Below are 72,089 nucleotides of genomic sequence, written 5' to 3'. Positions count from 1 at the left end.
GAAAGATAGATGGATGATAGATTTTGTGTGCATAGGCACAAAAAGAAAACTGTCACTAAATAGCAATCTTTCTTCTAACATCTCTCTTCTTTATAAAATTTGCTTTTGTGGGTCACTTATGGCTGATTAAATTCAGCATTTAAGACTAAGAAATATAATTTTTTTTAGGAATTCTAGTGACTAGATTTACAACTAGAAAGGGACAGAAAGCTGAGTCTAAAATGAGTGAGGAGAGTTTTCTACTTTTTCTAAAAACCTGTTCACCTTTCCAAATAATTTTTCCTTGCCTTTGTGCAGTGAAAGCCCTATTACTAGCTATGGGGAAAAAATAATGCTAAGTGTTTTGTACAATTTCTTTTTGTGTGTACAAAGCTGGAAAAGCCAAGAAAATGGGCGAAATACTGAATCAGGCCACCAGGGCCAGTTCAAATACACACAGAGACATTTTTACTGCGTTATTTGAACTATTACTAAATAAAACGCTTTCTTCCCTGGAGCCTGGCTAAGTACTAATTTTCCAAAACATGAATATGACTTCTGGTGAAAAGTTAGAAATAACTTAAGTGCGTGGCTACACCATTGTACCCTCTCAAATTAACAATGTTCCCTCGGCCCTACCCTACATACTGAGAATGGTCCAGAATCTCAAATCATGTGTGGAGAGCTTAAAATATCCAGGAAACTTTCAAATGGAGAGGTTTGACAGCATAGGGACAAGTTTTAAATATTGTTTTCTTTATGAATGTGGAAACTAGAAATGATGAATTGAAACAATTTCAGACAATTCATTACTAGATGTCTAAGTAACTGACAAGTGAAAAAAAATCACCAGACAGGAAATAAAGTAGTTTTTAACATTAATATAATTGTGCTCTTCTTTTTGAGACAATTATTTCTCTCCTCTATGTTGCAAATACTAGCATGGTTAAATTCAGAGCACATAACTTGTAATAAGAATAACAGTGCCTTAAAAATTACATAAGGTCTTTCCTAAGTAACTCAGCACCATTTTTTTCTCAACTCTGGAGAAAAACTTCAAATTTTCTGCAGTGATTATTCAAACGTGCTAATGATATCTCTATTTGGCACAGCGTAGACAATGATAACATTACGTAATAACAAATTTTCTCTGTTGTTTGTATGTGCTAATCAAGGTTTGGGGGCTTTTTTTCTTTCTTTTTTTTTAATACCATTTTGTTTGGGGTTTATGTAGCTAAAAACCTAAAGATAAATCTGCATATATACCTGGATACTCTATATCAATGTCACTAGCTTAGTGATGGTCTGCCATTTTTATTGAAACTTGGGCACCAACTGCTGGTTAGAAATATTTTTCATGGAATTCTTTGTATTTAAATAAACTAATACTTCAAGATCTGCCATATGTCCCTCATTCATCTTTAAGGCACAGAGTTGCATGTACCCTTTTTTGAGCTGTGACTCTGAAATATTTGTCTTATATAAGCATTGTCTAGCAATCTTTGAACTCAATACAATTTTATTAATAACCTTCAGCAAATTAGGGTAGAAATGTTTAGTTTGAAGGTTTATTCTATGATTCATCTTATGCAAAAACTAAAATTCATTTTGAAAAATTGAGCCTATATTCATTTTCTGCTTTTCTTTTTTTTATAGAGATCAGTATTAAAAGGTCTCTATGTGGGTTTCACGTTAATAAACTTCACAGAGGGGGGAAAAGATTGTTGTTTTCTTTGGCATTTATCATCTTAAGGTGGTAGAAAAATACGCATCTGCTTTTCCTGTGGAGAGGGAGATAATATGATAACCTTCTGATTATATACATAAGCGGAAACTGATCAGCTTCTCTGGTAATTCTTTTTTTTTTTTTTCCTAAGGGCAAGTTCCAGTTGGATTGTGCTAATGCACATATTCATGAATCTCTCCAAACAGGATTCATGGCTCTCCAGGGAACCCTTGAAGTATGCATTATTGTTTCAATGAAGTATCTTCATTATAAAACATGGGGACTATAAAGGGTGAATGCCATTTGCTTTAGCCTAATACTATCTCTGGTCTGACTTTCCTCCACTATGATTTCTCTCCTCCTTTCTTCCTTCCTCTGTCCTGTCCTTCCTTCCTTCCTTCCTTCCTTCCTTCCTTCCTTCCTTCCTTCTTTCCTTCCTTCTTTCCTTCCTTCCTTCCTTCTTTTTCTTTCTTCCTTCTTTCTCTTTCATATCAGATAGAAAAAAAAATGATACAGAATCAGATTAGATATTAGACAAATTTGGGGGAAATGTTTTTGCTTTCAAAGTTAAACTTATCTCCTTTCAAATGCTATATAGGTAGGGGTAGGAAACTTAACTCTGAAATCCAGAAATTCTTGTATTTGTACAAATGTTTTATTTGATAAAATGCAGTTCGTGGAAATTGTTCTTCTCTGGGTGTGCATAAGTTTCTTGCACGGAAAAAGCAAGGCCAAAGGTGAAAGGCATAAAAATAAGCAGGTAAACACCATTAAAGCAGGCACAGAAGAGAGGCACTATTATCAGAACAATATGATGAAACCAGGCACACAAATTTATCTCACTGGCATTATTGCAAAGGGAACAATATCTTGAACCTGATCAATTTTTTTAAATTTATATGTGCACCCAATACATATCCTAACGCTCCCCTTTCTTCTCCGCAGAGTTCTTCCAGAGAACCTGAGATTTTAGGGAGTTCTACTAATGCGCATGTTACAAAGAGGCCTTTATTAGAGAGGACATGAATGGAGTTCTGAGACAGACTACAAAAGCCCTACACTGAACTCGTGTATAATGGGGTGCTTTATAGGGAAGGAACACTGTCTTTGGGGTATGAAGGACAGTTTAATACAACATCTATTGCAAGTGGACAAAGGAGTTATGTAGCTCACAAATTAGGGTATTCACATCCAGATATATTAGTAGGGGAGTATAAAGACTTGGAATTCAGTGTAAAATGATCTTGTCATCCAACACAGCAACACTGTGGAATGTGGCATTCCTTAGATGTAAGTGGTATAGTCATCAAAATAGATTGTACAAGTCACAAATAACTGCCACTCTGTGACTCTATAGTGATTAGCTCCCAAAGACATTAATTCTTGGTGGCACTAAAAATAAGATGAGACATCTATGATTAAGCAGGAACTGACAAATGCAATTCAAGATACTATATATTCCAGTTGTCTTAAGTCTCTTGGTGAAAATTAATTGAGGATAATATTGTTTAAGAAGCGTAAGGGGTACATAGCACATACAACATGGAGCCAATGACTTATTGTTGCAGTTTAAGTATCCATTCCAGTCTGGTAGTCAAATCTCAAATGTCTACTGTGTGATAAGCTATGAGGTGGGGAGGGAGTTGAGACTTGAACAAAGATGGAAGAACTGGGCACCATGCTCTGGGGGCTCATTATCTAGTGGACAGGACAACAGGCAAACTCCAGTAAGATGGTCCCGGCTTACCACTACAACAAGTAAAGTCCTGTCTAGTTCTGTTGCTAAATCTACTGGATTTACTATCAATCCTTGATTTACTGTGACTGTTACCAACATTTGACACTGTTGACCACATACCCTCATTCCTTTGGCTTCTCCACACTCAACTTTTATAATACTACCCCAACCCTTTCTAGCCACTTTTTAAAAATCTTACCTCTTATACTCACTTACTTCGACTCACTCTTTAAATGGAGCTATTCCTCTATGTCCTCGATACTTTGATTTTTTTCTATCTCAAACCTTCTGCTTGAATGATCTCAATTACTCCCATGGCTTTAATTGTCTATGTAATGATGAGTCTGACTTTCCAACCCAAACCCTGGTTTCTCCTCTGCACTCATGCTCATGGAAAGCACTCACTCCTGAAAACCCTGTGAATCCCCCACAAGAAGCTTAAATTTAGTGTGTCCAAAGCTAAATTCATAGTGTCCTCCCTCTTTCTCACATTCAACCTATTCTCTGTGTCTTGTGTTTCCTTATTTTAGGAAGGCATTATCAGCCAAACTGCTGCTTCAGTCAGAGAGCTATGTATCATTCTTCTCCCTCATGCTTTTACGTTCAATCAGTAACTAACTCTTACCTAATTCTACAGATTTATCTCTATCTCCATCACCACTCACTTGATTCAAGTCATCATGATCTATCATTAGGATTATTGCAACAGACTTCTACCTCGTCTCTTTTGCTTCTAGTGATATTCTTATCTAATAATTTTTCCCCAGTGTTTTGTTTTTTTAATACAAATCTATGACACAGGTGTGATGTGTTTAGGTAGGCAGAAAAGATAGAGAACACTTTGTATAGAGTGATATTCTATATATTCATCCAACCATTAGCAAATCCTCCTAGTTCTACCACCAAAATCAGATGCTCTGCATGAAAAATGGCAATAGTCCCTACTTGGTCTGTCTCCCTATCTCAGTCTTTATTATTCTAAAGTCTATTTTTGAGTATAGTCACAGTAATACCATTAATACCTAAGTCACATTGTGTTTTGTTTCTACTCAAAAGCTTCTAGGGCTTTTCCATTTCATTCAAAGTCAAACACTTAATGGCCTACAAAGACCTACCTGACCTAGCTCACTAGGGTAACCCATCACCTATCTGACTTCATCCCCTCCATTCTTCCTCTAGTTCTCCATAGACTCAACATTAAGCAACATGGGGCAAGAAAATCGACCAGACTAATGCCAAGGTAATCTTGGGACCACATCTAGGATCTGTAGTAATCTGGCCTGGAGACCTAAAGCAAATTATTTTCTCTCTCTGAGCATCAGGTTTTTCCTCCTTTAAAGCTACAATAAAATGCCCATTTCAAAGGCATTGTGAGGAAATTAGATATGTAATAACATGTATGCCTTTCATGAAAAAGGTACTCTAAAACTTTATTCTTTTTCTCCATTTAATCACCTTCAAAACCAATTCTAGAAGGATTTTCTATTTTGAACAAACACACAATTAACTTTTCCTGAAAACAGTCATGTTTAGTAATTGGATTTAGTAATATCCAGTAGCAAAAATTGGATTTCAAAATGAATCTTTGCTGTTCTTTATTTTATTTTTAGAAAATTAACTGAATTGATTTTATTTATCATTACAATTTAAAAATATATAGTATTCTATTGTCACCTATAGCCTTGTTATAGTTCTCTTTTTAAAATTTTCTAAAATATTTTAATATATGAACAAAATGCTAATTAGCATATTGAATTAATTTGAATTATATTGGAACTTCTTTGATAGTTTGCTGAAAAACACTCTGGAATAACTCAGTTATTTAGGTTATAGACTTTGTAGCAATGTCATGAGTTTCATACCAAGCATTAAAAAGAAAGTAGGCAAGTGTGCGTTCAAATCTTTTTTTTTTCGGTTTGTGTAAAATTATTATTATTATTGTATTCAAATCTTAACACCAGCCTTCACTAGCTCTGTGACTTTGAGAACAGCATTTAACCACTCTCAGTCTCAATTTCCTATTCTGCAAAGTGAGGTTAGTAAATAGTACTCATCTCCCAGGAGAATTTTGGGGATTAAACAAGATATTTTAGTAAGACAACTCAATAACGCTAACTAACAGTAGCAGAGGAAAGAGTAATGATTGTAGTCATAGGAGTAATATTAGTCTCCTTAAAATAAGACTAGAATTCTAGAAAAGAATGTTGAATGATCTTGAAAACCCTTTATTGTGAAAGGTCTCTTTATTCTCTTCAGGGAAAAAAAAGGATTTATTTTCCCTTATATTTTTATAAAATTTTAACAGAAAAAAATGGTAAAAATGTGCTGCCCAAGATTTTACAAAAGCTAGAGAAAGATTTAGAGCATTCTGCCATGGAGTATAAAGCTGTGTAACATTGTATTTATTTGGTAAATACTGAAGAAAAATGATAGATAAATCAAACTATAAAAACCCTTGCTGTGAGCATCAGTAGTTTTTCCCAGGAGACAGTAAAAGTATAAAACAGAAAAAATAAATATTAAATTAAGCCTCAGCGGAGATAAATGTGGAAAAAAAGCCAAGTCAAGGAAGTTACACTTCCTCTGCTTGATTTTTTGTTCACATTTCTCCATATTTTAACTTTTTATTTTATGAGGATAATTATAAGATAGAAAAATATGTTTCTAGCAAAATTGACCATCAGAAAATTAAAACAATCTTGGGAAAAGGGGAAAGATTGTCAGGAAAAAATGCACAGAGTATGAGGTTGATACTCCTTTTCCATTCAATATTTAAAGCTAGAGACTGCCAGTCAAAAATGCATTTTCAGTCTCTTAAAGAGGATATATAATCATTAATGTGGCAAAGAACAGGGTTATAGTTTAATGATATACTTTGTATTTTGCTTGAATTTCACCAAATGTATTATAATATTTTACTGCCAGATCATGTGGTTCCCAAACATGAATCAAGCATTAAATGTATTTTTGATAGAGTCAGGAAATTAGTGTGAATAAGACAGTGTTTTATGATAGTCAAATGAAAATACTCAGGTCTCTTCAGCCACACTTTTCTGAGGATGAAATTTATTGGTAGATGTAGGAGGCAGCCATGGAAAGACTTGGCTGTAAAAGACAGCTTTCATTCTCAGCTTTAACACGCATTAGTTGTATGCTTCAAACAAAAACAAAAAGCATGTGCACACAACTAAACCTATTTATTGAACACACATTATGTTCTCTGGTGTTCCATGAGGGTAGAGGGCAGAGGAAAGAATAAATGTCATATGGTCCCTGGCCTCCATAGCACAATACAATGGGGATACACCATGAAAGTAAATGTGTCCCTTAACTCATTTGTGTGTCAGGTACTATTCTAGACAACATGGAGAGAACACTGAATGACATAGCTAGATGATGATAGATGATAGATAGATAGATGATAGATAGATAGATAGATAGATAGATAGATAGATAGATAGGTAGGTAGGTAGATGATAGATAGTTAAAATCTGACCTCATTGAGATTATATCCTAGTGAGTGGAAATAGACAATATCCAAAATATATAAGCATGCTATGTGGCATGCTATGTAAGTTCTATGGAGCAGGAATGGAAATTCAAATTTTAAATATGTTGGTCTCACAAGGCCTCAGTAAGAAGATGATACTTTAGCAAAGACCTGAAGGATGTGAAAGAAAACTCAGGCAAATACTTGGGGAAGAGAATTCCAGGAAAGAACAGCAGTTACCAATGCCCTGGGGCAGGAGCATATGTGATGTGGGTGATAGACAGCAGGAAGGTCTCACACCCGGAGCAGAGTGAGCAAGTGGATGAGACTGGAGAGATAGAAGAAGGGCCAGATCAGTTAGGGCCAATGAGACAAGTTTGGGGACAGTTCTCCCTTGGTATTACAGGAACACACTGTAGAAGATAGAGAAGGGAGAGAAAGGCAGAAATAGGGACACTTGTAAAGCACTCTTGCAATAATCCATGAGAGAGAGATGGTAATAACTGATAGAAATAGAAGTTATGCAGAGTTATCTGATTGTAGGTGAACTTTGAAGATAGAGATGACTGCATTTACTGACTGGTGTAAGATGGATCACTCTAATATCATGTGTATGCAACAGTTGGATGTCTTTTTTTCCTTCTCTTTCCCTTTACTGCCTCTAAATATGCATGCACTGCAGATTAATTTTGTCTGAGAGTTAGAAAGGATTTCCCAGGAAAAGTGGTATTTGACATTGAATTTGATCTTAAAGAATGACTAAATTTTTTTTCTGGCTGTGAGAAAGGGAAAAGACACTCCAGGGCTTTGCACTTAGTAAATCATTGGAAACTTTAATGAAGTCAATGTCAAGGAGGATGGAACACTGTACATTTATAAAACATGTGAGGGTGTTGGTTCATGGCCTTAAATGAGAAGTATGAGTGGCTATATGTACATATGTGGGCTTGGGCCAGGGACTTTTGGTAACAAAAGGCAGAAAATAAATTCAAATGGTTTTAGAAAAAAAAGGGGGGGCGGGGCAAGCATAGTCGTATCCAGGATCCAAAGAAAAAAAGATGTTTTTAGAGCTTGCTTTACTACTCTCTATTTCTCAGCTGAACTTTTCTCTATATGTTGATGACAAGTTCTCTTCATGAGGCAGTAAAATGACTGCCAATAACTTTAGCAAAAAAAAGAAACTTGTTTCTTCCATACTCGAATATTTTCCACCAATGGAAGAATTGCTGTTGGAAGGGAAAAAAGTAACAGGAATTGAGCCTGCATCCCATGCCCATTTCTGTAAGTCATACAGAGGCGTGAAATGGTGGAGAGGAGACTGATTTCCTAAGGGAAAATGGAAGCACTGGGCAGACAAAACAACAGATGAACAGTGCTGTTGGCAAAGTAAGTAGGGTAAGATAAAGGGTCTGATGAGTCAAGTGAGGAACTCTGCATTCTATCCAAGCAGCAACCAACAGATTTTAGGCTCCGGATTACCAATATCAATTTTACGTTTCTAAGAATCAGTAGTTAGCGGTTAGACTCAGCGTGGTAGCTTGCATTACTGGCTCCAGTTCTTAATTTATGCCATATCTATATCCTTTGCCATATGACTCAAGAAGCAGAGTATATTCCTCCAAGCCTTAACTTTCAGTACAAGTCAACATGACTTGCTTTAGTCATAAAATAAGTTATAAGTGATATGCCAGTTCCCAGTCTAGGACTCAAGAAGCCTTTAGAGTTTCTGTTTCTGCTCACATGGCCCTGTAATTGCCAACCGTGGGCTACATTCTTGTTTCAGGAGGAGAAAGAAAGACAAACTGCCTCAGCTTATACCAACCAACCACCAGATGGACAATGAAGCCCAGCCAAGATCAGCAAAGGCCCTTAACTGAGCTCAGCTGACACACTGATTCATGACAATAAATTACTGCTGTTTTAAATTACTGAGTGTTGAGTCATTTGTTGCAACAAAAGTGTAAGTTTCGCCGTGGTTAATTGTACACCTCACGGCTCTCATATTAGTGGCTGTTGCAATAATAAGCAAGAAATGGCAAGGGCCTAAATCAAGACTGCTGCAGAAGAGTTAAGACCTGATAGATACTTAGGAAGTATCTTAGGATGATGAGTAAGTTGTCAATTTAGTATGAAAGTAGAATTAAAAGGATTGTTTGGAGAAATATAAAATTGGAGGTGGCAATATCCAACTGGCCCTTAGAACTGGGGATGAGAGGACAGGAAGTTAAAGCAGCTAAAGAAATGGAATTAGAGTATGAAGAATGTGAAAGATCCTGGCGTGCTCCAACAATCTATACTAATAAAAGGGTAATATGCTAATTAGACCAGGCATCTTCCAGACATCCTTCTGGACTTCCTTCCAGACAAAGCCACGGTGGCAGGGGCCGAGGCAGAGGCTGTTAGGGGCGATCAGGCAGGCAGGCAGAGCAGTTAGGGGCAATCAGGCCAGCAGGGGAGAGCAGTTAGGGGGATCAGGCTGGCAGGGGAGAGCAGTTAGGGGGATCAGGCTGTCAGGCAGAGGTAGTTAGGGGTGATCAGGCAGGGAGGGATCCCAGATTGGAGAGGGTGCAGGCTGGGCTGAGGGACCCCCCCCCCCCACTTCTGTGCATGAATTTCGTGCACCAGGCCTCTAGTAAGGAATTATAAAAATAAGAAAAACAGCAAAGAAACACGTTGCTGAAGCCAATAGAGAAAGCCTTACAATGCTTGATTACCATAATTAAGCACTACAGGGAAATTGATTTGGTACCTGATTAATAAAATAACCTGGCAATCAAGAGGTCATTGGCAACCTTGATGAGATCAACTTTAATATAATGGAAAAGAACCAGATGGAGATGGGTTGAGTATCAGTGAAAATAGGTGGTAGATAGCAAACTTTCACAAAGTTTGGTAGTGACAGAAGGAGAGAAATGTGTTCACATGACAGGTCCAAAGGGGGCATGGTACAGCCAAATAAGAATGTCAGTGAAATAGAGGGTAGGACAGAGAATAAACTGAGGATAAAATCTTGCTTTTTTTAATCCTCACCCTAGGATATTTTTCCCATTGCTTTCCAGAGAGAGTGGAAGAGAGTGAGGAGGGGAGAAGAGAGAGAGAGAGAGAGAGAGAGAGAGAGAGAGAGAGAGAGAGAGAGAGAGAAACATTGATGTGGGAGAAACACATTGATTAGTTGCCTCCAACATGCATCCCTACCCAGGTTGGGGAATCTGCAATGAAGGTACATGCCCTTGATCAGGTATCAAACCCTCGACTTTTTGGTCCGCAGGCCAGCACTCTAACCACTGAGCAAATCAGCTAGGACATGCTTTTCAAAAATGTATGAGAACTAAATTAGACAATGCTGTTGATAATGATGATGATAATGATAGTAATGATAATAATAACTATACTGTACTTACTGAGTGTAAGCAGGACAATTATAGTAACACTCAGGGACTTGAGCATTTTACATGTATTATTTAATTTAAAGTTCTAAAATGGCCCTGGCCAGTGTGGCTCAGTTGGTTGGAATGTCATCCTGTACACCTGAAGGTTGTGAGTTCAATTCCTGGTCAGGGCACATACCTAGACTGTAGGTTCAATCACCAGTCAGGGCGCATTTAGGAGGCAATAGATCAATGTAGCTCTCCCACATCGAAGTTTCTCTCTCTTCCTTCCTCCTCTAAAATTAATTTTTAAAAAAATTAAAAACTAAATAAATGTTTTATGAGGTACCAAAATTATTATAGGTAAAAAGTCAAAGATGTAGAGATATTAAATAACCTCACTTTAGTCACATAGATCATAAAGGATGGAGAATTATGAATCGATAACATGAATTATTTTTCATTATTTGAAAGTACATGATAATTCATAAAATACAATAGAAATGAATGTGTGTGCATTGTGCATATCCACACATTTCTATATACATACATACATATATAAAGGGAGTAGACAGATTAATTTGACTTTGCCAAAACAACAGCCCCTAATTCATTTCTTATAAGTTACCAGAGAAATTTAGAGGTAAGAAGTGATGAATTATCTGAAAGTTGGAGATGCCAGATCGTGTTTCTCTGTAGATGGTAAATGAAAGTTGGCTTTGTTCTTTAATAACTAGGGGCATAGCAATTTCGATTCTGAGAATAATAGGTCTAAAGAAATCCACATTATAAGTACTATAAATAATATTTAACTCTAGTGGTTAAGAAATTTAAAAAGGATTATTCTGTTTTTTGTTTTTTTGCATTTAAGTTTCATGACTAATATATTTAAAATATAAATTTATAACATAGTAAATAATAATTTTAAACATTTCTCTATAAACTGATACACATAATCCAAACTAGTTAATATAAACGACTTTTCTTATAGGAAAAGCAACATTAGATACTGCAGGATCCAGGATCATCAATCTTGCTACCTTTTATCATTTCACAACCAAATAGCTGCTAGAGATGTTATGGGTCAATGAGATGTCTCTTGACTCCATGATATACCTTGAAAGCTCCTTTTTGTAAATAGACTTTATTTTTTAATCAGTTTTAGATTTATAGCAAAATGGAGAAGAAGGTACATAGTTACCATATGTCCTTTCTCCCCACATGCACACATCCTCCGCACTATCAATATTGTAGCACCAGAAAGGTACATTTATTACATACATGAACCTACATTTACACATCATTATCAACAGAAGTCAAAAGTTTACATTAAGGGTCACTCTTGGTGTTGTATATTCTATGGGTTTTGACAAATGTAAAATGACATGTATCCACCTTTATAATATTGTAGAGTAGTTTCATTGCTTTAAAAATCCTCTGTTCTGTCTCGTCATTCCTCCCTCTCCCTATCATTTGGAAACCACAGATCCTTTTACAGTGTCCATAATTTTGACTTTTCCAGATGTCAGATAATTGGAGTCAAGCAATATGCAGCCTTTTCAGATTGGTATCCTTCACTTAGTTATATGCACTTAAGTTTTCTATCTCTTTACATGGCCTGATAGCTCATTTCTTTTTTGTGCTGAATAATGTTCCATTATCTGGATGTACCACAGTTTATTAATCTATTCACAATCTGAAGGAATCTATTTCTGAAAAGGTTTATTTCTGTGCTCTCTATTCTGTTCCATGTATCTATTTGTGTGTTCTTTCCGCTCTATCTATCACTGCTTTGATTGCTGTAGCTTTATAGTAGGCACTGAAGTAGAGTAATTCCAGTCTCCCAGCTTTGTTCTTCTTCAACATTTTGGTAGCTATTCTGGATCTTTTGTTTCTCCATATAAATTGTAGAATCATTTTTTTATATTTACAAAATAACTTGCTAGGATTTTGAATGGGATTTCATTAAATCTATAGAACATTTTGAAAACAACTGACATCTTGATTATATTCTTTCTATTCATAAACATGGAGTATCTCTTTTTATGTAGCTATTCTTTGATTTTTTTTCATCAGAGTTTTGCAGTGTTGTTCACATAGGTCCTGTACATATAATTTTAGAAGATTTATATCTAAGTCTTTCATTTTTAGGGTGTGCTATGTAAATGGATTGAGCTTTTCATTTCAAATTCCACGTGATCATTGCTGGTATAAAGGAAAGGAGTTAACTTTTGTTTATTAACCTTATATCCTGCAACTTTGCAATAATTATTTATTAGTTCCAGGAGTTTTTTTAACCAATTCTTTCAAATTTCCTATATAAATAATAATGTCATCTGTGAACAACAGCTGTTTATTTCTTTCTTTTGTTGCCTTTTATTTCCTTTTCTTACCTTATTACATTAACTAGAAAATCCTGTAAAATATTGAAAAGGAGTGGTGAGAGAGAGCATCCTTGGTTTGATCCTGACCTTAGGGGAGAAATCTTCAATTTTCTGGCCATTAAGTATAATATTGGCCATAAGCTTTTTGTTAGAAAATCTTAACCAAGTTGAGAACCTTCTCCTCTACACTTAATTTGCTTAGAGGTTTTATTTTGTTCTGTTTTAATCATAAATGAGTGTTAGACTTTTGTCAAATGGTTTTTCTGTATCTATTATATAAACATGTGATTTTTCTTTAACCTGTTGATGTAATAGATTACTTGGTATAAATTGCATGTGAACATGGTGTATAGTTCTTTACATATTTTTAGTATTTATAATTTTGGGATTTGATTTGCTAACTTTCTTGGGACTATTTTCTGTGTAAGTTCTTGAAAGTTATTGGTCTGTAGTATGGTATGTAATATTTTTTTATTTGCTTTTATTTGTGGGGTTTTGTTTTTGTTTTTTGTAATGTCTTTATCTAGTTTGGTATTTGGTATTCTATGGCCTTCTAATATAAATTAGGAATTATCTCTGCTTATATCTTCTGGAAGATATAAGTGAACATTTTAATCTTTCTTAGTATCCTTAATTTGCTCTCTTTATTTTCTACTTTATTTTTGCCCTACTTTGCCCTGTTCTACCCCAACTATACCTCCTCTTCCTTTAACAATAAAATCCATGTCCTTCTTTGGCTCTCTTTGCCAAAGTGTTAGAGGCTATTTAAAGTATTTGGTCGGATGTTAGATGGGATAACTTGGAGATGAGGGCATTATCCTTAAGGAAACTAACTTTAGAGAACTGGAAAGGGGCTGCCTCCCCCCATCTCATTTGCCATCTGTGATGGCCTGGTGACCCATGAATACCCAGGGCAGCCTGTGAAGAACAGGGTTTAACTTCTGCAGCTACACAATGTCCTCCATGGACATTAAACCTGAGAAGTGAGTCCTAATACCAAAGCTAATGCCATAGGTCAAGCTCATAGTTGAAATAGGGTTTCAACATATTTCAGATAGAATAGTGAAGTGCTTAATGCTTTATGAATGGGCAAGGCCAAATTTATATTTGTTTTCTTTCTAATAATAATATTGATTAAGATCATATAAATAGTACTGCCGAAACCAAATACTAACCATAGGGCAAGAAATTTAGACAGATTTTTCTTATATACTTTTATCCTGGAAGTAAATGAAGTTTTATTTAGAGCCATTATGTAATTTAGGCTTTTTTTTTAACATAGCTGAAGTCAGAATAAATAAAATGGGAGAAAGTAAGTACCAGAGGTAGTCACAGACAATATGACAATTTTCAAATATATATTTTTATTAATTTCAGAGAGGAAGGGAGAAAAAGAGAGAGAGAGTTAGAAACACCAATGATGAGAGAGATGTTAACTATTTATCTCCCCCAATAGTTTGGTATTTGTTAACATAGATTCTCTTGAGGGCAAGATTTGCTAACAGAATGCTTTTCAATATGGTTTTTTCCCTCCCCTACCAGAAGCACAATAATTTTTTCCAGTATTCACTGTGAGAACTTGGCCAAGCTCGTGGAGGTAAAACTTACAAAAGTACTGGGAACACTTTTAGGAAGGGGCCCCTGAAATTTTAACCCTCAGAGTTACCGACTCAAAGCCACTGGCAATTCATTGATTTCAGTTCAAGTTTTTGCACCCTGGCACTGTTTCCCACGGAGGTTTCTGCTAGGGAGTAAGTTGTGAGTTTCTGTAGTCTCTTGTTTATTTCTTCAATTTTGAGGGACAGTAGTTTTCCTTGTCACCTCACCTTTTTAGAACATCTAGGAGGAGTTGTTGATCTTTAAGTTGTTTAGTTTTTTCCTTGTTGTTAGAACAGAGAGACAACTTTCAAGCTCCATATCTGCTAAAATCAAAACCAGAAGTTAAACATGGCTTTCTATATATATTTCTGGAACTAGATGTTCAGTTATTTTTCATAAAAATGGATGCAGAAAAAAATATGTGCTATTGTGTTTTCTTCTATTTTAATTTCATCTAAAGTCTTAATTAATAGATATAGGAGCTTGCATATAATTTATATTGGTATTTACAGTTTTATAATATCAATTACTGATGTAAAACATGTCATGTCATCATGACATCATATTTATTTACTATTAAGCAGACTTTTTAGTTGCAAACAACAGAAACTTTCTCTGGTTAGCATAACCAGAAAAGTCACTTATTGTAAGGGAGTGAGTTAACACACACGATAACCAGAAAGTCTCTAGAACACAAGGGCTGGCAAGGATCCAAGGGAGGAGAGACAGAGCCAAAATTCTGTATTCCTGTTTAAGATGTCACCTAAACACACCTAAGAACACCAGAGAGATCATCCTGTTAAATACTCACTCCACCAGTTTTGCTATAAAAACAACCTCAATTGAACCTATTGCCTTTGTCTTATGCCCCCAAAACTCAAACTCTGGGTTTGAAGCACCTGACTAGACATGCACAGGTCACTTGCCCTCTTCTCTAGGAGTGCATAGCGTGAATAATTTGCCAGTACTTCTCCCAGGAACACCAATGGCTTCCTACATATCTTATGATCTCCTCCTGCCCTAATTAGAAAGCAATTCGGAAGCTAAGCAGCAGTCAAAACAATAAAAGCTTCTGCACCTTTTATGCTCAGGTATGCGTGGCTGTCGACCTTTTTCCTTGCTTTTATTTGACTACAAGAAAATAAGTAGGCTCTTATAATAAATCAGGTGCTGAAATGTATATAGTATCACCTGCTGGATTTGAGCTTACCATACATAATAGGCATTTCATCAATGTTTTTTGAATTGAATATAAGGTAAAGAGAGGTAGTATTGCAAATAATGAAAAATATTGCATACTATGGATGCCATTTACACTTGCCATTGTGAGGCATTGTTTGATTTTTACAGCAAATTTGAAGTAGGTTTGGGCACAACTTTAAAGTTGCTTATCATAAGCTTTCTAGAAATTATCTGAACCTGTTCAGTTAGAAAATTGGGCTGTAAATCCCATGATACTAAATATTTCTTATAAGATATCAAAAATGAATAGGTTTAAATTGGGTTGGAAGTTCTGCAAGACCAGCACTTTTTACAGTAGTGCTATATTTCTGACTGACACCTGTCCTAATCCCGGGCCATGCATGCATAGCTTCATGAAATGTGCAACATTGAATGAGTTACCAAACTTTTTGAATTTTGAAAAAAGACAAAAACAAGAAAACTTGATTTGAGAGAGTTAACATTTAAAGATTTCCTCATTCGAGCCAAATTGTTCAACCCTTATCATAGTGCAACCACCTACTTTAAAGACCTAAAATAAATGTTATCCATGCAACCTTGTTACTGCAGTTTTCACATGTTCTTTTTGTTTCTGGGCCGGTATACCATATTACATTTGCATCTGTCTCTGTTTGCTGTAGGAATACAGCACTGCCAAGCATCACAGGAAAGGTAATATTCACATAAAGGTCCCTTGATGTTCACCTTCAAAGGGTTTTCAGATTGTTGCTTGCACACATAGCCCCTACCATACATAGGGGCAGTCCCATGACATTTAGCTAAAGAGTCATTTGAAGAACAAATAGCTCAAAGCTAGTTTGGGCTGTACATTAATATGTCCATATATTATCAAGGTCTTTCTTGCATTTATCTTTTTTAAATGGGATTAAAATTACAAATAATTTCCAAGAGAGTTGGAATTAGTAACTCCTATTGTTAAGTAAATGTATTTAATTATAAGATAGTGATTGATTCTAGCAGGAGGAAAATATTTGAACATTAGAAGAATCTTAGGAATATTCTAACAAAAGGAGAAAGTGGGAATTAATGAATCTAAGAAAAGCTACATTTTTTAAAAAAAAGAAATAGTGCATTTGTTTTCATGTAAACTGGCTAGTTAGTTGTGATGCAAGTATGTAAAGTAAGTAAGAAGTACCCAGTAATTTGTATTGAGTATCTATTTTGTTTTTTGACCCACTCTGCTACTCTGTGACTCTTTACTGGAGAATTTAGACCATTTACATTTAGGGTAATTATTGATGTATGAGGATTGCCTATAGCCATTTTATTTTTTGTAACTCTGTGCCTCCATTGGTTCGTTTCCTTTATGCTTTTATCTGTTGTTTTTGTTTGGTGGTATTCCATACTGGTGCATCTTTCCTCTGTTTTCTGTTTTTTTAAGCTATATGTCTTGTTTGGGAAATTTCTGTGTGTGGTTGCCATCTATACTAATAATAGAGTAATGTGTAAATTACCCAGGATGCCATCACAGTAACAGTAATGACCAAACAGCAGGCTGCATGGGGAAACCAGGCCGGCAGGGGGGTTAGTGAGGAATGACCAAACGAATGAACAGCAGGCTGCATGGGTGACCAGGCCGGCGCGGGGGGGGGGGGGGGCGGAAGGGGGCAGTTGGGGGCAATCAGGCCCAACTGAGAGGCAGATGGGGGTGACCAGGCTGGCATGAGGGCAGTTGGGGGCAACTAGGCTGGCAGGGAGGCAGATGGGTGTGACAAGGCTGACGGGGGAGGGGGCAGTGAGGGGTGACCAGGCCGACAGGCAGGGCAGTTAGGGGTGAACAGGCTGACAGGGAGAGGCCAGTAGTGGGGGGGCAGTAAGGGGTGACCAGGCCAGCAGGGGGGCAGTTGGGGGCAACCAGGCCGGCAGGGGGGCCAGTTAGGGGCGATCAGGCAGGCAGGCAGGTGAGCAGTTAGGAGCCAGCGGTTCCGGATTGTGAGAGGGATGTCTGACTGCTGGTTTAGGCCCAATCCTTGGTCAGATATCTCCCGAGGGGTCCCAGATTGGAAAGGGTGCATGCTGGGCTGAGGGACCCCCCCCCCCCCATACATGAATTTCATGCACTGGGTCTCTAGTTAGTTTTATAAAAAGTGAAGTTGCATATGTACCATAGTTTTTTTTTCCTTTTGAGTACATCTGATCTTCATCTTCCTTTGCCTGCCCATACCTGTCCCTCTTCCCCTTATATGTTTTTATTGTCACAAATTATCCCTGTTTATACTGCAAGTTTTTGGCAATCCTACTGGTAGTGTTATGACCTTATGTTCTTTTTTTTTTTTTTCAGGTACAATAACTCCCTTGAGTATTTCCTGCAATGGAGGTTTTCTAGTGATAAAATCCCTCAGTTTCTGTATGTCTGGGAATGTTCTTATTTCTCCTTCATCTTTAAAGGATAAGTTTGTTGGTGTAATATGCATGGCTGGTAATTTCTCTCTTTCAGACCTTTGGATATTTGGTTCTGCTCTCTTCTTGCTTAGAGTTTCTGCTGAAAAGTCAAGTGAAATTCTTATGGGTTTTCCTTTGTAGGTCACTTCCTTCTTTTTCCTGGATGCTTTGAGGATTTTTTTTTTATTTTTTTTTTTGTCACTAATTTTTGACAGCTTCATTACCAAGTGCCTTGGAGAGGGCCTCTTTGTATTGATGTAACTAGGTGTTCTGTTTGCTTCTTGAATTTGAGGATCTAATTCTTTCCATAGATTTGGGAAGTTTTTATACACTATTTGTTTTAATAGACTCTCCATTCCATATTCTCTCTCTTCCTCTGCTATGCCTATGATTCTGATGTAATTTTTTTTTATGGAATCAGAGAGGTCTCGTAGGGCTATTTTGTATTTATTTATTCTCAGGTCTTTCTCTTCTTCACTCTTCATCATTTATTGCTTCCTATCTTCATTATCACTTGTTCTTTTCTCTAACGGGTTGGTTCTGTTTTCTATGCTCATCTTTTCACCTAAATTTCTTTAATTGCCTGCTTTATTTCCAGGATTTCTGCTATATTCTTTTTTTAACAATTCAATTTCTTTGGAAAAATACTCATTTTGTTCATTGATTTATTTTCTGAGTAAGCTGAATTGCCTGTCAGTATTTTCTTGCATCTCATTGAGTATTTTCAGAACTGCCATCTTGAAATCTCTGTCATTCAACTCTAATAAGTCCGTATGTTCCAGCCTGTTTTCTGGGGATTTTTCATTTTCTTTCTGGTCATCATTATTGTTGTGGTTATTCATGGCGTTCGTTGTTCTCCTTTGTTTTCTCATTTATCTCTGAGGAAGTCTTTTACTCTGTTCCAGTGGATGGCAGTGAATTGAAAGATTTTTTTCTTCTGTGGCCTCACAGTTTTGAGCCTCTGTGCCTTCCTTAGACTGTACTGCCTCTGCTACTTGGGGGTGAGGTTTGTTTTTCCCTCACAGTAATGGCAGTCCCTGACCTCCAAGCACCCCTCCTGGGGTTCAGTCACTGAGGGAAACTGTGTTTCTACTGCAACAGCTCTTGGCCTACAGATAATACATTCCTGGAACAACTCCGAGGGCAATAGGAGGCGAGATTTGGGAGTCTAATTAGTGGCAGGGCTCTGCGATCTACTTTCTTTGCCTGAAAGCCGGCAGCCAGGCCCGGCGGTGGGGAGCGACTCTGTAGGGAGGGTGTCTGCTGAATTGCAGCTCACACATGCAACTCAGGTCTCATTCACAGCGCCCCGCGCCCCCGCCACGGTTCAGACACTCTCTCAATGTTTGTGTGTGTGACCACACAATGCCGCCACTCCAGTGGCTATTCCAACAGCCAGCCACTTGTTGGGTGAGCTCTCTATTGGTCCAGACCGGCTAAGAAAATGCCCATAACTGCTGCTGTCAGGTCCCAGCTGTGCTGCAGACACGCTGCTGCACTGTAGCCATGTTTGGCTTCCCTCCATTCTCTCACCTCCCCACTTATTCCAAGGAGCCCACCTTAGTTGTTCCAGTGTGCAGGTCTCTCAGGCGTGCATCTGTGTTGAGCAGGGACTTCTTTGTCGAATTATAGGTGCTTATTTTGTGGAAATGTTAAGGGGAGAAGATAGACCCGCCCTTATGCCGCCATTCCTCTGATGTCACTTTGATCAGGATAATTTTAACATAGTTAGGGAGTCTGAGAACTTCACCATCTGCAAGCTGGAAAACCAGGAATGCTGGTGATGTAATTCAGTCTGAGTTGGGAGGCCTGAGAATTGGGGTGGACAATGGCCTAAGTCTCAATGGGAGTCCAACATGCCAAAGACTAGAAACACTGATGCCCAAGAGCGGCAGATGGATGACTGAGCTTAAGCAAAGAGGAGTATCTATTTTGTACCAGGAGCATGTGTTGTGTGATGATGCTATTCAAATGAAAAATAAATAGTCCCAGTCCTCAAGAGTTCTGCATTAAAAAGAATATTGTTATCTTTTGTGGAAAGTATGAATTATTTTTTTTAAAGCTTAGACTATTCAGAATCCTATATTTTAATGTTTCCATCGATTTAACAAAGTATCATTTTATTTGATTTAACATCAGAGAAAAAAAAATTTTGAACTCTGCAAACCTGGGCTCCATGCCATGTATATAGTGTTTTTTTAACCTAATAACTAAATGAAAAATTATACACTCCTCACGTTTATAAATCTTTTGAGTAATGACTAGACTGTATTTTTATATCTTTAAAGAACAACAGTTTGCTGGGAATAGACATCTGACTAAGATAAAAATCCAGTCCTTGCCTAAGATACTCTATCAATAAAGACAAAATGAAAGACATTAGGAAAAGTTGTATGACTCACATTTTGGGAAAGTAACTGTTGTTAGTTTCAATTTTCTTCAATTAGGATGGATGTTAGTAAGGATGTTAACCCTGTCATTCTGGCTTAAGTCCAACTTGGGTAATTACATTCTGCCTACTTAAATTTTCTTTGGTCCAAAGAAATTCTTCATTCTCACTTCACACTGTTTTGTGATATAGCTGCACACAGCTAAATAGAGGCCACATTTAACCTTTGGAAGGCAGCATCTCCATGGTGGAAACTTGATCATTCTGCATAGTATCAGTATAAATTTACTTTTGGGATAAGTGTTTTAGAAAATCTAATAAAGTCAAATAAGTCATATGGCATTCTTAAAAAGTTTCCCCCCAAAAAAATAAATAAATAAATAAATAAATAAATTCAATAGAATTAATTGTCTTTGACAGTGTCTCTACAGTAATGGGAGTTTTTTTTGTTTTTTTTTTTTTTTGGTTTGCCCTGGCTATAAATGTAAGATCATTATCATTAGATCTCTAAAATACCAACAAGCAAAATATGAAGAGATTTGAAGTCACCTTTAAAATCACCCCAAAAGTTCAGTCTCAATTATCGACAATCAATGTCATTCTCTTTGGCTAAAAATTCATACCAGAGAATAAATTCTAAGAAGAGGAAAATTTTAAAGTACAATTGATGCTGACAGTTTATCAATGGAAGTGCAATTCTAAGTCATGCTCATCTGTGCACCAAACCTCTGGTTCTTTCTCTGCTCCATCTGCTTTGCACTTTTGCCACATTTTTGTAGGGACATTAGACATTACTCAAAAGTAACCTTTACTACAAATACTTCAAACTCTTTCTGTGAGATTTCATTTGGAGATATGCATTGGTCTTCATGTACTGTTACATGGCAAAAATTTTTACAAACACTTAAAAGTTCCCATGGAAATCTCTCTGTAACACCTATAAATAATGCCACTGAAAATATAGATTCCTTGAAGATTCAATTTTTAAAATGATAATATATGTACATGACACCTATGACATACATGTACATTATGCCTATGTATTATAGCAATTATATAATTACCAATATAAAATGAATAGCAATTTTCACATATTAAACAAAAATTGACAAATTAAGAAAAAATAACATAAAATACTAATAGATAATTGGACAAAGAATAGGTACGGGTGATTTATAAAGGTGAAAAGAGCACAGGAAATTTATAAAAGTAAAAATGTCAACATTCAATATTGATAAGGATATAATTAAGTAAACACTGGTAGGTTTTTGGTGCAAACACTAGTATATTTCAAACTTAATATAAATTGGTACAATTAATTTAGAAAACAATTTGGCAATATTTTCCAAGATCCTGAAAAGAGTTACTATATTTTCAATAATCCCGTCCCTGGGAATCTATTTTAGGAAAATAATTATTTGAACAGATAACATTTTATAGAAAAATATGTGGATGGTAACAAATCATAAAAGTATAATCAATTAATCAATAAGTAAAAGGAACACTAAATGCTCTGAAAGATCTTACGTTTTTCAGGGAGAGGTAAGCAATAAGTAATAAAATGTTATATATACCTAACTTATATAGTATTATAAATGGCTATAATTGAGAAAGAAGAAAAAAAAGGAAGTAGACTAGAGTAAGAAGGAATGGGAGTATAAACAAGGTGCAGGCTATAGTATTAAGTGGGATTGTCAGAGTAGGCCTTATTCAAAAGGAGACATTTGAGTGAAGTTTTAAAGATATAAGAAAGTTACTCTCACAAATACACATGGAAAGAGAATTCCAGGCTAGAGTCAAACCTGTAATGAAGGCTCTAAGGTAAGCACTTGCCTGCCATGTTTAAGGAATAACACAGAGGTTAGTATGATCCAAGCAGAATGAGCAAAGGGTAGAGGAATAGTACATGAGGTTATCCAGGCCAGTGGGTGGGGCCTTGTGAGCCATTATAATGACTTAGACTTTTACTGAGAATGGAAAAGGGAGGAGCCACAGCGTTGACGTCTGTGCAGAGGAATGATATGCTATGACATATTTTAACAGTATCAATCTAGCTGATGGAATGAGAATAAACCATGGACCAGAATAAAAGCAGATAAGAACTTTTCATATTATAAAAACATTTTGAAGAAAGGGTCAACAGGATTTCCTAACAAATTGGTTATGCAGGATAAAAGAAAGAGAATAGTCATAGATGACTCTAAAGATTTTGGCCTGAACAACTAGAAGGGCAGAGTTGAGATCAACCAAGTTTGAGAAGGCAGAAGGAACAGGTTGGAGGGTGAGACAGATCATAAATTTCATTTTAAGCATATTGGTCGAGATGTTCATTAGATATGGACAGAGAGACATCTGATATGTGAGCATAAAATCTAGGGCAGAGATCTAGATTGAAAATACAAATTTGGGAATCATCAAAAAAATGAGGAGTCATAAGCTTATAGATCTATATAAAGTGATAACTCTCAATGAGATTACCAGGAAACTAAATGCACATTGAGAGGATAGGAATACAGGGACAGAATGAGCTCTGGTGTTCTCCAAAATTAAGAATTTGAGAAGAGGATGAATCAGAAAAAAAACAATCAATGAGATATGGGAAATGTATGGCATTCCTGAATTGAATGAGAAAAATTCATGAAAAAAAATCAGTGATCAATTGTATTATGTGATACTGATAATCAAGGTGAAGACTGACAATTGGTCACAGCATTTAGTAACATAGAGGTCATTGGTAACAGAGATTAAAAACAGTTTTTTGTAGAGTGGTGGGAATAAAATCTTGTTTGGACTAAGTTTAATATAATATAGTAAGAGCCATCTCTATCAAAGACAATCACTTCAAGGATTTTTTTTTAAATTTTGTATTCTTGGTGACTACCTCTGTTACTTACTTTCTTCCATTTTATTCATTCCGACTTCAGCAATGTTAAAAAAAAATGTATGCATGCCTAAATTGCATAATGGCTCCAAATAAAACTTCATTTATCTCCAGCATAAAAGTATATAAGAAAATATGTCTAAATTTCTTGCCCTATGGTTAGTATTTGGATTTTCCACAATGCTACTCATATGATCTTAATATTATTATTAGAAGGAAAACAAATATAAAATTGGCCTTGCCCATTCATAAAGCATTAAGCACTTCACTATTCTATTTGAAATATGTTGAAACTCTACTTCAACTATGAGCCTGACCTATGGCATTAGCTTTGGTATTAGGACTCACTTCTCAGGTTTAATGTCCAGGGAGGACATTGTGTAGCTACAGAAGTTAAACCCTGTTCTTCACAGGCTGCCCTGGGTATTCATGGGTCACCAGGCCATCACAGATGGCAAATGAGATGGGGGGAGGCAGCCCCTTTCCAGTTCTCAAAAGTTAGTTTCCTTATGGATAATGCTCTCATCTCCAAGTTATCCCATCTAACATCCTACCCAATACTTTAAATAGCTTCTAGAACTTTGGCAAAAAGAGCCAAAGAAGGAGATAGATTTTATTCTTAAAGGTAGGAGAGCTATAGTCGGGAGTGAAGAGGGCAAAGTAGAAAAAAAATAAATGAGAAAATAAAGAGCGCAAATTAAGGATATGAAAAAATTTAAAATGTTTATTTTTGTAGCAAAATTGCATGTGATCAATCCCCTTGAAATCACCTTATATGCCATCATTGGAACTCCAATTCTCCTCAAAGCCCCAAGCTTGCCTCCCTAAGTTGCTTTGAAGAATCCCATGTTATGATCTTTATTTACTTACGTTCAACTTTATTATAGAAGGTATTTGAGGCTCCCTAAAAAAACAGTACCACACTAAGGTGGAAAACAAAATAAGACTCAAAACCAACAAACAAAAAACACAAAGTTAAAGAAATCAGGGCAAAAGGAAAACCATTCGAATTATATTTTAATGACAAGTGTTTCATGTGCCACAAATTGTATTAGGCAATGTAAATGATCTCATTCAATATTCACAGGAACTCCACAAGGAAGGTATTTTTAGTTTTTTACTTTCAGATGAGGAAATGAAGACTTGGAGCTTTCAAGTTACTTGCCTAAGGTCACAGGCCTAGTAAATACCAGGAACTGCCATTCAGGCTTAGGTTGGCTGAATCCAAAGTTGATTCTCTTAACCACCTAGACTCTAGGTCCTAGAGGTTAGGTTAGATAAAATCTACATGATAAAGCCTTGCACAATTCAAAGAGGTGAGCTTATGTTTGTATGAAGATTCTCAGTGGTCAAAGTAAAGACAAAGACAGAACATTTGCAAGGTGTATATACAGATAAGTAAAACTTTCCCTTAAGAAAAACAGTCTTCACTTTCCCACCTCATCCAACATACATATCTTCATGCATTCATGAAAAGGTTATGTACACTATAGAAGATTCTATCCTTAACAACATCCTATAATAAATACAATATTAAGTTTTATACAACTTTTATTTTTCAAGTATTTTGAAGGAAACCAGTGAAAATTTTCAAAATAGAATTTCTTAATGTCATTTCAGGTAAGTAGGATGCAGGGAAGGAATGCAAACTAGTTGTGGAGTTCTCTGATGGTCTAGCAAGGTAACATTCAGGGTACTTAGGATATCTAAAGAAGTGGTTCTCAATTTGTGTCATACTTTATCACCTGCTTGGCCATCAGCATATAGCAGTAGCTTAGGAGGAGAGCATGAATGATCAAGAATGTTTAAATTTTACATATTTTAATATTCATAAAATTGAAATGATATTGTTATAATATTTATAGACAGTAAAGCCAAACTTCCTGGTTAATGGGACTATGCAGAAAATAGTTGCACTCAATAGATAAGCTGTTGAGACTCTCTAGGAAAACATGGGATTTTTATGTTTATTAAATGGGAGCATAGCTTTTAAAAAGGTTGTGAAACACTGATTTAAATTGAGAAGTCAGAGTGGTGAAATTTTGTGTTACTGATTAAGGGAAGTGCAGTGTAAGACAAAAGTAGGCTTATAGTTGTTTGTGTGAAAATTAATATAATAATTAATAGATAATAATACAAGAATAAACTTTGTTTCACATACAACTGTAAACCTACTTTTGCCCCAGCCTATATATGTTTAATAATTAAATAAGCCAAAAATAAAGTTTTCCTCCTTTCTTGACAATTAAGTCTAATTGGGATTATAATATTAACAGATTTTCACACATCCACATAGAATTGGGCCACAGGAATGCCTATGAACAATAAAAAAATTGTCTTTTGTGAATATCCCTGGATTCATGTTACAGACAGGTTGCAATTTTCACTCTTGCATATCTCATCTTTCAGAATTAACATTCTGAGAACAGTCCTATTTAGAAAGTAGTTCTTTTGACCATCAGTTGGGAGCATGATTATTTAAAGAATATTCAGATTTTATAAGAAGTGAGTAGGTATGGAAGTTGTCATTGTCACTTATAAATAGACACTCTTCCCTAATCCTTTCTAAAACAGAAATTATTATAAACCTTATCATCTCTATTCTGTTTCACAGACAATATCGTTTCCCATTCTGTATACTAGATGGAAAGAACTCTTGCCAACTTGAGCAAGACATAACTTGGAAGAAATTATTTTTATATCTTCTCACAGACATGGACAACTTTTTAAAAAGTTGAATCATAACATTAGTTTAGTTAGAATAACATTAACTTAGTCTGCTGAGATCTAAGCCAAAGATTTGTTTTTTAGTTCTGGTCATCGTAAACAGACAGTTGCCATGAACCCATAATACTTGGAAAGAATCAAACAAAAGAATGCTTGGAAGTTAAATAATTTCAGCTCTCACTCTCTTTTCACAAGCCACGTATTCCCAGCCCAGAATCAGAAGGCCAATTTTCTCTCTATGCACTCTATTTCTGCTTTCCCAGTCTTCACCCACCCATGGTTCCCAAGCCCTAATCTTAGTCTGGTTTCTGGTGGGACATTATGGTTTGTTGTTTTACATTATTTTTTATTATTAATTGATTTTTAGAGAGAGGGGAATGGAGAGGAGAGGAGAGAGAGAGAGAGAGAGAGAGAGAGAGAGAGAGAGAGAGAGAGAGAGAGAGAGAGGAACATCGCTGTGAGAGAGCAATCAGCAACCTAGGTGCCCTGACCAGGAATCAAATCTGCCACATTTTGGTGTTTGGGATGATGCTCCAACCAACTGAGCCACATCAGCCAGGGCTATTGTTTGGTTTTTATCCTGCAGTGAAAATCATATAGGAAGACCTCCAGGGTGAATGGTTAGGTGGGTATCATTGAAGAAAGTCTCCTGAATCCTGTACATGTCAGTGGCCTCCTCAGCCATTAGCAGTTGCTCCTGTTACCCACACATATCAACAGCTTCCTGCGCTCTCACAACTTCTCCAAACAATGGCAGCCTTTACAGAATCCTGAGTAGCTCCAGGAATCCTTCACTTCGTAAAATAGACTGTAGTCTCCCAATACTTAAAAATTCAGAAATAACAAGTGTTACTTAATGGATAGTTTAATAAGCCTTCATGCCTTACCAAGAACTCCAGGAGCAACACCAATGTCACATAGTTTTTAAAAAAATAAAGTCATAGTTTATTTGATTTATAAAATGGGCACAAGTTTCTAGCAACCACAGCAACACATTTCTAGATATTCTCCTTGACTTCTTGCTGTTGTTGTTATTGTTGTTATTTGAGACAGGTTAACCTGAAATTTTCTTATCTACCTTCTGGCAATGATCAAATACAAGTATCTAAACCAGAATTTTTACTTTGTCTTACCAGTTGTAAGTTGAGGCCATGAAATACTCCTGAACCAATTGTAGCTCACCTATCGAAATTAAAGCTAAATTTAGTTACCACACACACATACACATACACTTACCTTGCTAAATACAATTGTTCTCTTGGTGTCACATGAGTTTGTAACAGAAGCTTAATTCAAATATCAATATCAAAATTTGTTCTTCCTGTGTTTTTATCCCAATGCAGTATTCTCAAGTTGTACAGAACATTTTGCATGATTGTTTTATTTTTAAACATGCCAAAAATATATTATATATTAACACTTGAAATTTCCCAGACTTGAGAAGGAACTAAACCATCTGAGGATTTATCATAGCATGATTTGATGTCACTGAGATCATAGGCAGGCTGCAGAACAAATGGAGAAAATAATTCTCTTAAGGAGTTTTTATATCAGTTGTGTTGACTGATCACAATCTTTCCTTATTTCTGACTTCAGTCATTTGACTGTGCCAGAGGGGAAAAAAGAGAGGCCCATTATGTAGAACAAGGTGTCAATCAACCTCTGCAGCAATCACAGCTTTTTTAATGCATTTTCATCTATGGCCAGCCATGTATGCTATCAGTGTGCCAAATCCATGAAAAGTGAAGAAACCCAATAAATTCTCCTGGTATGGAATTTAGGAGGACAGAGTTGCCAGATGATATGTTAATGAAACAATTGAAGACATTCAATAATTTGGAACACACTGAATTAGAATTAGTAAGTGACCTGCCATTTTATTCCATCACATGACCTGGTAGAGTCAATTTTCCTCACACCTGGCTGTGGGTCTTCCAGGAGTGACACCAATGTCACATAGTTTTTTAAAAAATAAAGTCATAGTTTATTTGATTTATAAAATGACCCATTGTGAGAGGTCCTGCTCAAATGGCTTCTCTTGTCTGTAGCTCCTTTTGAGGACCAAGTCTTCTATACTTACCCAAACAAAATTGCTTTCTCTTCTTTATTCAGACAATACATGACACAAACCTCTATTTAGAGCTCTTATTGCATTATATTATCTCCTGATACCCATACATATCATCAGCTTCCCATGTTTGTGAAGCTTCCCACTATTTTAGTGTGCCTGCACACAGATAGAACTTTTGTTTTTTTCCTAGTAGGCATAAGGGCAGTACTAGGTCTTGTTATCACAAAATTTTCATTGCCAAGCATCAGGCTTAGTATAAGGTGGGAGCTCTTTAAACATTTGTTTCAACCTTCTCCCTTGCTAGTTCTGCTTACAGGAAAAATGCCTTGTCTGAACTGTTACATATTCAATGTCCTCCAAAACTGTGATGCTTATATAAACTAAGCAGGAACAGGGCCCAGAGTGTAGGAATAATACAGAAAGAGAAAACCAAGTTTTTGTTCAAAAGGTAATGGCTTATTTTAAAAATCTGTGAAGACAATATGGGTGCCTGGCTATTTGTGCTGCATTATGTGGGCTTTCTAAAGTTTCACCTATTCATTTCCTAATGGTTATAGTCAAATACTTACCAATTTATAAAGTGTTTATGTGAAATCTGAGTTGCAGTTTCTCCCCCCAAAAATATACTTTTGAACTGAATGGGTTTATATGCTTGTATTCTATTTTTAAATCAGTATTAATTATTGATGCCAACCCCAGTAATACTAATATATATACAACAGTGATTACTGGTACAAGTAAATGTATGTAACCTTTCAAGTATGTAAATAATACTGATTAATTAGCAGACATAGAACCTATACCAAGGGATGAAATTGGAGTCGCTATTATATTAAAGCCAGAGAAGAAAACATACATGATGATCACTTAGAATATTTTTGGGGAGTTGTTCAGTATAGAAACTTCTTCCCTAGAGTCATTTTTAAATGTTCTTTTAGTCATCAATAAAAAAAGAGTAGAATATCAAAGTTCTTCTAAACTACCAAAAATTATCTGTGGCATGTATGTTCCTATTATATCCTGCAAGATGACTAGATTAGTTACTAATAGTTCAAAGTGGTGAACCGAGTAGAAGAGGAAGTGCTTCTGCCCATGAAGCATGAACTGAAGCTTTGAAGTCTATATTCTGAAATTCTAAAATTCTTTAGTGTGCAGATTACAAAGTAGTCCTCATGAAGAAACTCTACCAATGTGCAGACATACTAGAGTAGAATTCAAGACTAACTGTACTTCTCTGCAGACTTCAAATATTGTAGCTTTACGACACTTTATGTAGTTTTACTATATCTATATATTGCATTTATATATGTTCACTTTATTTATATGTTACATAGATATGTAATATGAACACAATAATAAAATATTTTATTATTCAGCCACAGGGAGAGCCAAGTTATATTTGTTTCAAAACAAGTTAAAGCATATACAAGTGCCAAGTTCTGAAGCAGAGAAAAATATAGAGCTCAGTGAGTATGGGGTGAGCTGTATGAGATGAAGTTAGAAATGAGTTCACAGTGAAAAATCTGTATTTTATTCTCAAAGTCGTGGGTACCATTCAATGGATTTAAATAGAGTGTGTGAAGTATGTGTGACAAAAATCAGGTGTACAGTTTTAAAAACTGACTCTGGCTGCTTTGTGGAAAATGTTTTGTGGTGGAAAATAAAAGGGGAGCAAGAGACTACTTAGAAAGTTCCAATTGCCAAAAGATGTGGTTTGGACTAACTAGTGGTCATGGAAGAGCCTGCTGTCTGCAAGATTATCTAAGCGGGCATACATTTTTATCCCTCTGAAGCTTTTAAAACTCACAAACAGACTAGGACCATTCAAGAAGCTGAGAATCCCAAGCTAATTTACTCAATGGTTAGAGCATTGTATCATTTAGGTCAAGGGCAAGTACCTCCGTTGCAGGCTGGATTCCTTGCCCTGGTCGGAGCTCATGCAGGAAGCAACCAATCGATGTGTCTCTATCATATCGATGTTTCTCTCCCGTATCGATGTTGTCTCCCTGTCTCTTTCCATCTCTCCACTCTTTCTAAAATTCAACAGGAAAAAATAACATCCTTGGGTGAGATTAAAAGAGTAAATAAATAAAAATCACAAGCTGAGAAGCTAAGGTTTTTTACAGAGGTATCAATGGCTTGGAAAATCAAGGAAAGTTCAGCCGTGATCACACATAATGGGATTCTAAACTAACTTGTGAAAATTAAATGGGGGTGCCATGAGGGAAAGTGCAAGGGAATTTGGGCCTTCAAGGTTTACAAAATAAAATAAGTAAAACACTTTAGTTCTCAAGAAATATTGTGTATGCATGTTTATGATATTATCACTGCAGTATTTCCTCAATACCTTTTTTTTCAGCCAAAATCATTAATCTGTTACCCATGTGTCCTCTAAAGTAGGACACTGTCACTGCTGAGCATTTACTTGCTGCTTAAACACTTACACTTGCTTCCAAGGAAAACTGGAATTCTAATCACAATGATTCTGACCATTTAAAGCAATAGGCTATGGATGTCACTCAAAATTGTGACCTCATTATTGGAGATTTTGCTCCCAAGTTCAAGGGAAGTTAGGTCTGTGTGGACTAATTTTAAATTTAACAAGCAGGATGACAAGACATCTTTGTAGAGGTTTATATTACAGTGGAGACTAAAGGGATGAAAGTTAACATAATTTAGCTTAATTTCAGAAGGTAAATCAAACTCAATTACTCAGGGCTGATTATATAGTCAAATAGCCAGTGTCTTGGGCTTCTCTCCCTTCTAAAACCTCAATGTAAAGTATTTCACTAGTATTTAGAATCATGGTCTGGACTTCACATTGATGGGTGATCACTCTTTTGTTTGAAATGAACAGAGCTCATTCGGGTCATTTAAATAAATTAGAAATTTGTTTTAAGGATATACAGAGAAAAAGTAAGACATTCCCCCATATTGCCAGGCTGTAGGAATACAGAAATGTCTTCAGTCCAAATTGAGCTATAGTTGGATGGCAGCTTTGATAATTCCAAAAATATGCAAGTGTTCCTGAGAAGAAGGCTTTCTTGCTTCTTACTTTAATGCTCTCTGAAAATATGACTTGTCGATCCCTCTATTTTCTTTACATCTATACCCACTACTTATTAATTATTTTCCTATATTTCTGGCTAATATTTCTGGCAAAGAGAAAAATAATTGGGCTTGTTGGTTATCATTTTACATGTTTGGGCAGAGCTTACAGTCAAGACAAATCATGGCTATTAGCCAGCTCATGGATTGGCTACTAGGGGTTAGGACTCTACTCTGGCCTACTTAACTATAAAGGCAGGCCTGTGGATCAAGTACAAAAGAAACAATGTCATTTTTCTCCCATTGCCACAATGCAATGCTCCTTAATTCTCCTTGTTCTTAGCAGTGTTCCTTTTCAGGATATGCCATCATTGGGCTGACTAAGAAACAGAGAACCAAAAAGCAATTATATGTTCAATATTTATAAATTGATAGATTATACACATTTATGCACTTTACTACTGATTGAAACTATTCTAAGGGATAGAGAAAAAAGTTTATAAAACATATCTATGTTTTACTTATTATAGTGTGGTGATTTTATATAGCTTCATAATGACATTACAATGAGGATTAGCTCTATTGGTAGACTTGTTACTCATGATTAACCTTTCAAATGCTGTTTAAAAATTATGAGCATTTGGCAGATTGTGAAGCTTTCAAAACTTCACCTGTTTTAGATGATATTGGATTCCTAAATACAAATAATGATTTACAGCTTAAAAATAAAATCATCCTGTGGTTAAATTGTGTAGCTCTGAGAATTAGAGTGGATATTCCTAGCATGCTGTACCTGGCAATAACTGGCAATTTTCTAAATTGTGTTTAGTAATTCCTGCCTAATATTTTATGAGTAAAGATTATATTATAGAAAAATTTGACTGATTATTTTGAGTCCACAATGACTCCATTTTGTTATTAGTATTGAAGGGAAAACACATAGTTAAGTAGACTGTATCAGTCTAATGGGGGAAAACAACATATCTTCAAACATGAGATCATCTCTTTTCAAGAGCAGCTCAACTGTCTTATTAAGTTTTTAGACCAATAATGATGATGTTAATGCAAATGTATTAAAGAGTTCTCTAATTATTTGGCAAGAAGAGGTTCCCACATGGAAACAAGCCATTTCAAATTGGGCCTTCAGTCAAACACAGTGTCATTTTCCTAAAGGGTTCTCAATAAATATTACTTGTTGATATGAGTTATGAAGTCAACAATGTGCATAATTTTAAACACTAGAGATTTTTATCTGATGACCATAAAATGCTGCTTGCATTGTTTTTAAGAACTGAGCATAAGTTCTGTGATTCTTCAATGCATTATTCCCCTTCTTGACCTCAGTTTCTTTTTTAACATTATTGGCCTTATTAATATTTTTAATCTTGAGTTTCAGAGACATTGAAAAATACTGAAGGGAAATAACTAAGTGGTGAACAGGGCTATTGTGTTAATGAAGGAGTGAACTTTTGATATATTGTGGTAGAAGGCAGACCTAAAAAAAGGTGTGTGTGTGGGAGGTAGATGTTACAAGAAGGCAGATTTCAGATATAGAGAGACAAGAACCTTAAAATAATTCAAGATAATGAACAACAGACCAGATTATTTCTTCAAGCACATTCTCCCTTTACTGGATTGTTTCATGAAAAAAATGGATGGCTTTCTCTCAAAGATGGTATTAAAAAATCTTGCATTGGAAAAGAGTTTATACTACTAGATGATCTCTAATGTCCCGTCTATATTCTTAAAATTTTATCTGTATAAATTTTTTTTTCCAAATCTTACCTTGAATCTCCAACCTAAGTTTATAAAACTGATACAATTTGGCATTTTGTTTATTTCATAAAGTCATACATTAAAAGTGCCCAAGCTTTTCAGATTTTTTTCCCAATGATAGTTTTTATTCTATAACATGTATCCATTTCTACAGCCACACCAGTGTTCATTTTATTTTTATTTTTTTTTTATTTTTTCTTTATTGATTAAGGTATTACATATGTGTCCTTATCCTCCCATTGCCCCCGCACCTCTCCACTCATGCCCTCACAATGGTGTCTGTGCCCATTGGTTAGGCTTATATGCATGCAGACCAGTCCATTGGTTGATCTCACCCCCTTACCCCCACCCTCCCCTACCTTCCCTCTGAGGTTTGATGGTCTGGTCTGATCGATGCTTTTCTGTCTCTGGATCTGTTTTTGTTCATCAGTTTATGTTGTTCATTATATTCCACAAATGAGTGAGATCATGTGATATTTACCTTTCAGTGTTCATTTTAAATAAATCCCATGCAATATTTATAAACTCCTAGAATAAGCCCTGTGCTAGACATTGGAGATGTGGGACAGGGAAAACATGATTCAAGCTGCAAATTACATCTGACCACACCTCACTAACCGTTTTTTAAAGTAATAACTCTGTAATTGAGCATCATGCTAGCTTTCTTGTTTTCTTTTCATATAAACATCAGTTATATTCTTCTTGAAGATGATTTCTGCTAGTGTTTCTTCAATTATGCAGCTTCTTTAGCACACAGTCTAAGAATCATATGCATGAGTGGGTTATGAAATAAATTCAGTAGGTAGCAGCTAGGATTTTTTAAAAATAATCTACAACAGGATAAAAATACAAATTTAAATAAAATAAACGAAGAGGAGAAGATCTGAGATCTCAGTATATATACTAAATATTTCTGTGAAACTTTTGTGTTAGGGGTATATGTGCATATATGCAACAGGTCACAATACAAAGTCTACTTATGCAGGTTACAAAAACATATCACGTTGAAAATATACTTCTTACTAAGTGTTTCAAAAAGGTAAGAATGGCAAATACACTTCTATGGGTTGTTGAAGACTTTATATTTTTAAGTTCCTGTCATTTAAGACTATAACAAAATATAACAAAAACTTTAGCCTCCATCATAATAAATGGGATCACGAGGCAAAACAATAAACATTTGTAGAAGGTGAGAGAGAAACTTGTTTCAGGACCTGGCATCATATCCTTGATTCTACTGGGTTGAGGGAAAGAGAGACAAACTGATTCCCTGCTCAGAGTTCTCCACAGGGTAGCTCAGCAAGGTGCAGAAGCCAGGCTCCTGCTGCACATGAATGTTTAGAAGTTTATTACACATAATCATAAAGTATACGCACATGAGGTGGTTTTCTATAATTCCTCCAATTGTGAACTCAGCCTTTTTCTTTCATTCTTGTCACTTTGCCTGGTATAGAGTTTCAAACACAGTGAGTGAGCAATAAACGCTTTCTGGAGATAAAAATCACAGGACATTAAAAAGCTTTATAGTCTTAATAATGGCCTTACTCAAAAGAAATTTAATATGTAAAAGACTTCTAGCCTGATATGACTATGTTTCTATGATTTTTCACATTAGAATGAACAGCACCAAGGTGCCATGACCTTTCCAAAAATGGAACAATAATCAAAATGTTCTTTCCCTCACAAAATTTTCAAAAGACAAAACCAACACAAATTACTAATCTAATTTAATTTTCTTTGTTTGCAGAGAAATTATCAAATCCGAATTTCAGAATATTCCTAAGAAGCTACTAAAATGGGATTCATGGAGACTACTTATTAATATGTATATACTCACTGTACCTCCCCACCTTTGGGGCTGGGTACTGTTTTCATGCCATTAACACATCATTTAGCGTTCTTCAGTATCTCCATCTGGTATAAGAATATTAAACATACAGGACAATTCAACTCAGCAAATTTATCATTTGTATCAACCTCCAGGTAAGCCGAAGCCTTCCCAGGTAAATTTACTATATCTGCTGTGTAAGTGTAACAACAGTTTCCTAAAATTAAGAAACTAAGAAAACCTTTGATTTTTGAGTCAGGAAGACCCAATTTTTAATCCCTGTTCTGTAATCCAAGGTATTTACCCACTGAGATTTGGTTTCCTCATTTAGGAAATGGGAATACAATATCTAAATCATGCATCCTGAAGTATGTATGCATATATATGTATGTACATAGATACACACACACACATATATATACATATATATATTTATTTATATATATATATATATATATATATATATATATATATATGTATATATATGTTAGTATATACTAGCAAACAAAGATAAAAGGCTTTGGAGAGTCAAAGACTTCTCTAAGGTCTGATAGGGAAATACTGAGTTTTCTATCTGGTTATAAACTTTGCTTATATACAACAGAAAGGTTATGGGTGGGTGATAAAGACACCAAGAAAAATAAATTATTATAGATGCTTTTCTAATCTGCTTAAGAGCATCTCCAAGACCAAAATCTTCACCACATCAATGCAGACATTAGGCCAGTTATGTGTAGCATTAAAAGTCAGCTAATTCTGCATTGTTAGTATTCAGAACATAGTTATATAATGTCCATCACTAAGTTTTCTTACATGGTATCATTCTTTTTCTTTCTTTTATTTTTAATTTAATAAATCTTTATTGTTCAGATTAATAAATTCTTTCTCCTTTTTTCCCCATAGCTCCCCTCCACCCGGTTCCCACCCCACCCTCTGCACTAACCGCCCCCCCACTGTCCTCATCCATAGGTGTACGATTTTTGTCCAGTCTCTTCCTTCACCCTCCACACCCCTTTTCCCCGAGGATTTGTCAGTCCACTCCCTTTCTATGCTTCTGATTCTATTATATTCTATTATATTCTATTATATTCAGTTTATTCTGTTCATCAGATTTTTTTATTCACTTGATTTTTAGATTCACTTGTTGATAGGTATGTATTTGTTGTTCATAATTTTTATCTTTACCTTTTTCTCCTTCTTCCTCTTCTTAAAGAATACCTTTCAGCATTTCATATCATAGTGGTTTGGTGGTGATGAACTCCTTTAGCTTTTTCTTATCTGTGAAGCTCTTTATCTGCCCTTCAATTCTGAATGATAGCTTTGCTGGGTAGAGTAATCTTGGCTGTAGGTTCTTGCTATTCATCACTTTGAATATTTCTTGCCCCTCCTGTCTGGCCTGCATAGTTTCTGTTGAGAAATCCACTGACATTCGTATGGGTGCTCTCTTGCAGGTAACTAACTGTTTTTCTCTTGCTGCTTTTAATATTCTCTCTTTGTCTTTTGCTCTTGGCATTTTAATTATGATGTGTCTTGGTGTGATCCTCTTTGGATTCCTTTTGTTTGGGGTTCTCTGCGCTTCCTGGACTTGTAAGTCTATTTCTTTCACCAGGTGGGGGAAGCTTTCAGTCATTATTTCTTTTTTTTATATATTTTATTGATTTTTTACAGAGAGGAAGGGAGAGGGATAGAGAGTTAGAAACATCGATGAGAGAGAAACATCGATCAGCCGCCTCCTGCACGCCCCCCACTGGGGATGTGCCCTCAACCAAGGCACATGCCCTTGTCCGGAATCGAACCTGGGACCCCTGAGTCCTCAGGCCGACGCTTTATCCACTGAGCCAAACTGGTTCTGGCTTCAGTCATTATTTCTTCAAATAGGTTTTCAACATCTTGCTCTCTCTCTTCTTCTGGCACCCCCATAATTCTGATGTTGGTATGGTTGAAGTTGTCCCAGAGGCTCCTTACAGTATCTTCATATTTTTGGATTCTTTTTTCTTTTTGCTTTTCTGGTTAAGTGTTTTTTCCTTCTTTGTATTTCAAAACTTTGACTTGATTCTTGCAATCCTCTAGTCTGCTGTTAGATCTCTGTATAATATTTTTTATTTCAGTCAGTGTATGCTTAATTTCTAGTTGGTCCTTTTTCATATCCTCGAGGGTCTTGCTAAATTTTTCAGCCTTTTCTAAAAAATTCTTGAAAAACCTTATAACCGTGGTTTTGAACTCTATATCCAGTCGTTTGTTTTCCTCCATTTCTTTCGTTTGTGATCTGTTTCTTTGTCTCCACATTTTGGCTGCTTCCCTGAGTTGATAGAGTGGCTCTGTGTGCTAGGTGTCCTATAGAGCCCAGTGGCCCAGCCTCCCCAGTTACCTGAGGTGGACACTCTTGGTGCACCCCTTTGTGGGCTGTGTGCACAGTCTTGTTGTAGTTAACCCTTGATTGTTGTTGGTATCACTGGGAGGAATTGACCTCCAGGCCAATTGGCTGTGAGGATCAACTGTGTCTATGCTGGGAGAACTTCTGTGCTGGAGACACCCTTATGGGACATGACTTGCAAAATTGCAAAAGCCTCTGTGCTCAGCTTGAATGGGGTGGAGTCTCAGGGCAGAGCAGACAGCATTGGTTTCCTGTCAGTCCTGCCCTAATAAGCCCTGTGTCTCAGTGTCCCATGGTAATTGCTACAAGCACCTCTGAGAGAAAGCCGCCCTCAAGTTTCGCCCGCTGCCAGACAGTCCAGTTTCTCCCCGAATGAGTCTCTCAGAGTCTCCCCCAGAACTGGAGTTCAGTGCAGTCAGGAGCTTTTGTCTCCCTCCTGTTTGAGAAAGCCAGCCACGTACTCAGTTGCCCGCCCTCTACGCGCCTGCGTCTCAGTACCTCTGCCTCCTGCAGCTCCTCTCAGTCTCAGTGTGCTTTTCTCTTTCCTTCTAGTTGTAGAATTTCCACTCAGCCAGCCTTCCTGTGGTTCTGGATGATGTCCGTTTTGTCTTTTAGTTGTAGTTTTGAAATTGTTGTGCGAGGCAGCAGTGTAGGTGTTTACCAATGCCGCCATCTTGGTTTCTCTGATCTCATGGTATCATTTTTTAAAAATATGTTTTTAATTTCAGAAAGCAAGGGAGAGGAAGAGAGAAATAGAAACATCAATTATGAGAGAGAATCATTAATTGGCTGCCTCCTGCATGCCCCCCATTCGGGATTGAGCCTGCAATCTGGGCATGTGCCCTTGACTGGAATCAAACCCAGGGCCTTTTAGTCCACAGTCCAATGCTCTATTCACAGAGCAAAACCAGATAGTGCTTTCGTGGTATCATTTAGTGTTGTCTGTACTTTGTTCCTCTACATAAAAATGCAGGCTTCCTCTAGGAAGATAAGTAAGAGCTTTCTTAAGACTACATGTCTTCTAAGTCATTCACATAAATATTCAGTGTCTGAGGGACCCCTTAAGAGTTGTGCTTCTATCCTTTACTTTGGGCATCAAGTGCTGGCAGAGGTTCTGTATATATTGTGTTCCAGAAACAGACACCGATGCCTACTAGATGTGGAATGTGTCCCAGACTCTTTTAGGGACAAAAATATATTGATAGCTTTGGCCTGTGGAAAGTCAGCCTTGCACCCAGCTCGGGAATGTGGATCTCCTAGATAGGCTACACATGCTCCGTCCATTTTAGTGGCAAGGCCAGTGTTAGACACAGCAGCCACCTGAGAATGGACCTTTGGAAACTAGACTAAAGAAAGACATTTCTTCAGTTAGAAAGACTTAAAGATAATTTCAGAGGTATAATTAGCCATGTCTGAACCCTAAAAACAAATAAAATTAATTAAACAAAAAGCCACTAGCTATATTTGTAAAATGTATATGACAGGTTTTGAGGAAGTTATATTTGGTCACTTGATATACTGACAGAAATAAGAGAGAAATAATATAGTATCATGTCAAAATTGACAATTCTTGAAGCCTAAAACCTATCATTTTACTGATCTATGCTATAATTACTGATTTATCCTTCTTTTGCATTATGTTATGAAGTCCTCCAGTGGAGACAAAATATCTTATTTCCTGATCTGTCACATATTAGAGATTCAAAAGAAGTTTTGAGAATGTGTTATTGCAAAAAAGATAGTAATAAAAAATGAAAATTGGTATATGGCTGCTATTCTTTAATAGTTCCATAAAATTATTATAAATAATTTTAATTATGTTTATTATTTCATTATATGTGTTTGTTCATATAATACATGATGCCAGTTTTATACTAATTTATTGGCTTATCAGTACATACTATCAAATTTAACAAATGGCTGGGAACTCTGAATCTGGAGATAACTCAAATACTGCACAATAAACAGAGCATTAGATTTAGAGCCAGGAATGCAAGATGGAATCTCAGTTCTGCCACCAACTCATTGAATGACAAAGGGAAGTGATTTCAGCTCTCAGACCCTCAGTTTGCACATCTGTTAACTAGAGAAATTTATTATTTCCTTCCTTATGGCATAGAGCTGCTATGAGAATCAAGTGATATGATGGTTGAGAATTATGCTGAATACACCAAATAATCATTATTTATATTTACCCTAGAATAGGAATAATAATTTACAATTAAACTAAGCAATTTCATTTCTAGGAGAAATAGTCATGTCATGTATTTTTAGGAATATTGAGCACACTGTTATTTATATTGGAAAATAACTATATTTATAATATTAATTAATTGAAATTACACGTAAAATAATGTTAACGAAATGCTTCAATTTTTCTCCTACTCCCCAGGAGAAGCAAAATATTTGAAAGTTGCATTGTCCTCCTGCTTACATCACCTTAGTCTCCACAATGAATATATTGTATGAATTGAAATAGTGTTTTTGTAAAACTTTTAGAGGACAAAAATAAACACAATCCCTCAGTGAACTATTTGAGCTAGGCAATGATCAACAATGGCAACAAAACCATTGATTACAAAGCTAATAGGTAATTTTACAACTTGACATATCTAAATCCAATGATCAATCTAAATATCCAAAAAAGAGAGATAACACATAATCTGTGATTCCTTGTGTATCACAATACAAAATATATTGCATCACTTTTACTGCTTCCTTCCAAAAATTGAAACCTGAATTTCATCAAATTGAAACAAAGGATCATGTCAAACAATACTATAGAGATGATACCAGCAAACTCAAGTATGTAGGAAATTGCAGTTTCTTCTAAGAAACTGCAATAAAAAAAGAGCAAAAGGAAACTTAAAAATTTGAAGTGCCTTAGAAATATATAAATCAAATGCAATGTTTGGAACTTGTTTGGATTCTGATATGAACAAACCACTGAAATAATATATATTTGTGACAATAAGGCAAAATTGTACCCAGACTGAATATTTAGTGGTACTAAGAGTTCTTTTTATTTTTTAGATGTAATAATGCTATTATCCTATGTAAACGAGTTCTTACATTCCATGGGTACAGATTGAAGTACTTATCGATGGAATGATGTGAAGTTTAGGGGTTGCTTCAAAATAATTCAAAGACAATGGCAGGAAACTGAATGGACAGTTGAGAGAAGATTGGTCATACATTAATATTGGAAATTCTACTGGAGGTTCATTATATGATTATCTTTACCTGTCTGATAATGTATGTTTGAAGTTTTCCACAATTAATTTTATAAAAATAGAATTAATACAAATTTAAGAACATTACTTCATACAACAACTAGAACTAGAATAACTAAAACATGCACAAACAGGGAGAAACCAAGATGGCGGTATAGGTGAACACTAAAACTGCTGCCTCGCACAACAATTTCAAAACTACAACTAAAAGACAAAACGGACATCATCCAGAACCACAGGAAGGCTGGCTGAGTGGAAATTCTACAACTAGAAGGAAAGAGAAAAGCACACTGAGACTCAGAGGAGCTGCAGGAGACAGAGGTACTGAGATGCACGCGTGTAGAGGGCGGGCAACTCAGTGAGTGGCTGGCTTTCTCAAGCACGAGGGAGACAAAAGCTCCTGACTGCACTAAACTCCAGTTCCGGGCAAGACTCTGGGGACCCAGACTCATACGGGGTGAAACTGGATTGTCAAGAAAGAGAAAATCATACTGAGACTCAGAGGAACTGCGGAAGGCAGAGGTACTGAGGCACGTGCGTGGAGAGGGCGGGCAACTGAGTACGGGGCTGGCTTTCTCAAGCGGGAGGGAGACAAAAGCTCCCAACTGCACTGAACTCCAGTTTTGGGCGAGACTCTGAGAGACTCATTCAGGGAGAAACTGGACTGTCTGGCAGCGGGCGAAACTCGATCTCTCAGAGGTGCTTGTAGCAATTACCATGGGACACTGAGACACAGGGCCTATTAGGGCAGGACTGACAGGAAACCAATGCTGTCTGCTCTGCCCTGAGACTCCACCCCATTCAAGCTGAGCACAGAGGCTTTTGCAATTTTGCAAGTCATGTCCCATAAGGGTGTCTCCAGCACAGAAGTTCTCCCAGCATAGACACAGTTGATCCTCACAGCCAATTGGCCTGGAGGTCAATTCCTCCCAGTGATACCAACAACAATCAAGGGTTAACTACAACAAGACTGTGCACACAGCCCACAAAGGGGTGCACCAAGAGTGTCCACCTCAGGTAACTGGGGAGGCTGGGCCACTGGGCTCTATAGGACACCTAGCACACAGAGCCACTCTATCAACTCAGGGAAGCAGCCAAAATGTGGAGACAAAGAAACAGATCACAAACGAAAGAAATGGAGGAAAACAAACGACTGGATATAGAGTTCAAAACCACGGTTATAAGGTTTTTCAAGAATTTTTTAGAAAAGGCTGAAAAATTTAGCAAGACCCTCGAGGATATGAAAAAGGACCAACTAGAAATTAAGCATACACTGACTGAAATAAAAAATATTATACAGAGATCTAACAGCAGACTAGAGGATTGCAAGAATCAAGTCAAAGTTTTGAAATACAAAGAAGGAAAAAACACTTAACCAGAAAAGCAAAAAGAAAAAAGAATCCAAAAATATGAAGATACTGTAAGGAGCCTCTGGGACAACTTCAACCATACCAACATCAGAATTATGGGGGTGCCAGAAGAAGAGAGAGAGCAAGATGTTGAAAACCTATTTGAAGAAATAATGACTGAAAACTTCCCCCACCTGGTGAAAGAAATAGACTTACAAGTCCAGGAAGCGCAGAGAACCCCAAACAAAAGGAATCCAAAGAGGACCACACCAAGACACATCATAATTAAAATGCCAAGAGCAAAAGACAAAGAGAGAATATTAAAAGCAGTAAGAGAAAAACAGTTAGTTACCTGCAAGAGAGCACCCATACGACTGTCAGTGGATTTCTCAACAGAAACTATGCAGGTCAGACGGGAATGGCAAGAATATTCAAAGTAATGAATAGCAAGAACCTACAACCAAGATTACTCTACCCAGCAAAGCTATCATTCAGAATTGAAGGGCAGATAAAGAGCTTCACAGATAAGAAAAAGCTAAAGGAGTTCATCACCACCAAACCACTATGATATGAAATGCTGAAAGGTATTCTTTAAGAAGAGGAAGAAGGAGAAAATGGTAAAGATAAAAATTATGAACAACAAATACATATCTATCAACAAATGAATCTAAAAATCAAGTGAATAAAAAAATCTGATGAACAGAAAAAACTGAATATAATAGAATATAATAGAATCAGTGGCATAAAAAGGGAGTGGACTGTCAATTCTCAGGGGGATAGGGGTGTGGGGCGTGTGGGAAGAGACTGGACAAAAATCGTACACCTATGGATGAGGACAGTGGAGGGGGGGTAAGGGCAGAGGGTTGTGTGCGAACCTGGTGGAGGGGAGCTATGGGGGAAAAAAGAGGAACATTTGTAATAATCTGAACAATAAAGATTAAATTAAAAAAATAAAATAGAAATAAAACATGCACAAACAAAAATATACATTTTACATACCCTTAAGCATATAATTTGGTAGAACTCTATATATGGCTGAATTGTCAATTACAAGATGAGAGAAAATACCTAAATATAGAGGAACTCCAGACACTAGAAACCAGTTAGAATTACAGTAAGTAAGAATCTTATTTTTACAGAAATAAGGATCACATATTTCTTGGAATGAAACCTCATGCATTCTAGAATGGCTATCAAAAAAAGTACAAGAGATAACAAAGGCTAGAAAGTACGTTAAAAAAAAAAAGGAAATCTTATGCACTGTTTGTGGGAATGTAAATTGGTGCAGCTACTATGAAAAAACAGTGTAGCGGTTTTTCAGAAAATTAGAAATAGAACTACCATATAATCCAGCAACTCCATTTATGAGAACTTATCCAAAGGAAACAATATCACTATCCTGAAGAGATATCTGCTCCCCTGAGTTGACTGCAGCATTGCTAACAATAGCCAAGACATGGAAACAACCTAAGAGACCATTGACGAATGGATGAATAGAAACAGATGGCATTTGTAGTTGCCAGGGGATGAGGATTGGGTAAAGGTGGTTAAAAGATACAAACTTCCAGTCATCAGATAAATAAATTCTGGGGATGTAATGTACAACATGGCAACTATAGTTAATGATACTCTATTGTATACTTGAAAGTTGCTAAGAAAGTAGATCTTAAAAGTTTTCATCACAATGAAAAAAATTGTAATTATGTGAGGTGATGAATGCTTACTAAACTTATTGTGATAATGATTTTACTATACACAGTTGACCCTTGAAAACACAGGTTTGAACTATGTAGGTAGGTCCATTTATTTTTCAATAAATACTGTGAAGCTATTTTCTCTTCCTTATGCTTTTCTTAATAACATTTTCTTTTCTCTAGCTTACTTTATTGTAAGAATACAGTATATCACACATATGACATACAAAATATGTGTAAATCAACTGTTTGTTATTGATTGGGCTTCCAGTCAACGGTAGGTTATATTAGTAGGTATGTTTTGGGGGAGCCAAAAGTTATACACGGATTTTCAACTATTTGAGGGGTTGGCACCCCAACCCCCACATTGTTCAAGCTTAAACTATATACATATATCAAATCATTATGTTGTGCAGCTTAAAATTATACAGTGTTATATGCCAATTATATTTCAATAAAACTGGAAAAAATAAAAATTAAAGCAATGCTGTTGTTAGAAGATACAATGAAAGAGCTAATAAATTGAGATGGATACTTAAAGGGGTCGCTCATGTGGGCAGGCTGCACTGTTCTTTGTCCTGATGGAGAATCTTCCCCAGTGTTAAATATGAGCACACCTGAATGGCACAGCTCAGGTGTAAAAAGTTCGTAGTTGCCATACTTGATAATTGGTTATTTTATTATGTTAATTTGAAGCAATCAATATGTATTAATATTTTGTACTAATAAGGAACATTACATTAATTTTAATTTTAAATTTGAAAGGTAACTCTTTTTCAAGTAAATGAAAATTTCAGAACTAAAAATATAGAATTTATAAGGTCAAGGTGATCAAGATCACAAATGCCAGGTATGGCTGACTATCAGTAGTGTTCCTCTCTTTTTCAATTAACTATTCTTAGCATGTACCTTTGAGTCCATTGTTATGGCTGTTAGAAATTTTTGGGGGGATTAAAAGAATTATTCTTTAAAAAGTTAAAGTAGAAGCTCTCCATTTCAGAACATTGCAAAAAAAAAAAAAAGATATCCACACAAGCTATCCATTTCTCATGTTTACTAAGTAGGTATTAAGACTCAGTGACTAACAACTAGCAGTAAGGTGTGCTCTTAAATCTTATATGGTAATGCACTCTTCTTCTTGTGAAATACGAAAAATCTGTTTTTCTTAACTGGTTTCAAACACACACACACACCAGGCTAATGAATGGCTATTTTTAAATCACAACAAAAACACCAAATGGTAGAACTAGTCAATTATTCAGGTGTAGCTTGCAACTCATCTGTACCATATGCTAGAAGTACTCAGTATACATTAAAAGTCTGACTCAATCCTTGAAAAAGTACACTTATTTTCTTCCTGAAACTTTCCATTCATCATAATATCATAATCATAGAAAGAAATTTGGCCCTGGGCAGGTGGCTCAGTTGGTTGGAGTATTGTCCCATAGACCAAAAGGATGCAGGTTCTATTCCCAGTCAGGGCACATACCTAGGTTGCCAGCTGGGGTTGGGGCATGTACAGGAGGGAGGCAGCTGATGCATGCTCTATCACATCAATGTTGTTGTGTTTTTATTTCCTCTATCTCCCCCTTCTTCTCGCTCTAAGATCAATAAAAGCATATCCTCAGGTGAGGATTAAAAATGAAAGAAATCTGTCCCTTATAGAACAGGTGTTAACAGTGACCATAAGAAATCATTCTACAAAATCCTAGTCTTTGCCTTTGAGAATACAGGCTCCAGCAATTTCAAAGAAATCTGTTATTTAAATATGATTTATGTGTACAGAGACCATTTAATCCTCTGAAACTTGTCCTAGGTTATGAAATTCTTCTCTTCACTAAATAATGGTCAAAATGTGTAACACAACTAAAACGTTGCTCTAGTTGAATGCTTGTTTAATAACCTAATTTTTTCTTGTACTGTTGGCAAATCTAAGTCTTCTATTCTTAGTAAAACAAATCTACACTATAAAAATGGGTTTGAAATGTACATTTTAGTTGTATTTTTCAAAATAAAGCAAAGGAAAAACAAAAGCACCTATTTTCATTTTTCTGCAACAAAATTAATTGGATTAATTGTTAATAACAAGAAAGTATATACTATACAATAGGATTCTAAACCACAATGTAGAGGGGAAAAATTCTGGGTATGACTTTGGATCTCTTACTATTCTATTCATATAATTACCTAAAAGTACTAAATGTAGTATATCAATGCTCAAGATTGTTTTTGGTAGAACTCGGTCAGTTACTAAACATAATTAGCTTCATTAAAGACACATCTCACAGGAGAGGGGCAAAGCCAGTGCCAGAGGTGTAAGGTACACAAGCATTTTACCATGATATCTGAGTGTGGTCATAGCATGACATTCAGAGACTGAGATGGACTTCTCTCAGAGCACAATATTTAAAACACGAAGCTTGATCTGAGACAGCTAAGCTGACACATAGCTTACAGATGATAAACCCATCAGTTCCTAAATGTTCAGTTATTGCAAGGGAAGAAAAGCGTGTGCTTCTATGAACTGTAACTGACATTAATTGTATGTGTCTGAATTTCATCTTCACTGGGTTTTCAGTGGAGGACGGGAGAGGGGAGCCTGTCAGAACATAAGAATTCATGAAGAGAAAATATTTACTATATTATTACTATATTAGAGGCCTGGTGCATGAAATTTGTGCACAGAGGGGGGGGTTCCTCTCAGCCCAGCCTGGACACTCTCCAATTTGGGACCCCTTGGGGGATGTCTGACTGCCAGTTTCAGCCCGAAACTGGAAGTCGGACATCCCTCTCATAATCTGGGTCCGCTGGCTCTAATTGCTCACCTGCCTACCTGCCTGATCGCCCCTAACTGGCCCCCCTGCCAGTCTAGTCACCCCCAACTGACTCCCTCTGTTGCCCTGGTTGCCCCTAACTGCCCCTGAGCCGGGTCACCCCTCAGTGCCCCACCTGCTGGCCTGGTTGTCCCTAACTGCCCCCCCTGCTGGCCTGGTCACCCCAACTGCCCCTCCTGCTGGCCTGGTCACCCCAACTGCCCCCCCTGCCGGCCTGGTCACCCACAACTGCCCCACCCACTGGCCTGGTTGCCTGTCACTGTCCCCGCTGCTGGCTTGGTCTCCCCTAACTGCCCCGCCTGCTGGTCTGGTCACCCCCAGCTGCCCCCCTGCTGGCCTGGTTGCCCCTCACTGGCCTCCTCTTCCAGCCTGGTCACCCCTCACTGCCCCCCCTGCTGGCCTGGTCTCCCCAAACTGCCCCCCTCTGCCAGCCTGGTCATCCCTTGCTAACCCCCCTGCCGACCTGTTCACCCCACACAGCCTGCTGGTCAGTTATTTGGTCATCCCTCGCTAAACCCCTGCCGGCCTTGTCGCCCCATGCAGCCTGCTGTTCAGTTGTTACTGTGAGGGTGTTGTGACCAATTTGCGTATTACCCTTTTATTAGTATAGATTATTTACTCTATTATACTTTCAGAATGTTACAGAGCAGACATAAAGTAGTGGCTCCAAGATCAAACTGCAACAAAGGGGAACAAACCCTCCAGAAAGAGAATATTTTATAAGTTCTTTGTTTGTTATATGTAAATTGACAAAAGAAAAGTAATCAGAGTTTTATTTTCTAAATCTTAGTATGATATTAACTATATTAACATGGTCTAAAATGGAATATTTATCTATGAAAAATTAAAGGCAGTGTTTATTAAAATACATTTCATTTTCAAAATTGAGCTATCAGCTGTTAAAGTTTGTATGTATTTTTGGAACACCCTGTATAAGTAAATAAAAATGTCTTGCATCTGAATTACAGGAAAATAAATTCATTTTTAACCTCTTTCCAGAAAAGGATTATGTGCTGTTTCAGCCAATATGGATTTATATTGGAAAAGTAAACAAAGCTTGCTCTCTTCAAATCTCCATAGACTCTTTCCTTTAAAGTGGGCGTACTGCACTTACTAAACCAAGAGACGTATATGGCTAGGAGTGGCCTAAGCATTTGTCTAGCCCTATTCCCAGCCCCACTCTGCTAACTGGTTTAATAGATGAAAAAACAGACCCAGAAGATGTCCATGACTAACCCAAGGTCTCAAGCTGGTGTGGAGATAGTATTCAAATTGAAATATGTGAATGTGTGTGCTTCCAAAGTTCACCCTTTTAATGAGTACAATAGGATGTTGCTGACACCTTCATATTTAAATTTGAAAGAATCTTTTAAACTTTGCTGAAGACTCACTAGATTATTTCCAAATACTCATATAACTTCTCACAGCTGCCCTTTTTACATTTTTGGAATAGCACAATAAACTTTAGATGTTGGAGAATGTACACCCTTTCCAACACAACAGGCAACATAAATAAATAGTAAGGTAGAATTCTACAAGTGTTTCTTCCTTATGAAACAGTTATGCTGTTTCTTCACCTATACAACCATGAACATAGGCTTAAATCTTTAAAAAAATATTTTCTAAAGATCTGAATTTGTACTTACTGAATAGCTGAAATAATCAGAATGAATTTGCTGATTTTTAAAATTGTGAGATCCCCCTCACACATTATAGAATAACCATTTTGAATGTTAAGAAACAACATTACTTCTAGTCAAAATTTACAAATAAAAGTAAAATTCCCATTAAAGTAATATGCTTTGTAGACCTGGTATATTATATGTGCAATTTATTTTTCCAAAGGCAGTTACCTCATTGAAAAACAGATTAAACAAGTATTTATGTAAAAATAGTATATATATATATATATATATATATATAATATATATAACTGTATATATATATATATAGTACGTGCATGTTTAGCTGTTATCTATTAATTTTGAGATATATTAAGAACCTAGAGAAGATTAGGAAAACAGAATATATATATACATATATATACACATATATATTATATGTTATATATTATAAAACATAATTAGATAATTATATAAATTGGCATATATGATAGATAGATAGATATAGATAGATAGATAGATAGATAGATAGATAGATAGATAGATAGATAGATAGATAGAGATAGACATAGACATAGAGGTAGATATAGGGATAGACATAGAGATAGAGATAGAGATAAATATATTACAGAAGAATCACATGAGATAGAGTTATTTGACCTGAATAAAAAAATAAATATGATGCTACATGGGTTTCAACAACTACTGGAGGTCTTCATTATCAGGAGAACATATCCCATCAAAGAGGATCAAAGCCAAATAAAAGGGATTTAATTTGTGAATACAGTTGTTTTATTAGACACACAGAGATGATAGAGTTCTTGCTGTGTCAGCCCAGGTCCTCTAAGAAGTAAACTAAATATGACAGAATTAGGTGTCCAAAAGATATATTGGGGAAAATGCATACAAATGATAAAGGGAGACCAAGCAGGTGTAGGTAAGTATAGGGAGCCTTCAGGGATGGTGCAGGTGTGACATCTGGAAAAGGACAGAGGGAAGGAAGGAGGATTGGATAGGAGAAACACAGTTCTGAGAATTTCAGCCAGGCTGACCAGGAGTCCCAGAGAAAGGACTGCAATCATAGCAGTGCCTCATTGCAGGAATGGCTTGGCCCCAGTTCTCTACCGGGCTCATCCATTGGCTGGGAGCATTCAGGCAGATCTGAAGGTGTGGCCGTTAGAGGATGCCTACCAACTATGATAATTTTGGTGATCCCTTATATCACATTCATTTTGGTTTGGAACTTTTATCTAGCAATATGATTAAACAAAAGAGATAAATTTTTAAACTGAAGTATTCAGTCTCAGTCTTTTATTTTTTAAAATTAAAAACATTTTGGTCATTCTGTGGTAAGTAAGCATTTCATGAATGCTAGTAGATTAAATTAAAATAAATTTTAATTCTTACTTGAAGATACATCACAAACAGAATGACTTTTGTTCTACTAGATTGATTTTTAGCAAATTTTTCTATGTACTACAGCAATTTTAAATGTATTTAAAGTTTTTTTTTAAATTGGAATTATATGAAATAGTCTAATAGTTTAAGTCTAAATGATGCAATTAGCTGGTTATAACTGGAACTACTAGGCCCTATTTAAAATAATGAGGTCTGACAGTTATGGAATCTGAATTATTCATTGATAACTAGCTTTTTCTCATCTGCAAACCATGGCTAACATTAATAACAGAGGTGTAAGTGTGATAACCAAAGAGTCTGACATTAAGAACACACACGCAAAAGTGCTAAATTCTCATTTAATTAAAAAGGATCATGATAGAAATATTTTTCCTGCAAAAAAAATCATTAGGCAAAATGTGTATTCTCATATGCTTCAGCATTCCTCTTTCTGAGGTAGATTTTACATAAAGAAATCACTGTTTTTGATTGCATACAACAAAATAATTTCTTAATCATGCATTGTCAGTAAAATATAAAGAGACATAAACATTTCTAATTGTTAAATCTTTAAAATAATCATTTTAGAATTCTAGCCTCTCTTATTTGTTATCCCTAGAAACAAGTAAATCATATACTTCAATTTTTTAATTGAAAGAGAAAAGTAGACCATAATAAATTACATGCAAAAAAGCAAATAACTCAATTGATGATCATTTAATTGAAGTGAATTCTGTGATTACCATGAACCAATTTACTTATTGGCAGTGCAGTTCAAAATGAACAGAATAAATCAAGTTATTGTTCCCCATAATTTTGCAACAAAGAAAGAAAACTTGCAAGAGGTCACTAAGCATAAATCCATATTGTCCTTTACAGTCAAAAATGGTGGAACTAAAGGAGGGACTACCTTTGTTTATATGTATGCACAGGCAAGATTAAAAGGCATGACTACAAACTATTCCTTTCTACACTGAAAACAGATTTTTATAAAAGCTGAAAGGAAAACAAGCAAAAATGAGACACCAATCTCTTGGTTTGTTGCTCCAGTTGCTGTATGCAACTCTTAAAATCAGATCAAATGATTAATTCAGTACCTAGCTTTCCAATGCTGATACCGAGACAGTCTATAGCCCTCTTGTCCCACTGGACTCAGGATAGCACTGGTTTATGCCTTTTGTTTCAGAGTTAGCCTCTTTACTCTCCAAATTATCCTGATTTGACCATCCTAATAATAATAATGCTCCCATGTGTTGAGGACTTACCATGAGGCAGACCCTGAGCTAGTTGCAGGCCCTGAACTTTTGTGTTATTATCTACATTTCATAGTTGGGAAAGCTGAGTTTCTGAAAGATCAAGCAACTTGCCCAAACTCATACATTTATGCTGAGAGCTATAATTCAAGCCTTGGTCAGCCTGGATAAAAATGTATGCTTTTAACCATTACTCTAAATTCCTACTGTTCTTCAACATGAAAATTCATAAACTGACAGTCCCAAATACTCTTTCATATACACTGATATCAGAAAGCCAACAAGTTTTATAATGCATGAGGGGCAAGCTAATTTTAATTTGAGCAATTTACACAAATAAACATATACACCAAAATAGATGAAATCAAATAGCACAGGCAGCTAATAGGGCCAGTAAATCCCATATATTTCAAGTTTTCTTCCTGGTATTCATTCATCAGCAGCACAGCCTAGAAAAAGAATAAGTGACTCCAGTTAAACCTGGAGTTTCCCAAGAGTCCAAGTAAAAAATGTCCCAAAATGGGCTTTTAGATATGTCTTTGTTACTGGATTTATGGCTCAGTGCCTATGCATTTGTAACACAGTGGTCTTTTTAGCAAGACTTACAAAAGGAGCATTTGAAAGATGGCTTTTTTTATTAGGGCAGATATATACGCCATCACCTGATTTTTTTTTCCCAGTACAGATGTCAGTTACAGTATACCTATCATGCTCTGCAGATTGTGTCATTGGTCAAGAAAGGAGAGAAACCCCAATATAATGATTAATAATCAATGTGTCTGGCCTTTAAGTCCACCCAGAGGAGAAATGAAACACTGATATAGAATCTCTCCCTGAAGGAAGAAAAACACCGAGGATGGAAAAAGAGGGCGGGATGAGCTACACTTAGAGGAATATAAATAGTGGAGCTGTCTAGTGTGGGGTTCTGCTTGGTTTGGTCTAAAATGCTGTAAGTGAATGATACATGAAGTTTACATCATAGTTTCTTTTTTTTTTTTGTAATGAATCCATTAATAAAATAAAGTAAGTAAACTATAAGAATATTATTTTAGTGTTTTCTTTTTTATAGCTGCCCAGATGCCCCCCACTCCCCCCACAGCTTTCTCCTGACTGAGCGAAATAGCTTGAAACAGAGAAAGGAAGATATGGCCGTTGAGTCTGTTACTAATGATATCTGAGCAGGGAATATTACCTGTCTCACTAGCTTCTTCCCACGCTAAAGTCTAGTCAGATGATCTCTGCAAAAGCTCATCTACTAGTATGTGCTTTCTGTTGCCTATCTCCGTAATGTTTTACTCTTATTTTCTCCCCTTTCCTCTCTACTTTCTTCTGTTGGCTGCATTTGCCTGTTGAAAGAAAAATCTGGCAGAGGTGTTTGAAACTCCAATACACAATCCACTGATTATTTTATGCTAATGAATGAACTATCTAGCAATATAATATTTCACTCTTTGTGCCCTCCTGGTGGTAGCATAAGATAAATTCTAGAATATCTTTAATTAACTAAAGGAAGCAGAAAGAAATCTCTGGGGATTAATATTTATGGCCCTAAAATGAACAAAATAACAAATGATGGTGGGAGGGGGCAACTAAATGGTAGACAAATCTTAGAAAGTTAATTAAAACAAAATTCATGCTTCTTTTAGCCTTTTTATCTACATACGGTACTGATGCCAGGGAACAATGAATGAGAAATTTAAAATGTCCTCATTCTTCTGCTAAATCTGTAGTCTAAATATCCCACTCTTCCCCATTCCTCCTTCCTTTGCCCTTCCTCCACAAACCTATATATTTTTATACATAATCACTCAGACTTGATCTTTCTCACAAAACTCCATACTTTTCAAAAATGATGGTGGCAGGGCTCCTCAGGCAGGGGCCCTCAATACGTGTTGGTATTGTAGATCGAAATGAATTGTTTGAAATAAATGAAGCTGTGTGCATACGAACATCCTGATCGCCTTGCTTCTGAGCACTGAGGGATGATATCACTGGTGATCCTTACAGAAGGAATCAAAGCAATTCATATAATTTGGGCCGAGTTATTTCCCCAAAATTCATAATAAAAAATCAGTTGTCACCAATACACTAGTTATTAGAAATAACTGTTACAAATATTGGACAAAAGGCATGGGTAGCAAGGGTCACTAAATCTGACACTAGCCCTGACTGGATGGCTTTGTTGGCTGGAGTGTCATCCCATATACCAAAAGGGTTCTGGGTCAATTCCCAGTCAGGGCACATACCTATGCTGTGGGTTTGATCCCCTCAGGGTGTGTTCGGGAAACAACCAGTCAATGTTTCTCTCTCTCTTCTCTCTCTTTCTCTCTCCCTCCCTTCCTGTCTACCTAAAATTAATAAAAACATATCCTTAGTTGAGGATTAAGAAAGAGAAGAAGAAAAGGAAAGAAATCTGAGACTAGATAAAGGAAGAAACAGGAAACAGGTCAAAGAGCAGCATGCTGTATGGGTCTTGCTATTTGGTCTACAGTGGTTCCTAGTCTTGAGAGCAAATGGACAGCATCTTCTTGATTTTAACTAAATAGAAACAAAACCAAAGCAGACATAAATGAAGTCAATACAAATCTGGGGTGAGACTTGTATCTCTTGGGGGGGGGGTGGTTCTGTAAATTAATTTCTAATTCATTCAATCTCAGTATTTTTGTATTTTCCAAAATTTTAACCTACCTAAAATATATTACTTTATAGTGACCACTGCTGCTAGCACTATACAAATTGTAATAGAATATATTGAGATATAATATTATTAACCAAATAACAGGCACAAGAAATATTCAAGCCCGTTGCCTAAAGAGAAACTTGGAGTCTCTTATTTGGAAATTAAAAAATACTCTCCAAAAAAAGTTTTGAATTATTTGTAGTCTGTATAGTAGTCCCTAGGACTGGTTAAAATTCCACAACAACTAGTATTCAGTGAATAACTAAAAATACATAGATTATTTTCTATGCTCAGTATTAGTGGGAAGTCACCCTCACAACATCTTTAAATAACCATGATGCTGTCTGGACCAGATCCCATATTTACCAAATTAGTCCCAGTGCCTACCCTACAGGTTGGGGCTTCAGTGAGTCTCTAATAGGATAAGCTGCTAGAGCTCCTTGCAGCCAGGATACCCCAAATACAAGACAAGGTTCAACCTTAAATAAAGTTGGTTCTTAATTCTATAACAAACCTATTTTTTCTTCCTCTTCCTAGGGCCCTATGACCTCATGCAATCCACTGGCTCTCTAGATAACTGGGGCTGTCAAGTAAGACTGTGCAAGCTGTGAAGTAAGTACTCAGCCAAGGGGGGATATGCAGGGCTGAATTCTAGCTCACACTCCCCTCAGCAACTCTTGTTCCCTGGCCTGAGGCTACACCAACCTGGAGGAAAGGTGTGTTTTAGTAATTCAACCACCCATAATAAGTGCCTTTTTGTAATTCATCGTAGGAGAGGGAACCTTACATAAATTCCCCAAATAGTGCTGTTTGTACCAGCAGTGACCAGGAGAGAAACCCACTTTGACACCCTCTTAGCTCTTCACTTGCAAGCATTCCCCAAGTCTGTGAATCTGCCAGTTCACCATTGAAATTCCTCAGTAACACGTTCCATGCTGTTGTGGCTCTATTTGGAGATAATATCTGAAAAATATTTCGGACTAAGGCATTAATGAAAGTATTTTTGCATTTTAACTAAGGAATTTGACTTACTCCAAAACACCTAGAGCCACAGGAAATTTATCTGCTGGCAATGATGATGAGAACGGTGTTTTGCCATTAGACATTGCAACCCTACCTACCTAGGTACAGAACACTTCCAAATAGCCCAGCAATATACCTGATCCCTTCTTCAAATCTGATCCAAGATCTGTGCACTCAAAAAACTCGGGTTGGCCCGGCCTGTGTGGTTCAGTGGTTGATTGTCAATCCATGAACGAGGAACTCATGGTTCCATTCCTGATCACGGCACATGCCTCGGTTGCAGGCTTAGTAGGGGCATGCAGGAGGCAGCCGTTCAATGATTCTCATCAATTATGTTTCTACCTCTATCTCCCTCTCCCTTATTCTCTCTGAAATTACTAAAAACATATTTAAAAAAAAAGTTTGGGTTGTGCAAAACTATCAGTTGAAGATACAGTACCACCCTCCCATCTCCACTCCTTATCCTTGGTTTTGTTTCTTGTGGTTTTAATACTCATGGTTGACCATGGTCCAAAAAATGTTAAATGGAAAATTCCAGAAATAAACAATATATAAGCTTTAAATTGCATGCCATTCTGAGTAGCATTATGAAATCGTGTGCCATTCACTCTGCCCCACTCAGGACATGAATCATCCCTTTGTCCAGCGTATCCACACTCCCTGCCAATTAGTCACTTACTACCTGTGTTTGTTATCAGATCAACTATCGTGGGATCTCAGTGCTTGTGTTCAGGTAACCCTTATTTTACTTAATAATGACCCCAAAGTATAAGAGTAGTGATGCTAGCAATTGGGATATACCAAAGAGAATCCATGAAGTGCTTCCTGTAAGTGAATAGGTGAATATGGTGTAAGATGTTCTTAGAGAGACAGAGAGACCACATTTACATAACTTATTACATGTTGTTATTATAATTGTTCTATTTTAGTATTATTTATTGTTGTTAATCTTTTATTGTGCCTAATTTATAAATTAAAGTTTGTCATATATATATAATATATATATATATATATACATATATATATATATTATATATATGGAGAGAGAGAAAGAGAGGAAAAAACATAGTATATATAGGGTTCAGTAATATCCACAGTTTCAGGCATCTGCTGTGGATCTTGGAACATAACCCCTGTAGATCTGTAGATAAAGGAGGACTATATTAAAAATGAACAGGCCAATGTCCGACTATATAGAAACTTTTTAAAGATTTCATTGAAACCCTGAATAGTTATAACCTGTGTGACTTTAGACAAGTTACCTCATTTAAACAATATAGGGTTATTCTGAGGAATAAATTAATCATTTATGGCCAATCTTAGCAAAATGGCAGAAAAAATAGCAGACAGACAAATAGGATATATCAAATTGGAAGCAGAAAAATTTAGAGCTCTTATGTATCTGGTTACACATATACTATTATTAATAATACACATAACCGAAAGAAATGTTCATCAGATAAGATCATTTTAATAGGAAAAAAAGGCAATTAACAACACAAGGGTAGCCACTTTAAATATATGTCCCTGACTTTATTTATAGCACAACTACATTAAGATGAAAATCAAAGGCTGTCTGTGAAGTATCACCAATCATAACAGCCTTACCATGGGAAAATATTTCTTTAACATTAGAATTCCTTCTTGGCATCTTTCCTCGTGGGACTTGTTTTTTCATTGAATTACTTATTTTAATTGAAAATTATAAAACCACACAGGGGGTATTATCATGCTGAGGTAAAAATGACTGAAGTTTTCATAGACTTCTTTTTGTGTGTAGTAGATGATGATAGCTTGATCTAGCTTAATGTAATAGATAAAGCTGTTATGTTTCTTAAATACAGGAAAGAGATAAAATAGTGTTTGCTTTTCACAGCGAGGGTCTAAATAACTGTAATTCTAATTTTTATCTTCCACTAAAATATTCACAGAACCTTTCATCAATAAAATGTGCTGTTTCTTAACATTATTATCAGTCTGATTTTGAAACTGCTTCTATTAACTTGAAGGAAACATACTCCCACTCTTATTTCCTATGGATGTCTTCATATCCTAAAAGTGTCCATGATCCTATTGCCAAATTGTACTGTGAAAACCTTTCCCTGTAAACAAAACAGAAAGTCAATGAAACATGCAAAGAGAAAGGTTAATGATATAACAAGACTATTGGCTTAAATCAAAATATTTCAACTAAGACTCAGAATTAACACCTACATATACAGAATATAAACATAAACATTTATGTTTTAAAACTAATCTGGCACACAGCATGAGGTTGCCCAAAAATGAGATAGCAAAAGAAACATTTTTTTTAATTACTAGGTACAAGATCCTAGAAAATTTCAGACTTTTTGAAGAATCATACATTAGCAGGAGCTGTATAAATGAAGTGATTGGTAGTGTTTCTTCTTCCAGATAAGAAAGCTGGGGCCCAAGGATCCAAGTATTTTGTCCCAGGTCAAAAAAGGGGTAGTGTCCTTGATTCCTATTTTAAGCTTTCCCAGAACACTGTGAAGCTACTTTAGATTCGAATTCTACATATGTTGATGGAAAGTTGGTTAAAGGACAATGGCCAGAAGCCTATCAGAAGGTAAGAGTAAAAAGCCAGGCCAGTGAGGCTCAGTGGATGAGTGTCGACCCACAAACCAGAAGGTCATGGTTCAATTCTCGGTCAAGGCACATGCCCAGGCTGTGGGCTGGATCCCTAGTGGGGGCATGTAAGAGGCAGTTAATCCATGATTCTCTCTCATCATTGATGTTTCTATCTCTCTCTCCCTCTCTTTTCCTATCAGAAATTAATACAAATATCTTTAAAAAAAAGAAAAAGAAAAAGGATAGCACAAAAATCTTTCCCCACTCTAGTCATATGAACCTTTCCCAGACTTCTTTCATTCTTTTTTTCTAGTCTTTGCATTTGTACTTTTTAAAAAGCCTTTTTGTGACTTTGGAAGAAATCCCACTCACATTAGTTTCCCATTTGTCAAAAGGCCCATCTCCTTTAAAACCATTTTCAAAATATTATATTTTATTGGAAAGTTACTACAATAATAAAAATAATTGACATTTATTGAACAGTCGACCTGTGCTCCCAAGCAAAGACCAGAGATTGATGGCCACCTATCACGTCCACAGCTGCTCCTCCCTCGCAAGGCCACACCGTGCCGGCAGCCTTCTTGTGGCACTTGCTGTTCTAAGGAGTGTGGGGTTTGAAGTCAGTCTGACTTCAAGTTCTGCCTTCACATCTTAATAGCCATGCCTCATTGGGTTACTCACTCTTTGCTTTAATTTCCTCATTTATGAAATGAAGCTAACAGTACTACCTCATTGATTAAAGGAATTAATTCTTATAAAACCTTTAGAACCCTGCCTTGAACATTGTAAGCCCTTGGCAAAATTTGCTTTTATTTGTTCACCATTAGTTATTTAACTAGATTCACTTCTAGGCAGAAAACCCACTGAATGCAAGAAATATGTTTGCCTCGCCTTTGGATATTGAGTGCCTCTCATGGTGCTTTACTCAAAAGAGATTTCCATTTGTAATGCAGTCCCTGTGGCAGATATTCACCCAATATATTTCCTCTTCCTGGGCACACAACTAAGTTATGGTTTCAGCTCTTTGCATGGCTGGGTGAAGCCATGTGACTAGGTCTCACCAATAAAATGTGAGCTGAAGTGACTGGGTGGCCCTGGGCTGAAGCAGTTAGGAGGAGGTGCGCTTCTCCATGCAGGGTCCCTCTCTTCCTGATTAACAGGTTGGATGTTGAATTCCATGCACTAAAGACAATGGACTTCTGTCAGCCTTGCAGTCTAAATAACTTGCGAAGCAGAAGCCTCTCCTGCCTTGTCCAACCTGCACTGAACTATAAGATGAGAAAAGGGAAAAAGCCCTTTGACATGTACCGTACAGCCACTAAAAATTTGCAGTTGTTTGTTATAGCAATTAGCCTGTCCTGGTTAGTAAGGTCCCTGTCAGCCAAGCATGACATGTAGAAGAAAACAGGAAATAGCCATTAAGAAAGGGGCTTGTTATTTTCAGTTTTCCTAGCAGCACTTTTCTCAGAAAGTACGTTTTCCTCTTACAATCACAGGCATAACATATTTCAAACTGATAATGTTTTTCATAGTAAGTGTCAACAGAAACGCTGTTTGGGCAAAGACTTAAAAATGGCTTAAAATCCATTGAATTATAGGATAAACTGTATTCATTTCCTTTATTATCATAGCCTATTTTAGATGCTGGGTAAATACTAAGTAAACAGTGCCTCGAGCTAAAAATTTAAGCCTTAATTGAACTGTCTTCCCTAATTGAACCTTAAAAAAAGAAAAAAAAAACATACTCGTCTTCTTAAGAGATAATTATTTCATGATACTTTCTTATGTAAAAACTAGGAGAGTTTTCAGTTGACAACATACTGTCCTAGCCTTTAATATATTTTGTCCCCATCTTATCTCTGTCTTTAGAGAGAATGGCATCCTGGTTAAAAACTCAAAGTCTGGAATCTGAGTTCTCAGGTTTGAACCCTGGCTCTGCCACTAGATATATGATCTTGAGCAAAATATGTAGCTCCTCAAGCCTTAGTTTCCCTGTCTGCAAGGATAAAACTGTTCCATAAAGTTTTAAAAAACTTTAAATGGACTAATCTCATGTTCTTAGAACAACATCTGACACAGTAATGTCAATTATTGTTGTGTTTACACATCATTGTCTAATCATATTGTGTAATAAAATTTATACTTAAAAGACTAGGCTGGGTGTGTAAGAGAAGCAATAAAGGCATAGTTTTTGTTCATGAAAATTTGTCTGGTCAGGTAGAAAATCTTAAACTGGAAAAATATTAGGTTTTGTAGGTGCATAATATATGCTTAATTTAATTGAAATTTTAAAAGGAAGGCTTATACTATGTTTTAAATATATTCCTTGAAAGCAAGCCTCATATAAAAACTTCTATTCATAAAATTTTTATGAATTTTACCTACATAGTCAACATTTTACCAGAAGGGAAAAATAATTTTATGTTCAGCTATTTTTAAATGTTTAGGTTCAGAAGTTATATTTCAGATGATAAAGGTAAGTATTAATTAGCCATATCCTAAATGTGATGCTTGCTAAAGTTTGTTAATGTTTCTAAGTATATTTTTTAGATAAACAAAGAGAAAATAAACTATTAATTATTTTTTCTCCTCAAAGATTATCTTCAAGAGTGAGTTTTTAGAGTTCCATTCACTCTGAGATTACATATGCAAAGGAAGAGTTTTCCCATATTTTATTCCCTTAGAATATTTTAATAAAAGATTAACTTCTGTAAGGAACATTTGAATGCTTTTTAGCTTATAATATCTTTCTCCTGATTTTACCTTATTGTTTCTGGTTGATCACCTTGAATCTGAGCCTTCCCTTGCTGTTTTTTTCAACCTTTAAAATGCTTGTAGACAATGATGAAGGTAGGGAGAATGCCAGCAAACACAGTTCCAAGACCTCTTTGCCCCACCAGCATGCAACTCATTTAACAGTATACAAATGATTTAGCAGTAATACCAGTCGAGTTCCCACAGGAAATCATTTCCATTCCCACCACTGCTTGCAGATGGAGGTCATGTTTCCCTCTCTCCTTAGTCACTGCTCAGCCAAACTTCATATTTACATAATTCTCCCAGTAGTGTTAGGTAAACTTTTTTGAAATCAGAGTAGTTTGCAGAGTCGCACATGCAAAAAAGGATTGTGGAATGTGAGAACTGAAGAGATGCTAGGCTAGGGCATGGATGAATTTGTATTTGCTCTGTCCTGTAATACCCTCCTTTTGTTCCTCCGGACACACTCTCTGCCTTTATCCATTCTGCTCTGTGCCCTTGGAGGCTGACTTTATGGCCTTATTCTCTGCCTTTCTGTTGTTTTCTATCAAATGGAGGCACTGAGGAGATCAGAGAACAGGAAGAAGTTAGATTTGGAGTATTTATAATTACTGGCTCCCTCCCTGCTGTGCCTCAGATTGGTAATAATTATATACATATATTTACAACCACAATTTACGTGTGAAGGCCATTTGTTACATCTACAAACATTCTCTCCACATTCTATGTGTTTTCTCTTCCCCTTTTTAGATCTTAGGTTGTTAACATCTCTACTACCATTACTGGTTCCAGGATGATTCACCATTTCTTATTAGGTTCTCCTACTACTACCCACTTCTTTGTGAAGAATCCCTTTACTGAAGTCTCTTCAATTAGTGTGTTCTCTTTTTCTCAAAGGGACCCTGTCTAATACTGCCCTAAACCTGGATTGCACAGAAAATATCTGATAGTCTCAACAACTCAAAACTAGTGGGCACTCTAAATGGTATCTAAATAACCAAAAAAGAATGAAATTTTTCTGTCTTAAAGCTCAGGGAAGTTTTCATTGTTGGGAATCCAGAAATAAGTACAAGTCTAAGGTGAGATTGCTCAGAAATATGTGATTAGAAGTCTATTAACTTTAATGCTTCCTCGAGAACTTGTCATTTCTTTCACCTGTTAAACTTCTTAGACATTCCTCTCAACTGTCAGCAAACCCCTCCATTTGACAGGACTAGCACATAGCACAATGGAAATGATACTGGCCTGAAAGCCAGAAACCTTTGTTCTTCCGCAAGCTCTTTCATTGATATGTTGTATGACCTTGGGCAAATCACTAATTTCCCTAACTTCAGATTTCTTTTTAGCTTTCCTTAGAACAAATATGTAATTCATGGACATCTGGTCCCTGCTACATCTTCACTATAGACACAGTCCTTCTTGACAGGAAAATCCACTGGTGAAGTACCGGCCTGATTATATGTACCATAGTCTGAAGTTCAGATTTTCATGTAACTGTTAAGTCATTCTACCCTGTCTTCAGTTATAGTCAATGTGGGAGGAGGGTGCTTGTCCTGCAAAATGTGCACTGCTGTCTACTCAACTTATGTAGGCAATGACTGTGTTTGCCTCTGGCCTCTCAAAACCCCATGGCTGATGAGGTGGTATTTGTGAAATGAGATTAATGTGTGAATCCGAATTCTTCCTGGCCTGGACAGGGTGGACCACTGCTGAGGCAGCAACATCTGATGTTTATTCTCTGAATGAATAACCTTTGTATCTAATCTAATACCACTCAATTCCTTTTCTAATAAGCTAAGCCTTTTTACAACTCTGGGATTTTGAACATACTATTCCCTCCACCCAAAATGCTTATGTTCAAGTTTTCAAAATTCTCCTCTATCTTCAAAACCCCAATCAAATAGTAATTTCTCTGTGAAACATTTCCTGCACCACTTCCTTCTCTGTCCCTCCTACCTTTACCATCTTCTTAACATATTGTATTGTACTTATCCATTTACCTATAGCACACCTCCCACCAGTCATATGGGTCATGGTTCTGCCATCTTTAGTCCACAACAGAAAGCCTAGCATAAAAATATGAACTATAAAAATACTAATGAATAAATGTATATTAAAATGAAACTCCTTTTCAATGATACAACTGCAAGATGTACTTGCTTTGGCTTTTTTAAAAGTCAGTGACTTCGTTTGTATGGATCCACCCTAAAATCAGAGAACAACAGCAGCAAAATAAGAAACTACAAATGGTAAGATGACTTAAAATACTTAGTAGCAAAAGACAGCTGTAATAGCTTTGAAAGAAAGCTGTTCTGTAAGTAGACATAAAGCTAGGAATAAGAGAATAGGGGAAAGGGAAGAAATGTATAAAGAAAAATACTATTTGGGCCAGGCCTGTGTTGAGTGTTGACCTATGAACGACGGTTCAATTCCCAGTCAGGGCACATGGGGCTTGATCCTCAGTAGGGGCCGTGCAGGAGGCATCTGAACAATGATTCTCTCTCATCATTGATATTTCTATCTCTCCCTCTCCCTTCCTTCCTCTCAGAAATTATATATATATATATATATATATATATATATATATATATATATATTATATATAAAGAGAAATACTATTTGGTTGTGATGGTAGTGGTAGGGGTGGTGGTGGTGGTTGTTGTTTTCCCAAAGCCTCTCACAGGTTGAACAGAGTGGACTGAACTTCAGTGAAAAAGAAGTCTGCAAAGAGCTGCCATGACCTCTACAGAATTTTTCTTAGAGAATGTTGTTACAACTGTCTGGTGCAAAATACCCATGAAATGGATAAATTTCTATTATAGACATACATGTTCTTTGTTTTAGGACTAGTCACTATCCTTGGCTTTGAGGACTGCATAGTCTAACTTGGGAAACATACCCATAAACAACTTACTTTTATACCCATAAACAAATGCAAATACATTTGTAGTAATAGAAGGAAAGAGAGAACAAAGTGAATATAAGGAAATACAAAAATACATATCAAATGGCACAGGAAGAGATATGGTCAGAGATGAGATTTAGAAAAGGGAGATTGGAACGGTGTTGGTAATGTCTTTGAGATATTCAGGAATCATTTACAAAGGTTTTCTCTATACTAGGTATTTGTGATTCAAATATGAAAACATTCTTCCATATCATTTTGTCATTTTTCTTTTTGCTGCTTTACTTGTGGCTCCTCTGACCAAATATTGTTCCTTCAACTAGTCACTCACTCTTTAGTCTCAATTTCTATCCTTGATCTTTTCAATGAATCCTTCTAACATAATCCAATTTATTGACTGAATTCTTTATGTTGACTACACAAATGCAATTTTTTTGAATCAAATGGAGTAGATATCTATATATCTATATATCTATAGAGATATATCTACAGAGAGATATAGGTATATATAGTCTTCTACTCCCCTGGGGACACTGATTTTATATTGTGGGGAAATAAACACAAACTATTTAGTGACACACTTATTTATTAGCTTGTGAGGTCTTCAAGGGTAAGTAATCCAGTGTTTAGTTTAATAATGTACCACCTAGGAAAATCATAAAACTGAAGCTTAGCATTTGTATGGGGCTGAATAGTCTTTGCAAAGGTCAGAAAGCATTTCAGAGTAGGATTGTTTAAACATTAAATATTTTCAGTAAAATTTATGCTATGCTTATTAAGAATTACAAAATGACTTTATAATTGTATATTTTAAAGTTTTTGAAAATTTTCTGTGTTCTGTTAATTTAATTTTATTTTATTGTGTAAGTTTTATTGTTATTGCCATTTTGTATTTGTAAAAGTGCAGAATAACATCTTATCTCTACTAGTGGCACTCTTCTCACTGTTTACAGTAACCATAAGACATTTTGTTTACAGCTTGGGAGCTTCTTTTCTTTTTTCTTTTTCTTTCTTTTTTAATTTTTTATTTTTCAGGAATATTTTAAGACCATCAGAAAAAAAACAACAAACTTATGCTTTGCTCAAAGCTTTGTTTTATATCTTATTTTTCTGCAGCACTGCATGACTTGAAGGAGCAAACTGAAAATTGTCAGAATACTGTCAGGGGCAATGCATGCAAAATCCAATCTAGTTTCACCACCCCTGTTACCTTTTCCACTTTGAATGCAGAAATTATTTCTGTCAATATTTTAATTTCAACTAGATGGGGTGGAAGGAATGAGTGACATCTAAGTAGGTGGTTGTCAGAAAACTGATAACTGTATACAGTGTTGTGATTAAAAATTAGGCAATAAATACATGCAGCTTGTTGTAAATACATGGCTTCTACATATACCCCCCAAAGAGCTCAATCTTACAGTTTGTGTTTGATTAAATAAATAAAAACATATTTTGATAATATATTTTAATAAATAATTAAAATATTACATAAGTATTGGCTAAGTCTTAAGGGTCAATAAAAAAAAGTAAGAGTAGGTGATATAAATATGACCTTTAAAATCATTATTCAGCTTCCTTATTAACTTTCTAAACACCTTGAAAGATGTGTGTCAGCCTCTTAAATAAAATTTTTTAAAAAGTATAATTAGAATCATACAAATTATTCACCTGGGTTTATTAGGGTCAGAGGGGACCACCCCAAATCAGTACACTTTATATCATATTGCATCTTCAAATCAATACACAATTTTGGCTTTTCTGAATAGCTTGGTTTTAGGAGTTAAAGCTAATGTGGACAAGGAATGCCTATGCAGAAGCTTTCAAACTTTTTTGATCATGACCCATCTTAAAGGTTGATGTGGGTCCTCCCTAAAGATGTTGAAATCCTAATACCCAGTGTTCATGAATGTGTGGCCTTATTTGGAAATAGGAGCCACTTAGATGAGTTAAGATGATGTCATGGTGGGGGAGGGGATGCTGAACCCAATATGACTATACTATATAATAAAAGGGTAATATGCAAATTGACCGAACAGCGGCACGACCAGTTACTATGATGTGCACCGACCACCAGGGGGCAGACACTTAATGCAGGAGCTGCCCCCTGGTGGTCAGTGTGCTCCCACAGGGGGAGCTCTGCTCAGCCACAAGCCAGGCTGATGGCTACAAGCGCAGCGGCCCGCCTTTGCAGCAGCACTAAGAATGTCCACGTAAGGATGTCCACCTGCAGCTTGAGCGGGCCTAAGCCATCAATTGGACATCCCCGAGGGCTCCTGGACTGCAAAAGGGCACAGGCCCGGCTGAGGGACCGCCCCCCCCCACCCCACAGTTCACAAATGTCGTGCACCGGGCCTCTAGTGTCCTTATAAAAAAGAGAAAGTTGGACACATAAAAAGACATATACATAGAGAATGCTGTGTGAATATGAAGTCAGAAATTGGGCTGATTTGTCTGCAAACCAAGGAATTCAAGAGGTGGTCAGCAAACAACAGGGGGTAGGAGAGAGGAATGAAATAAATTCTACCTCACAGCATTCAGAAGAAACCAATTCTTCCAATACTAATCTTAGATTTCTAGCCTCCAAAACTGTGAGACAATACTTTTCTATTGCTTAAGCCACCCAGTCTGTGGTACTTTGTTATTAACTTACTAATATAATCCACAGTCCAAAAATTCATTGAAACCCACAATAATCATACACATATAAAAGGAAAATTTTTCACAAAATAGTACTTTTTATATATCACTAAGATTCTGTGTTTTTTTTTAATTATTATTCAGCTATAGCTCATTACACTATACATGAATAAAAGGAGTTAGAGTACTAAGGACCTAGCAATACCTAGAAAGTATAAAGGTATTAATTTACTAGTATATTAGGTGCCAAAAAGTCAAATAAATATATTTTAAACTAATTACTCAAATATTAGTAAAAGGTTGCATAGTTGACAAGTTAATGGGTTGGGGATTGAGTAATAACAGATGATTAATCAAAAAAGAAAGTGAGAGGAAAAGAATAAAGAACAGTTCTAATAAATCAAAGATTATAAGCATAAACACAAGTGTAACAGCAATAAACTTAAATGTAAACAAATATTCCAATTAAAAGATTAACATTGTTTGATTGGATAAAAATTGAAACTCAAACTTTGAGTGCTTACTAAAGACTCAACTTCAATAAGGACAGAGAAAGAAGACTCACCTTTAATAAGGACATAAAAATTATATAACTACCTCAATACACACAATAACAACAGATTAAAGAAGAAAAATTATATGTTATCTCAATACACACTTATAGAAACTATTAGGAATTTAGAAAGAAAAGGGAATGTCAATAAATTAATTTTTGAAGTATTTATAAGAAACTACAGCAACATTATACTTATTGGAATAAGGGACAAGACAAAGATGCCTATAGTTACCATTTCTAGTGAATATTGCACTGGAGTTTCTAGCCTATGCAATAATACAAAATAAATAAATTAAGGAATAAATAAATTAACAAATGCATAAAAAAGAATAAATGAATGGCATGGGCATTGTAATGGAATAAATAAAACCATTATTTGCAGTTGACACTATGTATGTAAATAATTCAAAGAATGTACAAGTATAGGATTAGCATAATAAATAAACTTTATTCTTTCACTGGACCCACATATAGCAAAAAAAACCCACACTTTATTTATATATAACACTAAAAATTACAAAATGAGAATTTGAAAAACATGTCTATTTCCTAAATACATAAAATATATAGGAATAATTTCAAGAGAAAGCTATGTCAGACTTCTACTTTGAAAACTCTAAAACTTTGCAGAATGAAGTTAAAGAAAACCTGAATTAAAAGGGAAACTATAACATGCTGATGAATGGAATACAATTTTGTCTCAGATTACTCTATTGTATGTGATTCTTTTTAAAAATAGTATTATTGAACTGATTGGGGTGACATTGGTTAATAAAATTATATGGGTTTCATGTATACAGTTCTACAATACATCACCTATATAGAGTATTGTGAAAAAAAGGAGGGGATAAATGGTGATGGAAGAAGACTTGACTTGCGATGGTATTTTATGTGATTCTAATCAAAACCTTAACACATTTAGTTTGTGGGAAATTTCTTTTTTCTTTTTCTTTTTGAGTGATTTTGGAGAGAGAAAGGAAGGGAGAGATAAAGAGAGAGAAACACTGATTTCTTGTTTCATTTGTTTATGCATTCACTGGTTGATTCTTGGTTGTGCCCTGACTGGAGATGAACCTGCAACCATGACGTACCAGGACAACCCTCTTAACCAACTGAGCTACCCAGCCAGGGCTTGGTCTGTGGAAATAGACAGACTGATTTTGCAATGTTTTATGGAAAACGAAGTCAGTAATAACTATGGCAATCTTGAAGAAGAGCAAAGTAGGAAATCTTCACTTACAGTTATCAAGATTAATTATAAGGTACAAAATTAAGACATTGTATAAAGACATATTATAGTATGTACAAGAATAAATAGGGGATTGCTTCTCGGCCTTTTGGCTAAGATCAAGAATAAATAGGGAACTGGATTGAAATAGAATTCAGAAATAGCTAAAGCATGATTTGTGACAAATATGACAGTGCAGTGTAGTGAAGAATAAAAGATCCTGGGTCAACTGTGTATCCATAGGGAAAAAATCTTGACCTCTACTTTATATCATACCCACATAAATTATTTCCACAGAAATTATAGATCTAAAAGTGAAATAAAACACAATACAGAGACTTGTACCAAAATATCTAACTTCTAAAATTCAACTATATGAGCAAAAAATTTAAAGGCATTTTCCAAAATAAGAAATCCAATGAAAGTTATGAACAACAAAAACTCACCTTCTTAAGAGAAATGACCTATGAGATACCATTACATACCTAACAGAAGGGTTAACATTTGAAAGTTAACAACATAAAAACAATAGTATGTGTTTTCAATATATGGAACCACTGTGACCCCCATGTTCTGCCAGTGGCAGTATAAATTTTGGAAGACTGTTTACCAGCATCTACTTATGCTGAGCATACCCATAAACTACAACCCAGCAATTCCACTCCTAGGTTTAATTCCAGAAGTAAGACATATCTATGAGCACCAAAAGACATGTACAAGATTGTTACAACAGCTTTATTCATAATTCTAAACTAAAAATAACCCAAAGATCCATCACCTTTAGAATGGACAAATAATTTGTAGTATTTTCATGTGATGAGAATGAGCATATGCTGATACAGTTAGCAATATGAAACAATCTTATTAACACAAGTCAGACACAAATGCCATTCACAGAAATTCTATTTCTAGAATATTCTAAAATATGCAAATTAATCAATGGTTATTAGGAGAGCAGTATCTGAGGAAGCAGGAGGGAACCCACTTATGTCCTATTTCTTGATTTAAATGATGACTGCAAAGATACATTTATTTTATGAAAATTTAAATGTAGCATCCATGATTCATTTTCCTGAATATAAATTATAATTGAAATGTTTCTTTAAAATAGGATCCTCGCCGAAACCGGTTTGGCTCAGTGGATAGAGCATCGGCCTGCGGACTGAAGGGTCCCGGGTTCGATTCCGGTCAAGGGCATGTACCTTGGTTGCGGGCACATCCCCAGTGGGAGGTGTGCAGGAGGCAGCTGATCGATGTTTCTCTCTCATCGATGTTTCTAGCTCTCTATCCCTCTCCCTTCCTCTGTAAAATATCAATAAAATATATTTAAAAAAAAATAGGATCCTATACATTATTGATTTTTAAGAAACAATTAGCTACATATCAAGAAACCAGCTATCTTCACTTCCACCCATACACATTGTAGTAAATCTAACAGCAGTATTTAATATTTGTGGAGGGTTTCTGTGTTGGAATGAATGCACTCATAAATTATCACATTAAATTCCTCAAACTATACTATGAACAAATATCATTATTACCCAAATTTTATAGATGGTCAAACTGAGGTTTTAAGCAGCTACCTAATTTGTTCAAAGTTACAAAGCTCAAGCCTTGTTAACACATTTCTACTGTCCTTATTTAATGTTCAATCTCATGTTCCTCATATAACATTTGTCCTGTGGTAAAGACAGAAGTGAAACATTGTAAGGTAAGAGTTCCTGGCCCTAAAAAAGAGGGAAAGACAGAGAGAAATATCAATGTGAGAGAAACACTGGGGCGGAGCCTGCAACCGAAGTACCTGCCCTTGACCGGAATCAAACCCGGGACCCTTAGGGTCCAAAGGCTGACGATCTATCCACTGAGCCAAACTGGCTAGGGCCCAACTGCATCTTTTTTTTTTTTTTCTAAATGCATCTTGATTCCAGGTATAAAAACGATTATGTTTGATGTCTCAAATGTGAGATCAAAGAAAAATGGACAAGAGACTCAATTTGGGTTCCACTATTTATTTGCCTGCTGGGTTTTCACACAGATGAACACTTAAGGCAAAATTTAGTCCCTCTGAATAACTAAATCATATCTAAGATTTACTTCAGTTCTAAAATTCTATGGCTCTTCAACTCTTAGAACTGCATAAGTGTGAGAGTTGCTGTGCCTTTTTTTCTAAGCAAGAGAGCAAACAAGTAGTGCTGTAATAATGTTAAAATCAGTATTTTCTGAAGTTTTCTCCTGTGATGAAAAATGATGTATTTTGAATGGCAACATAGTTTTAGAGCTGCATTTCTTATGCCCTGTCAACCTTAAGATTCAAAAGTTTGCACATGCTGATTTATAGAGTTCTTTCATAAGGATTTTGTAAAAGTAGCATAGATTTAGAGCACATACATAAGGTAATATCATGAAATAATACTCATGAAAAATTGATTGCCATTTCTTTTTCAATAGAGTAAGTCTTTAATATCACAAGGGATGCTCTCATCCCCAAAATGTCATCTCATTGCAAGACAAAATCTAATTTCCTTCCTATTTTCAAATTATAGACACTGATGAAATAAAACGAGCAAGGGAGTACAAGACAGAGAATGTAACTTGCTTAGAATAAAAGAGAATTAAAATAATCTCAACAATCTTAATCTACAAAAGTTCTCTAACCATGTGGAAGGAGTTTGCCTGGAAAGAGAATGTTTGACATCATTCTGGGAACTCTTGCAAAGAAACTTATTTTTTTTGGGGGGGGGGGGGAGGGGAATAGGTTGGATTAAGTAAAATAGAGAGTGAAGTAATTAGGAGTTAGCACAACTGTATTGAAGGCAGAAAGTAAAATGAAAGGGTAGTGTTTTGACAAAATATATGACAGTATACGATTACTCTTTGGCATTTCTAATTTCTTACTATGATAGTAACTCTGGAGCTTGATATTTACAGTGATAGATACTTTTACATTCTTAAAAAGTAGGCAATGCTAAAACTGTTGCTGTTTATTTCACAGCACTGAAAAACCAAACTAAAACAGTTGTGGAATTCACCTTGTTAAAACTGAAGCTGAATTTGTAATATTGAAGGAAATTGCTAAGTTATATTAGAAAAAAGCATCAGACTCTGAAACATGTTCCAATGAGAAGAAATAAGGCCCACATACAAATGTGTTATTAAGAAGTTTTTTTAAAAAAAGTAATTCTGTGTAGACACTGAATGTTTCATATCTAATACTCTACTGTTATGGTATAATTAGTAACGTTTTTTAGTTAAATTGTAAAATTAATTTTAAGGAATAGAACAGCTTCTCAGATTCTTCATAAACAATACCTTCCTCATCGGATTGATGAAAGGTAAATAGAATAATCCATGTAAAGTGCTTAGCACCCTGCAAGCCACATAGCAACCAGTAAGTACATCTTAAGTTCATTATTAAGGTCTTATTTTTTCTCAGGGCAAATATTTAAGAACAAACGAGCAAAACATATAGCAGAGTATATTTAGTTGCTTCTAGAATACTAGTGCAATTTCGTTATGGAAAAAATTCATGTCTTTATTTGATAGGATTAAATACACTGGAGCAAAATTCAGGCTCTAAATTTTTAAAGAACAGGTGGTGTAGTTATTGAAGGAGCACATCTATTGAGATCCTACTAGGTGAGATACTTTTTGCCAGGTGCTGCTTTAGCAACTCAAAACTCAGAATCTGAAAGTCATTGCTATTTAGAATGTCACTTAACTCTGAGCATTTTACTGAGGTCCTCCAAGAAAACATGTTTCCTCAATATTTTTCTAACCACCACCACCATCACCTTTTACGATGGCTGAATTTAAGAAGGAAATTCTCATTTTAAACAGTGTGTTTTCACAGCAACTTATCAAACAGTGGCCTTTAGCTGTTGTTCTGTGACAGCCACTCTATTAAAATCCTGATGTAAACAAGTGGGAAGAGTGAGCTGGAAGTGCAGATATTTGCACGGAATTACTGTCAGGTAAAATTTTAAAGATAGGTTTTATGAACCCATTATTTGCAGTCAAGGCTTTTGACTACAGCATCTGAAATCATTTATAGAGACAAAATGTTTTGTCAAAACATACTGCTGGGAGTCAGTGTGTAGCTTCTTTTTATGTAATTCAATTTAGCCCTGTTGTTTGCATGAAAGATAAATTCTAGCTGGGCAGCCATAGTGAACCAGTAAAAAGTGACAATATGGTGAGCATCAGAGGCAATTATAATTAAATGCTTTTTGCCTTCATTTTATTTCTTAATAAATGGGTAATTGCATTGTGGTGTACCTGGTGACAGCCTAAATTAAGAAGATATTGGGCATTTTTGCTGGCTTCTGTCTATCAAATTTAAACGTATTTTTGAATTCTACATCAGGTGGAGAAAAACCCAAGGCAAATTGTTTTCCCAAAATATATGCCTGAGAAACAGGGTCACCATACTATCAGTTGGAGCTATTTTGACATTGGTGGGGACCTAGTTTAGAAACAACAAATGATGGGTTGAGACAAATGAAGATGGGCATAGAGCTGGGACTTACAGTGCCAGTCCTAGCAGTGGTGTTAAACAATATCAATATAAATAATTTGGTAGATAAGCAATCCAGAATTCTCTGAGCTTCCAATGACAGATTTCTCTGTCTAGCAGGACCAGTATGAGAAGGGGGGCGGGTAACTTTACAGTGAAGAAACCTGACACACTACCTCAGCCAGGTGACCAGGTAAAGATCCACAGTGGTAAGTCCTATATAGCCTGGATGTGATATGATGATAATAGTATTTTACCTTGGTGGTCTTCCTCCCCAAAACTCGAAGGTCTATCTAACCATGATGAAAACATCAGAAAAATCCCAGTTGAGGGACATTCTACAAAATATCTCACCAATAGTCCTCAAAACTGTCAGGGTCTGAGAGACTGTCACAACCAAGTAGAGCTGAAGGAGACATGATGACTAAATGGAATACGGTAACTTGGGTGGGATCTAGAAACAGAAAAAGAAATTAAGTTAAAACTGAGAAAATCTGAATAAAGTGTACCCTTTTAAAAATAATATTGAATCAATATTAGTTCATTAATTACGATAAATGCATCATACTAATGTAAGATGCCAGTAACAGGGAAAATTCAGTGTGAAGCATGGGAACTCCATCAAATTTCACAATACAGTAATTCTGTCTGTATTAAACTATTCTAAAATAAAATTTTATTTTAAAAATTAAGAAACTCTGTTTAAAGTATGAACTTTAATTAATAATAATGTACCAATATTGATTTATTAATTGTAACAAATATACCATACTAATATGTTATATTATGAGAAACTGGGTATGGATATATAGA

Source organism: Plecotus auritus, assembly GCF_963455305.1.
Source record: "Plecotus auritus genome assembly, chromosome: 5".
Classification (NCBI taxonomy): domain Eukaryota; kingdom Metazoa; phylum Chordata; class Mammalia; order Chiroptera; family Vespertilionidae; genus Plecotus; species Plecotus auritus.
This window is presented reverse-complemented; position numbering follows the sequence as displayed.